The 70,805-nt window shown below is 53.6% G+C and overlaps 2 protein-coding genes and 1 long non-coding RNA gene across 3 annotated transcripts in view; all 3 read left to right on the forward strand.

The window, feature by feature from the left end:
* LOC142246584 (uncharacterized) overlaps positions 1 to 1,293 on the forward strand; it is a 2,610-nt gene extending 1,317 nt beyond the window's left edge. The window contains exons 2-3 of the long non-coding RNA XR_012724905.1: positions 384 to 400; positions 536 to 1,293. This is a non-coding gene — a long non-coding RNA (uncharacterized LOC142246584). The remainder of the gene's footprint in view (positions 1 to 383; positions 401 to 535) is intronic.
* A 7,550-nt stretch (positions 1,294 to 8,843) lies between these two features.
* On the forward strand, positions 8,844 to 42,485 carry LOC142245711 (uncharacterized). Its single transcript, XM_075318654.1, has 5 exons — positions 8,844 to 8,936; positions 32,679 to 32,972; positions 35,147 to 35,404; positions 35,671 to 35,690; positions 38,108 to 42,485. Exons 1-5 carry the CDS (start codon positions 8,846 to 8,848, stop codon positions 38,189 to 38,191), a joined length of 747 nt encoding a protein of 248 aa, XP_075174769.1. The 5' UTR covers positions 8,844 to 8,845; the 3' UTR covers positions 38,192 to 42,485.
* Positions 42,486 to 45,354: 2,869 nt separating this feature from the next.
* LOC142246585 (uncharacterized) lies at positions 45,355 to 59,757 on the forward strand. Its single transcript, XM_075319653.1, has 6 exons — positions 45,355 to 45,413; positions 51,682 to 51,950; positions 54,180 to 54,371; positions 55,907 to 55,935; positions 58,213 to 58,263; positions 59,354 to 59,757. Exons 2-6 carry the CDS (start codon positions 51,695 to 51,697, stop codon positions 59,531 to 59,533), a joined length of 708 nt encoding a protein of 235 aa, XP_075175768.1. The 5' UTR covers positions 45,355 to 45,413; positions 51,682 to 51,694; the 3' UTR covers positions 59,534 to 59,757.
* Positions 59,758 to 70,805: the final 11,048 nt, after the last annotated feature.

Here is a 70,805-nt window from a genome sequence, read left to right on the forward strand (position 1 = left end):
GGCACAAGCCCATCATCCAGTACACCGCACCGGGCACAAGCCCATCATCCAGTACACAGCACCGGGCACAAGCCAATCATCCAGTACACCGCACCGGGCACAAGCCCATCATCCAGTACACAGCACTGGGCACAAGCCCATCATCCGGTACATAGCACCGAGCACAAGCCCATCATTCGGTACACAGCACCGGGCACAAGCCCATCATCCGGTACACAGCACGGACACAAGCCCAGCATCCAGTACACAGAACCGCGCACAAGCCCATCATCCGGTACACAGCACCGGGCACAAGCCCAGCATAAGCACAGTGTTTTCTCCCTCATAAAACATAACAGTTTGATGCAGAGAACAATAAGTAACAATCTTTTCTTATGTTACAGGTTGTGAAAAAGGAAAGGTGAGTACAAAAAACCCACACCCTCTGCAGAGCATTACACCACTAACCGCTCCAGGCTCCTGCAGAGCATTTCTCCTTCTTCCTCCTTACAGTGACGTTTCCTGCAGATTATCATCCCGGTCTCTTTTGTTACAGGGCAAAATTGTGCTGATTTGTGGCTTTGTGATAATCCTCATAGTCGTACTGGTCTGTTTGTATTCTGATTAGTCTTCTGCACCAGGATCGCTTGGAATCTGCAGACTATCGCACCCTCACCGCTCTGTGTCCCCTGCTCACCAGACATGTGGTGCCACGTGTGCAGCCGCCTCAGCGGGGTCCGTGGTCGCTCCACTTTCTCACTGTGTAGATTTTCCTTCTCAGGATGTTGGGGGAGGAGCCCAAAGTGTCTCCGCCCAGGAGGGGCTTTCATATAAAGAAACCTACACAAAAGAGGGTATGGAGCCAACATGTACAAAATTAAATGTATTAAACACAACTTTATTAGAAGTAAAAAGCATAAAAGAAGAGAAATGACTCAAAAGCGATCCAGAAAAGTCCAAAATCAGCAGCAAGTCCGTGTGCAGAAAATGCAATAACCACCGGCGCAAAAAGGGACATAAATACAGAGCGGGCCCACAAAGAAACATGAGGAAACCAGCTGTGCAAGCCACTGTGACCTGCAATACCAAGAAGGCCCACAAGATGGCAGTAACATCCAACAAAAACCAGCGTGGAGACCGGATGAAAAAATGACAAAATATGCAAAAAGTGAATGTAAGTGGAGTGGAAAGCACGCGCAAGTCTCAACAAGATTCAGAGAGAGAATATAAATATACGGACTATAAATATATATATATACACGTGGTATCCTCAAACATTATACATGATGTAGAGAAAGTGAAAATACTGTATAAAGATGGGGTCAGATCCAGCCTGTTCTTCTCATTTCACCTCCATTATGGATGAGTGACCGTGCTCTCACCATCTTCACATACTCTTCGTGCTTCCATCTGATACTTCTATTGACCGTCTTAATATACATCATTGTAGCATTAACTTCTTTTGTCTGTTTTCCTCTGCTTTCAATGTCGCTCCGGTTTAGTCTGCCAGCATGCAATGGGGATTCTGAAGCAGATCGTCACCGGGGCGGCCATCACCGACCTCGCAGCTGCTGTTGTGTCTGAATTTAACAAGAAGTCATCAGTGACGTTCGTTTAAGGGCCTGGGCTAGTCATCGTCCTACTGAGCATGTGCGAGGTATCAGTGCCCGCACATGCTCAGTATTCTCTCCCTGCTCACCATCTTCTCAGCCCTTCAATGCTAATGGGTAGCGGGATCCCTCTAGAGAAATGGGACGAGCAGCAAAGGGGAGATATTGTCACCTGGCACATGCTCAGTAGAGGAGACTAACCAGCCACTTAAATGGACATTACTGATGACGTCCCATTTCAGGGCACTGAGAGCAGCTGTGGGGAGTGACTGCATGGTCAGCCCTCTGATGATGTCCCATTTTAGGGCAGTGAGAGCAGCTGTGGGGAGTGACTGCAGGGCCAGCCTCCTGATGATGTCCCATTTCAGGGCAGTGAGAGCAGCTGTGGTTAGTGACTGCAGCACCAGCCCTCTGATGACATCCCATTTCAGGGCAGTGAGAGAAGCTCTGGGGAGTGACAGCAGCTCCAACCCTGATACTGGGAGAATTAAACAGAACATTGCCAAAAGTAGAAAAGAAAATAAGGTGAAGTGCAGCGAGCGCTGAGGAATATTCACTGGAACATTACAGAAGCTGTTACTTTTTTAAATTAAACTGTTAGAGATGAAGATTTAGGGTCACGGTGAGGTTTCAGACAACCCATTTAATACATATCAGTTGGGGTCAGCGGGTGCTCTCCTGTGGAGACACGGGGGTCAGCGGGTGCTCTCCTGTGGAGACACGGGGGTCAGTGGGTGCTCTCCTGTGGAGACACGGGGGTCAGCGGGTGCTCTCCTGTGGAGACACGGGGGTCAGTGGGTGCTCTCCTGTGGAGACGCGGGGGTCAGTGGGTGCTCTCCTGTGGAGACACGGGGGACAGCGGGTGCTCTCCTGTGGAGACACGGGGGTCAGCGGGTGCTCTCCTGTGGAGACACGGGGGTCAGTGGGTGCTCTCCTGTGGAGACGCGGGGGTCAGCGGGTGCTCTCCTGTGGAGACACGGGGGTCAGCGGGTGCTCTCCTGTGGAGACACGGGGGTCAGTGGGTGCTCTCCTGTGGAGACGCGGGGGTCAGTGGGTGCTCTCCTGTGGAGACACGGGGGACAGCGGGTGCTCTCCTGTGGAGACACGGGGGTCAGCGGGTGCTCTCCTGTGGAGACACGGGGGTCAGTGGGTGCTCTCCTGTGGAGACGCGGGGGTCAGCGGGTGCTCTCCTGTGGAGACACGGGGGTCAGCGGGTGCTCTCCTGTGGAGACACGGGGGTCAGTGGGTGCTCTCCTGTGGAGACACGGGGGTCAGTGGGTGCTCTCCTGTGGAGACACGGGGGTCAGCGGGTGCTCTCCTGTGGAGACACGGGGGTCAGTGGGTGCTCTCCTGTGGAGACGCGGGGGTCAGTGGGTGCTCTCCTGTGGAGACACGGGGGACAGCGGGTGCTCTCCTGTGGAGACACGGGGGTCAGTGCGTGCTCTCCTGTGGAGACGCGGGGGTCAGCGGGTTCTCTCCTGTGGAGACGCGGGGGTCAGCGGGTGCTCTCCTGTGGAGACGCGGGGGTCAGCGGGTGCTCTCCTGTGGAGACGCGGGGGTCAGCGGGTGCTCTCCTGTGGAGACGCGGGGGTCAGTGGGTGCTCTCCTGTGGAGACACGGGGGTCAGTGGGTGCTCTCCTGTGGAGACGCGGGGGTCAGCGGGTTCTCTCCTGTGGAGACGCGGGGGTCAGCGGGTGCTCTCCTGTGGAGACGCGGGGGTCAGTGGGTGGTCTCCTGTGGAGACACGGGGGTCAGCGGGTGCTCTCCTGTGGAGACGCGGGGGTCAGTGGGTGGTCTCCTGTGGAGACACGGGGGTCAGCGGGTGCTCTCCTGTGGAGACGCGGGGGTCAGCGGGTGCTCTCCTGTGGAGACGCGGGGGTCAGTGGGTGGTCTCCTGTGGAGATACGGGGGTCAGTGGGTGCTCTCCTGTGGAGATGCTGGGGTCAGTGGGTGCTCTCCTGTGGAGACACGGGGCTCAGTGGGTGATCTCGTCCTCTGGCCCGGCCGCCTTTAGAAAGACAGTGTGGCCCAGGGCTCATCCCAACTGATCGCACGACCTCCTTAACCATGGGCAGAACACTACTCAGACAACACAGGGTGCGGGAATCACAATATTAAGACTTTATTGGATCCCAACAGTCAAAGGCAAATGTGCCGCCCCTGCAGCGGGCGAACCGCTCGGATCCGGAGGGTCTAATGTGGCTCGAGGGTCTCTGGACCCGGGGGCTTGCGGCCACTCAAATATAAAGGGGGGGTATTTACAGGGGATAATAGTTCGTGACGCCACCCGTGGTTCACGGTAAGGGGAGTTCCGCCTCTGCCAATTGGAGATGGATCGGGGGCAGCCAGATGACGTTCCCCCCACAGGTAGGGGAGACCCCGGGACTGTTGGTGGTGGTGTTGGGGAGTGGGGTGCTGGTTGGAAGCAGGGGAGGACCATGTACTCACTCAGGCAGTGTTGCTGATGATGCGGCCGCAAATCAGACTCTGACAACAAGGTGAACCAAGTCTCTGGGTGCCGCTGCCCTCTTGGGGGAGCCCGTCCGGGTATCCGTCCCCTATAGTACTGCCGGGTGGTCCGGAGCCTGCCTCTGTGCACAAATTTGAAGTGTTCTGGTGGCCCGTTAGCATAAAGCTGTCCAGGCCCCGCTCCCTACTGTTTGCAGTGGAGCTGTGCTCTCAAGGGCCCAGGCTTGGCATTTCTGTGGGCTGCTTAGGTTGGAAAGCCCTATCCCCCTCGTTGTGCCAGTGCCCCTGATCTCCGCGCTTCATGAGGACAGTCCATAAAGTCACTATCCTCCACAGGTTAATTGCCGGGTTGCCTAAAGTTACTCCCTGACCTAGGGTCCAGTACCCCGCCGTGCTTTCAGTCCTGAACCGGTTATTATTCTCAGATGCCTTCCGTCCTCCAAGACCGTGTCCAGGCACCCAGCCTCAATACCCTGCGACCGGGTCTCCGACGCCTCCAGTCCCAGACCACCGTCTGCGACCCAACCTCTCGCTCCCAGGGAGCCACACACTCGCCAGCTCCTCACTACTCGAGGGCTCACTCTATTCTGCTCCTGTTCTACTTCCCTCCCACCAGTCTGCCCAACCCGTAGGTGGGTGGCTCTATTCCAGCTCAGCAGCCCACTGGTGTGCCTGACAGGGTGCGGTGTGAGGTGTGGTTGGGATTTGGATGCTGATGGAGGCAGTACTATAGGTTGGAACCCAGAATCATGGGGATTTGAGTCCTGCACTAAGAGATAAAGAGCGTGCAGTACCCTATGACGACCTGACTAGTCCAGGGGCGTCACACAAATAACACAAAACCATGCAAACCACACAATGTAACCGTCTCCCCCTTCCGTTGGCTCACCAGGGTCTAGAATATTCGGGCCTTCAGAGCTTCCAGGGCTCCATACCCCAAACCACCAGCACCACCAAGAACAGGATAGGGACAAGTATAGGAAGCTTCATGAGCGAGTAACATGGCGCGTGGTGGTAGTCGTGGGCGAGGTAACTGTCTGCCGCACCCCGTCACACTACATGAAAATGGGGTTCCTGGCTGGATGTGCAGTGCACTACAGTAGCGATACGTTGCAGGCCGCATGTTGCCGATGGCTTTGGCCGGTCAGGACCAGATGGTGCCCAGCTCCAGAGAGGAAGCCACAACTTCTTTATAAGCACACAGTTACTGAGCAGACGGCTGATGATAGCACTATACACAGGATAGCGGCACATGGCTGCTCGGACCCTTCATATACTGTATAGAGGAACTCCAGACATGTTCCTGCAGCGTGGTCATTCTCATATGGCCTTACACTTCCACATAGGCCCGAGCAAATCACCACCACCCGGCTCCACCTGACACCACCGTCCTCTAGAGTCGCTCCGTCCTCTCTGAGGCTCCATGCCATATTCTTCCTCCTGCAGAGATTGTGCCAATATGGCCAGACCGGGCTAACCGCCTCCTGAGGCTACTGGATATGACGCTTCCACAGGTAACCCACGGACCCTGGAGTTCTGGTTCCGTACTCCACCCCCCTCACTCCTGACACTGCGGTCCGTTCTTCCTGCAGGTCATTAGACGTTTCCTTTCTTTACTTAACTCCTCTCTCCTTCTCCTTCATCTCGACCTTTTCCCACCAACTTCCCCACTGACCACTGCCCCTCCCCCTCGCCGGGTCTCTCCCTACAGATTGGGTGGTGATGACTATCCAATCAGTGCCCATCCCTTTTACCTGTTGCTGGGCAGTCTCCCAGCCTGGTGTTGGGGTGTGTGTGTGGCCTGAGGGTGCCGGTGTACTGACTGGCACAGATATTCCGGGGTTTGGGTTTCCACGTTCACATTTGTGGCACCTGATACCACAGGGGTGCTACATAAACAATACACAACCTCAGACAATGGACCGCTCTGATGAGTCCAGCGGAAAACAATGACTTAACCAGTTACCAACACAAAAGAAATCCTTGTATGGCCAAATTAAGAACATTAACCCCTGACAGACATTGAACAGGGCTGTGTCTTTACACCTTCTCCTCCTGTATTCAGTCTGTGACCCCTGTGAGGTAGCGACCACCAACGTGGTAAATGGTGGCTATATGTCGCAGTGGAGAAGGTCGCTGCGATAATAAACTGAAGAGGTTGCTATGGGACTTGTAGTTCCATAAAGGCTTGTTTCTGCATTTAAGGGTCAGGTTCCCTTTAATAATGCCTGTGTGCTGTGCAGGTCTGGGAATTACAGACCTCCACCTGTGGGTGTGTCCAGTCTGATTTAGGAGACTCCGTGTGTGTTCTGCAGAGAGTGTGAGAGCAGAGCAGGGAGCTCTGGATGTATCAGCCTGTGCGGAGGCTGAACACGGGGCTCTGGAATTCAGTCTGGGTTTAGACTGGAAGTAGTGTGCACCAGGCTGGTTAGTGCGGTGGCTCCTGGACCAAAGCTGTCCTGGAGTGGAGAGACAGACAGGAGTCTGCAGAGTGTCTCTGGGTGCTTGGAAGGAGCCACAGCAAGTGTTGTTCGCTGGCAGGAGCCAGTGTGTACAGGCGCCACACTTCCGATAGAGACTGTATTGGACTGGAAGCCCGCGGTATGTGGTTGTGCTATGTTTTTGCCTTAAGCCAGGAGAGGCCGGTTATGTTTAATGTTTGCCGTTTATGACAAGTTTTTAATAAATGGCTGGAAAATTTTATAAAGAGACTGTGTACATGTGTTGCTGAAGCTACCTCACCCCGCTGCAAGCGAGTGGAACCCCCCAGGTTGCGGGGTGCAACCTTACACCCCCTATAAGATCAGCGTCCTCCTCTCCTGACATCCTCTGTGCTGCTGTGGACTCTGCTTCCTCCTCTCCTGACATCCTCTGTGCTGCTGTGGTCTCTGCTCCCTCCTCTCCTGACATCCTCTGTGCTGCTGTGGTCTCTGCTCCCTCCTCTCCTGACATCCTCTGTGCTGCTGTGGTCTCTGCTCCCTCCTCTCCTGACATCCTCTGTGCTGCTGTGGTCTCTGCTCCCTCCTCTCCTGACATCCTCTGTGCTGCTGTGGTCTCTGCTCCCTCCTCTCCTGACATCCTCTGTGCTGCTGTGGTCTCTGCTCCCTCCTCTCCTGACATCCTCTGTGCTGCTGTGGTCTCTGCTCCCTCCTCTCCTGACATCCTCTGTGCTGCTGTGGTCTCTGCTCCCTCCTCTCCTGACAACCTCTGTGCTGCTGTGGCCTCTGCTCCCTCCTCTCCTGACATCCTTTGTGCTGCTGTGGTCTCTGCTCCCTCCTCTCCTGACATCCTCTGTGCTGCTGTGGTCTCTGCTCCTTCCTCTCCTGACATCCTCTGTGCTGCTGTGGTCTCTGCTCCCTCCTCTCCTGACATCCTCTGTGCTGCTGTGGTCTCTGCTCCCTCCTCTCCTGACATCCTCTGTGCTGCTGTGGTCTCTGCTCCCCCCTCTCCTGACATCCTCTGTGCTGCTGTGGTCTCTGCTCCCTCCTCTCCTGACATCCTCTGTGCTGCGGTGGTCTCTGCTCCTCCTCTCCTGACATCCTCTGTGCTGCTGTGGCCTCTGCTCCCTCCTCTCCTGACATCCTCTGTGCTGCTGTGGTCTCTGATCCTCCTCTCCTGACATCCTCTGTGCTGCTGTGGACTCTGCTCTTCCTCTCCTGACATCCTCTGTGCTGCTGTGGTCTCTGCTCCTCCTCTCCTGACATCCTCTGTGCTGCTGTGGTCTCTGCTCCCTCCTCTCCTGACATCCTCTGTGCTGCTGTGGTCTCTGCTCCCTCCTCTCCTGACATCCTCTGTGCTGCTGTGGTCTCTGCTCCTCCTCTCCTGACAACCTCTGTGCTGCTGTGGCCTCTGCTCCCTCCTCTCCTGACATCCTTTGTGCTGCTGTGGTCTCTGCTCCCTCCTCTCCTGACATCCTCTGTGCTGCTGTGGTCTCTGCTCCCTCCTCTCCTGACATCCTCTGTGCTGCTGTGGTCTCTGCTCCCTCCTCTCCTGACATCCTCTGTGCTGCTGTGGTCTCTGCTCCCTCCTCTCCTGACATCCTCTGTGCTGCTGTGGTCTCTGCTCCCTCCTCTCCTGACATCCTCTGTGCTGCTGTGGTCTCTGCTCCCCCCTCTCCTGACATCCTCTGTGCTGCTGTGGTCTCTGCTCCCTCCTCTCCTGACATCCTCTGTGCTGCGGTGGTCTCTGCTCCTCCTCTCCTGACATCCTCTGTGCTGCTGTGGCCTCTGCTCCCTCCTCTCCTGACATCCTCTGTGCTGCTGTGGTCTCTGCTCCTCCTCTCCTGACATCCTCTGTGCTGCTGTGGACTCTGCTCTTCCTCTCCTGACATCCTCTGTGCTGCTGTGGTCTCTGCTCCTCCTCTCCTGACATCCCCTGTGCTGCGGTGGTCTCTGCTCCCTCCTCTCCTGACATCCTCTGTGCTGCTGTGGACTGTGCTCCCTCTTCTCCTGACATCCTCTGTGCTGCTGTGGACTGTGCTCCCTCTTCTCCTGACATCCTCTGTGCTGCGGTGGACTCTGCTCCTCCTCTCCTGACATCCTCTGTGCTGCTGTGGACTCTGCTCCTCCTCTCCTGACATCCTCTGTGCTGCTGTGGACTCTGCTCCCTCCTCTCCTGACATCCTCTGTGCTGCTGTGGACTCTGCTCCCTCCTCTCCTGACATCCTCTGTGCTGCGGTGGTCTCTGCTCCTCCTCTCCTGACATCCTCTGTGCTGCTGTTACTCCGCTGCCCTCCTGTGTGACTTGTGGCCCTGTGATTGGCTGGTCATGTTCCGGGGGAGGGGTGTATGCAGCTGAGCAGTCAGGTGCAGAGGACTCTGAAGACTCTGGGATTCGATACTCTGAGAATCAGCTGCAGAGGACCCCGATACAGCAGAGGTGAGTGTGACTACTCCTCGCCCATAGGGCACAGAGCTGGGGTCACCCACAGGGAGAGGGCGAGAGAGGGGGAGGGGGACTGAAGAAAGTGAAAGTAGCTTGTCTTCACAGTCCGGTTAACCCTGTAATCTCCAGGCTCCTTGTAGTCGCTCTGCTTCTTAGAGGGGCACAGAGCTCTGCAGACCCCGGGCGGGGGACATCACTGGGCCATCTGTGCAGCCTCAGGGTCCCAGGGGGTCGGGGGCCGCTTCTTCCTCCACCTCAGGAGGCATTGTGCATTGCTGGCCCCTTCTGTCTGTGCCCCCAGTGTAGGGCCTATATACTGTTCCTGCTCAGGGGCCGTTTCTTCCTGTGCCCCCCAGTGTAGGGCCTATATACTGTTCCTGCTCAGGGGCCCCTTCTGTCTGTGCCCCCAGTGTAGGGCCTATATACTGTTCCTGCTCAGGGGCCCCTTCTGTCTGTGCCCCCCAGTGTAGGGCCTATATACTGTTCCTGCTCAGGGGCCCCTTCTGTCTGTGCCCCCAGTGTAGGGCCTATATACTGTTCCTGCTCAGGGGCCCCTTCTGTCTGTGCCCCCAGTGTAGGGCCTATATACTGTTCCTGCTCAGGGGCCTCTTCTGTCTGTGCCCCCAGTGTAGGGCCTATATACTGTTCCTGCTCAGGGGCCCCTTCTTCCTGTGCCCCCCAGTGTAGGGCCTATACACTGTTCCTGCTCAGGGGCCCCTTCTGTCTGTGCCCCCAGTGTAGGGCCTATATACTGTTCCTGCTCAGGGGCCCCTTCTGTCTGTGCCCCCAGTGTAGGGCCTATATACTGTTCCTGCTCAGGGGCCCCTTCTGTCTGTGCCCCCAGTGTAGGGCCTATATACTGTTCCTGCTCAGGGGCCCCTTCTTCCTGTGCCCCCAGTGTAGGGCCTATATACTGTTCCTGCTCAGGGGCCCCTTCTGCCTGTGCCCCCAGTGTAGGGCCTATATACTGTTCCTGCTCAGGGGCCCCTTCTTCCTGTGCCCCCAGTGTAGGGCCTATATACTGTTCCTGCTCAGGGGCCCCTTCTGTCTGTGCCCCCCAGTGTAGGGCCTATATACTGTTCCTGCTCAGGGGCCCCTTCTGTCTGTGCCCCCCAGTGTAGGGCCTATATACTGTTCCTGCTCAGGGACCCCTTCTTCCTGTGCCCCCAGTGTAGGGCCTATATACTGTTCCTGCTCAGGGGCCCCTTCTGTCTGTGCCCCCCAGTGTAGGGCCTATATACTGTTCCTGCTCAGGGGCCCCTTCTGTCTGTGCCCCCAGTGTAGGGCCTATATACTGTTCCTGCTCAGGGGCCCCTTCTGTCTGTGCCCCCAGTGTAGGGCCTATATACTGTTCCTGCTCAGGGGCCCCTTCTGTCTGTGCCCCCAGTGTAGGGCCTATATACTGTTCCTGCTCAGGGGCCCCTTCTTCCTGTGCCCCCCAGTGTAGGGCCTATATACTGTTCCTGCTCAGGGGCCCCTTCTGTCTGTGCCCCCCAGTGTAGGGCCTATATACTGTTCCTGCTCAGGGGCCCCTTCTGCCTGTGCCCCCCAGTGTAGGGCCTATATACTGTTCCTGCTCAGGGGCCCCTTCTTCCTGTGCCCCCAGTGTAGGGCCTATATACTGTTCCTGCTCAGGGGCCCCTTCTGCCTGTGCCCCCCAGTGTAGGGCCTATATACTGTTCCTGCTCAGGGGCCCCTTCTGTCTGTGCCCCCCAGTGTAGGGCCTATATACTGTTCCTGCTCAGGGGCCCCTTCTGTCTGTGCCCCCAGTGTAGGGCCTATATACTGTTCCTGCTCAGGGGCCCCTTCTTCCTGTGCCCCCAGTGTAGGGCCTATATACTGTTCCTGCTCAGGGGCCCCTTCTTCCTGTGCCCCCAGTGTAGGGCCTATATACTGTTCCTGCTCAGGGGCCCCTTCTTCCTGTGCCCCCCAGTGTAGGGCCTATATACTGTTCCTGCTCAGGGGCCCCTTCTTCCTGTGCCCCCCAGTGTAGGGCCTATATACTGTTCCTGCTCAGGGGCCCCTTCTTCCTGTGCCCCCAGTGTAGGGCCTATATACTGTTCCTGCTCAGGGGCCCCTTCTGCCTGTGCCCCCCAGTGTAGGGCCTATATACTGTTCCTGCTCAGGGGCCCCTTCTGCCTGTGCCCCCCAGTGTAGGGCCTATATACTGTTCCTGCTCAGGGGCCCCTTCTGCCTGTGCCCCCCAGTGTAGGGCCTATATACTGTTCCTGCTCAGGGGCCCCTTCTTCCTGTGCCCCCCAGTGTAGGGCCTATATACTGTTCCTGCTCAGGGGCCCCTTCTGTCTGTGCCCCCAGTGTAGGGCCTATATACTGTTCCTGCTCAGGGGTCTCTTCTGCCTGTGCCCCCCAGTGTAGGGCCTATACACTGTTCCTGCTCAGGGGCCCCTTCTGTCTGTGCCCCCCAGTGTAGGGCCTATATACTGTTCCTGCTCAGAGGCCCCTTCTGCCTGTGCCCCCAGTGTAGGGCCTATATACTGTTCCTGCTCAGGGGCCCCTTCTGTCTGTGCCCCCAGTGTAGGGCCTATATACTGTTCCTGCTCAGGGGCCCCTTCTTCCTGTGCCCCCAGTGTAGGGTCTATATACTGTTCCTGCTCAGGGGCCCCTTCTGTCTGTGCCCCCAGTGTAGGGCCTATATACTGTTCCTGCTCAGGGGCCCCTTCTGTCTGTGCCCCCAGTGTAGGGCCTATATACTGTTCCTGCTCAGGGGTCTCTTCTGCCTGTGCCCCCAGTGTAGGGCCTATATACTGTTCCTGCTCAGGGGCCCCTTCTGCCTGTGCCCCCAGTGTAGGGCCTATATACTGTTCCTGCTCAGGGGTCTCTTCTGTCTGTGCCCCCAGTGTAGGGCCTATATACTGTTCCTGCTCAGGGGCCCCTTCTGTCTGTGCCCCCAGTGTAGGGCCTATATACTGTTCCTGCTCAGGGGCCCCTTCTGTCTGTGCCCCCCAGTGTAGGGCCTATATACTGTTCCTGCTCAGGGGCCCCTTCTGTCTGTGCCCCCAGTGTAGGGCCTATATACTGTTCCTGCTCAGGGGTCTCTTCTGCCTGTGCCCCCAGTGTAGGGCCTATATACTGTTCCTGCTCAGGGGCCCCTTCTGCCTGTGCCCCCCAGTGTAGGGCCTATATACTGTTCCTGCTCAGGGGTCTCTTCTGTCTGTGCCCCCAGTGTAGGGCCTATATACTGTTCCTGCTCAGGGGCCCCTTCTGTCTGTGCCCCCAGTGTAGGGCCTATATACTGTTCCTGCTCAGGGGCCCCTTCTGTCTGTGCCCCCAGTGTAGGGCCTATATACTGTTCCTGCTCAGGGGCCCCTTCTGTCTGTGCCCCCCAGTGTAGGGCCTATATACTGTTCCTGCTCAGGGGCCCCTTCTGTCTGTGCCCCCAGTGTAGGGCCTATATACTGTTCCTGCTCAGGGGTCTCTTCTGCCTGTGCCCCCAGTGTAGGGCCTATATACTGTTCCTGCTCAGGGGCCCCTTCTGCCTGTGCCCCCCAGTGTAGGGCCTATATACTGTTCCTGCTCAGGGGCCCCTTCTGCCTGTGCCCCCAGTGTAGGGCCTATATACTGTTCCTGCTCAGGGGCCCCTTCTGTCTGTGCCCCCAGTGTAGGGCCTATATACTGTTCCTGCTCAGGGGTCTCTTCTGCCTGTGCCCCCCAGTGTAGGGCCTATACACTGTTCCTGCTCAGGGGCCCCTTCTGTCTGTGCCCCCCAGTGTAGGGCCTATATACTGTTCCTGCTCAGGGGCCCCTTCTGCCTGTGCCCCCAGTGTAGGGCCTATATACTGTTCCTGCTCAGGGGTCTCTTCTGCCTGTGCCCCCCAGTGTAGGGCCTATACACTGTTCCTGCTCAGGGGCCCCTTCTGCCTGTGCCCCCAGTGTAGGGCCTATATACTGTTCCTGCTCAGGGGCCCCTTCTGTCTGTGCCCCCAGTGTAGGGCCTATATACTGTTCCTGCTCAGGGGCCCCTTCTGTCTGTGCCCCCCAGTGTAGGGCCTATATACTGTTCCTGCTCAGGGGCCCCTTCTGTCTGTGCCCCCAGTGTAGGGCCTATATACTGTTCCTGCTCAGGGGTCTCTTCTGCCTGTGCCCCCCAGTGTAGGGCCTATACACTGTTCCTGCTCAGGGGCCCCTTCTGTCTGTGCCCCCCAGTGTAGGGCCTATATACTGTTCCTGCTCAGGGGCCCCTTCTGCCTGTGCCCCCAGTGTAGGGCCTATATACTGTTCCTGCTCAGGGGTCTCTTCTGCCTGTGCCCCCCAGTGTAGGGCCTATATACTGTTCCTGCTCAGGGGCCCCTTCTGTCTGTGCCCCCAGTGTAGGGCCTATATACTGTTCCTGCTCAGGGGCCCCTTCTGCCTGTGCCCCCAGTGTAGGGCCTATATACTGTTCCTGCTCAGGGGCCCCTTCTGCCTGTGCCCCCAGTGTAGGGCCTATATACTGTTCCTGCTCAGGGGCCCCTTCTGCCTGTGCCCCCAGTGTAGGGCCTATATACTGTTCCTGCTCAGGGGTCTCTTCTGCCTGTGCCCCCCAGTGTAGGGCCTATACACTGTTCCTGCTCAGGGGCCCCTTCTGTCTGTGCCCCCCAGTGTAGGGCCTATATACTGTTCCTGCTCAGGGGCCCCTTCTGTCTGTGCCCCCAGTGTAGGGCCTATATACTGTTCCTGCTCAGGGGTCTCTTCTGCCTGTGCCCCCCAGTGTAGGGCCTATACACTGTTCCTGCTCAGGGGCCCCTTCTGTCTGTGCCCCCCAGTGTAGGGCCTATATACTGTTCCTGCTCAGGGGCCCCTTCTGTCTGTGCCCCCAGTGTAGGGCCTATATACTGTTCCTGCTCAGGGGTCTCTTCTGTCTGTGCCCCCAGTGTAGGGCCTATATACTGTTCCTGCTCAGGGGCCGTTTCTTCCTGTGCCCCCCAGTGTAGGGCCTATATACTGTTCCTGCTCAGGGGCCCCTTCTGTCTGTGCCCCCAGTGTAGGGCCTATATACTGTTCCTGCTCAGGGGTCTCTTCTGTCTGTGCCCCCAGTGTAGGGCCTATATACTGTTCCTGCTCAGGGGTCTCTTCTGTCTGTGCCCCCCAGTGTAGGGCCTATACACTGTTCCTGCTCAGGGGCCCCTTCTGTCTGTGCCCCCCAGTGTAGGGCCTATATACTGTTCCTGCTCAGGGGCCCCTTCTGCCTGTGCCCCCAGTGTAGGGCCTATATACTGTTCCTGCTCAGGGGTCTCTTCTGCCTGTGCCCCCCAGTGTAGGGCCTATACACTGTTCCTGCTCAGGGGCCCCTTCTGTCTGTGCCCCCCAGTGTAGGGCCTATACACTGTTCCTGCTCAGGGGCCCCTTCTGTCTGTGCCCCCCAGTGTAGGGTCTATATACTGTTCCTGCTCAGGGGCTCCTTCTTCCTGTGCCCCCAGTGTAGGGCCTATATACTGTTCCTGCTCAGGGGCCCCTTCTGTCTGTGCCCCCAGTGTAGGGCCTATATACTGTTCCTGCTCAGGGGCCCCTTCTGCCTGTGCCCCCCAGTGTAGGGCCTATATACTGTTCCTGCTCAGGGGCCCCTTCTGCCTGTGCCCCCAGTGTAGGGCCTATATACTGTTCCTGCTCAGGGGCCCCTTCTGTCTGTGCCCCCAGTGTAGGGCCTATATACTGTTCCTGCTCAGGGGCCCCTTCTTCCTGTGCCCCCAGTGTAGGGCCTATATACTGTTCCTGCTCAGGGGCCCCTTCTGCCTGTGCCCCCAGTGTAGGGCCTATATACTGTTCCTGCTCAGGGGCCCCTTCTGCCTGTGCCCCCCAGTGTAGGGCCTATATACTGTTCCTGCTCAGGGGCCCCTTCTGTCTGTGCCCCCAGTGTAGGGCCTATATACTGTTCCTGCTCAGGGGTCTCTTCTGCCTGTGCCCCCAGTGTAGGGCCTATACACTGTTCCTGCTCAGGGGCCCCTTCTGTCTGTGCCCCCAGTGTAGGGCCTATATACTGTTCCTGCTCAGGGGCCCCTTCTGTCTGTGCCCCCAGTGTAGGGCCTATATACTGTTCCTGCTCAGGGGCCCCTTCTGTCTGTGCCCCCCAGTGTAGGGCCTATATACTGTTCCTGCTCAGGGGCCCCTTCTTCCTGTGCCCCCAGTGTAGGGCCTATATACTGTTCCTGCTCAGGGGCCCCTTCTGTCTGTGCCCCCAGTGTAGGGCCTATATACTGTTCCTGCTCAGGGGTCTCTTCTGCCTGTGCCCCCAGTGTAGGGCCTATACACTGTTCCTGCTCAGGGGCCCCTTCTGTCTGTGCCCCCAGTGTAGGGCCTATATACTGTTCCTGCTCAGGGGCCCCTTCTGTCTGTGCCCCCCAGTGTAGGGCCTATATACTGTTCCTGCTCAGGGGCCCCTTCTGTCTGTGCCCCCCAGTGTAGGGCCTATATACTGTTCCTGCTCAGGGGCCCCTTCTGTCTGTGCCCCCCAGTGTAGGGCCACACATTGTTCCTGCTCAGGGGCCTCCTCTGTTTTCCGGCTCTTTAACTGCTCTCATTAAATCCTCTGTGCTGCTGTGGACTCTGCTCCATTATAAATGTCACTTCTCTAGAGCCGTCATATTTGGCAGCACGTCACACATCAGAGGGGACGTGCACCCCCCAATATCAGACACTACAGAGAAAGCATAGACCCCCGTCACCACGAGGAGTGAGGGTCCCGCTCGCTACAGTGTGTCAGGAAACAGGGGGTCACAAGAGGAAACAGGAGAGGAAACCCGAGAGGAAACCCGGGCCAATCATCTCCGGCCATCAATATAATAAACAGGGGCGTTCACATAACACCGCATTATGTGCACGGGTACAAAGTGCTACCGAGTGCATGGCGGGAGGAGACCGAGGAAGAGGAGGAGGCAGAGTACGAGCAACATTAAGGAAGGGGAACGGTTAGATTAGGAAGATGAGGGGATGCGCTTATCTACAGAGGTGTGGTGTTAGACCACGTTTAAATATCTGGGTTATCTGGGGTAGAACTTTCCAGAAAACTGGTGCAGCACGAGGGAAATCTTGGAGACGGTAGTGAGATGTTTGGTTTATGGAGGATGGTCGTTTTAGAATAGTTGCCAAACAGAAAACATGGGTAAATGATGAACAGATATGAGGAGGAGATGTAGGGCAGTGCAGCACTGTGGAGAGGACGGGTAGGTGATAGACAGAGATGAAGAGATGTAGGGGGTGCTGCACTGTGGAGAGGACGGGTAGGTAATAGACAGAGATGAGGAGGAGATGTAGGGTGGTGCAGAGCTGTGGAGAGGACAGGTAGGTGATAGACAGATGGGGAGGAGAAGTAGGACGGTGCAGCATTATAGAGAGGATGGGTAGATGATATGCAGAGATCAGGAGATGTAGGGCAGTGCAGCACTGTGGAGAGGACAGGTAGGATGATAAACAGATGAGGAGGAGATGTAGGGCAGTACAGCACTGTGGAGAGGACGGGTAGATGATAGACAGACGTGAGGAGGAGATGTAGGGTGGTGCAGAACTGTGGAGAGGACGGGTAGGTGATAGACAGAGATGAGGAGGAGATGTAGGGTGGTGCAGAACTGTGGAGAGGACAGGTGGGGTGATAGACAAATGGGGAGGAGATGTAGGGCGGTGCAGCATTATAGAGAGGATGGGTAGATGATATGCAGAGATCAGGAGATGTAGGGCAGTGCGGCACTGTGGAGAGGACAGGTAGGATGATAAACAGATGAGGAGGAGATGTAGGGTGGTGAAGAACTGTGGAGAGGACAGGTAGGGTTATAGACAGATGAGTAGGAGATGTAGGGCAGTGCAGCACTGTGGAGAGGAGGGGTAGGTGATAGAGATGAGGAGATGTAGGGTGGTGCAGAACTGTGGAGAGGACGGTAGGTGATAGACAAATGAGGAGGAGATGTAGGGCAGTACAGCACTGTGGAGAGGACGGGTAGATGATAGACAGACGTGAGGAGGAGATGTAGGGTGGTGCAGAACTGTGGAGAGGACGGGTAGATGATAGTCAGAGATGAAGAGGAGATGTAGAGAGGTGCAGCACTGTGGAGAGGACGGGTAGGTGATAGTCAGAGATGAAGAGGAGATGTAGAGAGGTGCAGCACTGTGGAGAGGACGGGTAGGTGATAGACAGATGAGGGTGGAGATGTAGGGTGGTGCAGCACTGTGGAGAGGACGGGTAGGTGATACAGAGATGAGGGTGGAGATGTAGGACGGTGCAGCACTGTGGAGAGGACGAGTAGGTGATAGAGATGAGGGTGGAGATGTAGGGAGGTGCAGCACTGTGGAGAGGACAGGTAGGTGATAGAGATGAGGGTGGAGATGTAGGGAGGTGCAGCACTGTGGAGAGGACGGGTAGGTAATAGACAGAGATGAGGAGGAGATGTAGGGGGTGCAGAACTGTGGAGAGGACAGGTAGGTGATAGATAGAGATGAGGAGGTGATGTAAGGGGGTGCAGCACTGTGGAGAGGACAGGTAGGTGATAGACAGAGATGAGGAGGAGATGTAGGGGGTGGTGCACTGTGGAGAGATTTGTAGTGATAGACAGAGATGAGGGATGAGGTATATGGGGGTGCAGAGCTGTGGAGAGGACAGGTAGATGATAGACAGAGATGAGGGATGAGATATATGGGGGTGCAGAACTGTGGAGAGGAAGGGTAGGTGATAGACAGAGATGAGGAGGAGATGTAGGGTGGTGCAGCACTGTGGAGAGGACGGGTAGGTGATAGATAGAGATGAGGAGGAGATGTAGGGTGGTGCAGCACTGCGGAGAGGACAGGTAGGGTGGTAGATAGAGATCAGCAGTGTTTCTGTGTGCAGAGAGAGTGCATGTCCCCCCGAGTCCCCCCCACATATCGTGTGGTAGTGTCCCCCCCCCACATATCGTGTGGTAATGTCCCCCCCCCCCCACATATCTTGTAGTAATGTCGTCCCCCCCCACACATATCGTGTAGTAATGGCCCCCCCACATATCATGTAATGTCCCCCCAGTAACAGCCTCTTATACACTGTATGATGGGTGGTGGCTTCACACAACCTGATCATTCTCCTGTGGAGGATAGCCTCTTATACACTGTATGATGGGTGGTGGCTTCACACAACCTGATCATTCTCCTGTGGAGGATAGTCTCTTATACACTGTATGATGGGTGGTGGCTTCACACAACCTGATCATTCTCCTGTGGAGGATAGTCTCTTATACACTGTATAATTCCCCTGTGGAGGATAGTCTCTTATACACTGTATAATTCCCCTGTGGGGGATAGTCTCTTATACACTGTATAATTCCCCTGTGGAGGATAGCCTCTTATACACTGTATGATGGGTGGTGGCTTCACACAACCTGATCATTCTCCTGTGGAGGATAGTCTCTTATACACTGTATGATGGGTGGTAGCTTCACACAACCTGATCATTCTCCTGTGGAGGATAGTCTCTTTATGGACTTTCCCCAGGAGCTCAGATGGAGGTCACCAGCACAGCGAGGGGGACAGGGGCTTTCCAGCTTATGCGGCCCACTGAGATCCCAGCCAGCCATCGAGAGCACAGCTCCCCTATATAATTATAGGGAGCGGGACCCCGACAGCTTCAGTCCGAAGGGTCACTCAGGAACCTCTACACAATTGTGCGTGGAGGCAGGCTCCAGACCACTGAGCAGTACCAGTGAGGACGGATCCCGGACGAGCTCCCCCGAGAGGCAGCGGCACCCAGAGACTTGGTTTACTCCTGTGTCAGAATCTGCTTAATGGTCGCACCACCACAGCCTGAGTGAGTACACTGCGCTCCCCTGAATCTCCCCGCCTGGCCTGCACCACGCTCCCCTACACCTGCACCATCCAGAGTCCCGGGGCCTCCCCTACCCGTGGAGGGAACGTCATCTGACTGCCCCACTCCATCTCCCCCGGGTACTCCCATCGGCAGCGGCGGTACTCCCCTTACCGTGAACCACGGGTGGTGTCACGAACACTAACCCCCTGTAAATAGTTCCCCTTTTTATTTTTGAGTGGCCGTAAGCTGTGGCCGGGGACCCTCGAGCCACAGCAACCCCAGATCCGAGCAGTCCGACTGATGCAGGGGCGGCACACCTCAAAAACGTTGGCGTCACGAACAGGATCAGATTGGGCCCACTAACCTAGGTGACGTGCACCTTGAAAGGTCCAAGATGCGGTGTCAAAATTCAGTTCCCGCCATTTTTGGCGCCTAAATGCCATCTTCCCAACCAAAAGAGCACGAAGCTGAAGCTCCACCCCTCGTCCGGAGAGCGCAGCTGGGAGCTGGAGAGCTGGCTGCCGAAAACCAAGGGGGCGTGACGGGATGTAGTAGCGGAAGTGGAGCAGGGACGCCAGGAATCTGCCCATAAAGTTCCTGGACCTCGGAGAGACAACATGTCAGAGCAACGTGACTGGTCGACAGAAGGTGCAGTTCTCGGGACGGATGCCTGAATCAAGAGGAGGAGCGCGGCCGTGGCGGTGTGGGCTCGTGAGATGGAAGCCCTGCGTGGGGAGCGGGTAAGTAGAAGCCCAGTTCCGGTTGATCTGGCCTACCCGGCTGCGGAACCCGGTCTGCCCCCGGCCACCACCACCGTCATACCACCTCCTCCGTCCAAGACAGCAGCTGCAGCCGAGACCCTGCCCGCAACACCAGCAGTGGGACCCTCGGCCCCCGCGGAGGACGACCAGGCCATGGACGCCGATCAAGTTGTCCCGGTTCCTGTAGCTTCAGACCCAGAAGAGGCGGAGGAAGAGATGGATTCGGGCTCCAGCACCCCGGAAGCTGCCTGGGTTCTGCGTTTTGAAGGAAAAGGCTACCAAGTCTCCCTGTCAGCATGGTCAGTGCCGGAGATATTGGTGATGGAATTGGAGGAGGAATCCACCTCAGATGACGAGACCCCGGCTGATACTATTGATGTTGTGGTGCCCATATGTCGCCGTTGCGGCCTGCCAGGGCACTTTGCTAGAGTGTGCCCAGGGGATCCCCATCACTAAGGAACCAGTTCATAAGCGCAGCGATGGTAGATGAACCAGGATGGCTACCCAACCGTTTAACAGTTTGAAAAGTGACTGTGTGGACCTGTTACCCTTGTTGAACGTTCTCCAGTGTTATGTTTGAGTGGAGAAGGCCGTCGGAGACTGGCTACAGGGATCTTGGTGGAGGGTGACAGGAGAGCTAATCCTCCAGATAGACTGTGTCATCCTTGTTGAACCTTTTTCCATGCTCCGTTGAAGGTAAAAAGGCCATCAGGGACGGTGCGGCGCTGGTAGATGGCACCAGGGGCCCTTGATGGAGGATGACATAGAGGGTAACGGCTACCAGGTTACTCAGGACGGTTACCAGAGTCGTCTTTTACACCTCCAGGTCTTCATCCCTGTCACCAGGGACTGCCAAGGTGCCTGGAAAAGGGGTGTCCACCAGCACTAGAGGTGGCATCAAGGATCCAGGATGTTTGGGTGGTGGGTTGAAGGGAGAGGGACAATGGGAATGGACTGTCGCAGGAAGGGGCTGCAGCAGAGCAGGCTGAGCCACCGACTACCGCTACAACCGGTAGCATTCACTGTTGTTTTAAGTAGTTGAACTCTGAGAGTTAAGTAATCTTTAAGTATATTGTCTCCCCTATGTGGAATAAATGAGTATGCATAACTTGTTATTCTTTCTTTCAGTTTAAAAAAAAAAAAAAATCCTCTGGGTGTCCTGTAGCTCGGGGACGAGCTACGTTTAACCAAGGGGGAATGTGACGCCCCTGTCCTAATCAGGGTGTTACAGGGAACTGCACTCCTTTCTCTTATGGTGCAGGACTCAACGCCCCATGGTTCTGGGATCCTAACCTCTGGTATTGCTTCATCAGCATCCAAATCCTAGCCACACCTCACACCACACCCTGTCAGGCACACCAGTGGGTGGTCTAGCTGGAAAAGGGCCACCCGTCTAGGGGTCAGGCAGACTGGTGGGAGGGGCTGAGTCACTTGAGTGGTAGCTCTCAGAGAGTGAGGAGCTGGAGGGAGTTGTAGTTCCTTGGGAGACGTTGGTTGGGTCGCAGACTGTGGTCTGGGACCGGAGGAGTTGGAGACCAGGTGGTCGCAGGGTATTTGAGAAGGGTGTTCAAGTGTCAGCCATCGAGAGCACAGCTCCTCTATTTAATTATAGGGAGCGGGACCCCGACAGCTTCAGATTGAGGGGTCACTCAGAAACATCTAAACACAAGTGCGTGGAGGCAGGCTCCAGACCGCCAGCAATATCAACTGGGACGGACGCCCGGACGACCTCCCCAGAGTGACAGCAGCACCTAGAGACTTGGTTTACTCCTGTGTCAGAGTCTGCTTAATGGTCGCACCAACACCGACAAGGCCTGAGTGAGTACGCTGTACTCCCCTGAGTCTGCCCTCGTGGCCTGCACCACGCTCCCCTACACCTCCACCATCCAGAGTCCCGGGGCCTCCCCTACCCATGGAGGGAACGTCATCTGACTGCCCCACTCCATCTCACCCGGGTACTCCCATCGGCAGCGGCGGTACTCCCCTTACCGCGAACCACGGGTGGCGTTGTGGCGCCCCCTGGACAAGCCAGGACGTCACAGGTACTACAGCAACACACCCCACACCCCGGCTAGGCACACTGAAGTCAAACAAAAATCCTTGTTGCCTCCCTCCAGGGGCTGATGTCCACACCAGGGGGTGGAGCCAGGTGGTTGGCCCCACCCACTGAGGAGTTCACAGTCCTGGAGGCGGGAAAAAGAGAGCAGTTGAGAGTAGAGTTTTGAGTTTGAGGAGTGGAGGAGAATGAAGGCGTCCGGGTGTGTGGCCCGGACAGACACAGCAAGGTTGGCAGAAAGTGGTGACCGTCTGCAGGAGAGGCTGATTGGAGTAAACCGTAAGGACCGGGGATGGGCGGTGGCCCGCCGGTACCGGATCGGGGAGCGAAGAGAAGCCAGCACCATTCGGCAGGGCTTACGGACCCCGACCAGGCTAAGAGTCGCCGTAAAACCGGTCAAATCCGTTAGCGAAGGGAACCTCTGGGGTTTCCCAGCAGTCAAGACCCGATTGAAGGCAACAGCTCACACCGTAGAGGGAAACACAGTCACCGCCAAGGCTACAGTTCCCAGGGCCAGAGCCTGCGGGCAAAAGGGGCTCCTTCAGCACCCACCCAAGCTGGGGAGCGGGTTACCGGTGGGAAGCCACCAGAACCGAGAACATAACATAGGTGCAGGGAAAGGCAGTCACCACCAACCTACCGGGAGAAGAACCACCGCAGCCGTCTGTGGGACCCGTCCATCCAGCCGTTTGTTTTACCGGAGACTTTGCATTCATCATTGGCTGAGTGAGTACCACCGTGCCGTGCGGCACCGCGCTGCCCCCGCGACCCTGCACCTCGCCAGGCCCCGTAACCCGCCTGTCATCCATCCCTACCTCCCTCACCCGTCCCCGGGACAACCAACCCCCTACCCACGGAGGGGAGAATCAACATCCAAGCTGCTCCCTGTCACCGCTTCCGGGATCCCCGTCCAGAGCAGCGGTGGTGTCACAACCTCACAACAACCGTGGGTGGCGTCACGGACAATAAACCCCCAATACCATTTCTCTTTTTCACTCGCGGGCGAGGAACGCCGCTCGAGTCCCCGGGATCTGGCCCACCGCTCGAGCCACCACCGAGCAGCACCAGTGGCCGGACCCGAGCAGTGGGTGAGCGCAGCGTCCCCTCCTCCGCCCGCGACAGCGTCACAAACACCCCCTGTAAATAGTTCCCCTTTTTTTTCTAGTGGCCGTAAGCCCCCGGGTCCGGAGACCCTCGAGCCACAGCAACCCCAGATCCGAGCAGTGCGACTGCTGCAGGGGCAGCACATGCTTATAGGGAAGATGGAGTTCACTGCGAGGTCTGATGTAAACCCTTACACAATCAACTGACTAAAGAGACCTGTGACTACGAAGACAAAACACTCACTGTAACCTGCGGCCTCCGGACTACACCCAGACCACACCGGACCGGGGGAGGGGGCAAAGGGTCAGGGCAGGATGGAGCATAAAACTCCCAGAGTCCTGAGGACACAGCCATGTCTCAAGTATAGCAAGGGTTAACAGCAGTGTCACAAACCACCGGGGGGTCACTCAGAAATCCCCCGCGCTGGCTACCAGTACGTCACAATCGGGGGGTAACAAGTGGGGGTCACCCCTCCTTTATACCTCCCGACCGACAGACAGAGCACGTGACGCGCTCTCTAGCGCCCCTCTTATAGTCAGGCCAATTATGGAATTGCCCGACAATAAGCAAGGAGGCCGCTATACTACTTATGCCGATTATTGAAGGGTCCCCGGTGAGAGTAGGGTATATATTCCCCCGACCTCCGCGGGCGGAATATATAAAATCTCCCCGAATCTCACTGGCCTCCCCACAATAATCCTTGGCACAACTCGCTGCCACCAACCGCTTCACGGTAACTATTAGCCGAACACACAGACGTGGGATTCAAGATCGAGATAACAGAACAGCCCAAGATTAATTATATAATTTAATCAGCCTAAGCCACACTAGAAACTACAATATATACAATAGGGAATCTACAGAATATACATATGTCAGAGTACAGTTACAATCAAAGCATGGGTTACAAACAGGCATACACAGTTCCAGCAGTTACCTTGTTGCGTCTGGCCACAGGGGGGCGCTGTACCCAGGTTTCTAGGATCCTTCCCACAGATGTTTCCTACACGTGCCCCCAGCGAAAAGAACACTGGAAAATGGCCGAAGTAGGGTTATCAACCTGGGCAAATCCAGGTCCCCTCCTACCTTAGTGACCTCAGAGGGAGCACTGCTCCACCCCTGGCTTGAGTTATGGACAATCCACAACATGGAATATGGGCCATAACTTTGCCTGGGAGCGTCGTAGGCGGACGCCAATGCTCTCATTGTGACAGTTATGAATTTAGCTACAGAACGAGGGGACTCATGACCTGTCTGCCAGTTCCCCATTGGCTGATATCACGCCTGGGGCATTTCCCAATGTCCTGCTCCCATAAAAAGGGTGTGCCGGCATCGTCCGCATGCGGAGACACCATTTTTATGGTTGCCATATTTATCGGAAATATGGCTTGCGAGATATGAACCATTTTTTACTGGAGTCGTTCTGTCTGGCTATTTCCATAGCCTTGCTAACTAGCTAGCAGCCCCCACTACAGGGTCACGGCAGGGAGTCATCCTGTGTCCATTGTCCCCAAGCCACCTAATTTCCATATCACAGGACATGGCCATGGAGGTGTAAGTGGAACACTGAGAACAAGAAGGGAGGGGGCACTGCCAGGGAGTGATGAGGGATTATGACTGGAGTCATAATTCATCTTCATATCCCGGGATTTGCCTCACACCTCCCCCCTTTTGAGGGCGCTAGGGGGCAGCACACTCCGGTGTTCCCCCGTGCGCCCGTCCGCGACCTCTCCTTGTCGGGACAGCCCGTCTGCGTTACCGTGGTCACGGCCCCTTTTGTGGCGAATGGTGAAGTTGTATTGCTGGAGCGCAAGGCTCCATCGCAACAATCGCCCATTCGTCCCAGAGACGGTGTGCAACCAGCTGAGGGGATTGTGGTCCGTCTCCACGATGAAGTGGCGCCCGTATAGATAGGGTTGCAGACGCTGCAGGGCCCACACTATGGCCAGGCACTCCTTCTCCATCGTGGAATAGGCAACTTCCCTTGGTAACAGCTTCCTGCTCAGGTACAAGACTGGGTGCTCTTGGCTCGCAAAGTCCACCTGGCTGAGCACCGCACCGAGGCCGAAGTCACTGGCGTCGGTCTGTACTACAAACGGCCGCGTGAAGTCGGCTGCCTGTAGCACGGGCGGGCTGGACAGGGCGTCCTTTAGGGCCCGGAAGGCTGTCTCGCAGTCCATTGTCCAATCGACTGCAGAGGGCAGCTTCTTCTTGGTGAGGTCCGTCAAGGGCTTTGCCAGGCTACTATAGCATGGAACAAACCTCCTATAGTACCCAGCGGTCCCCAAGAAGGACATCACCTGCTTCTTGGTCCTGGGGGTGGGCCAGGATGCGATGGCTTCCACTTTCTCAGGCTCGGGCTTCAGTGTTCTCCCACCTACCCGGTGACCGAGGTACTGGACCTCGCTCATGGCCAGCTGACACTTTCCCGGCTTGATGGTCAAACCTGCCCGGTGGATCCGCCTGAGCACCTGTGCTAGATGCTCTAGGTGGTCCTCCCAGGTGGGACTGAAGACGGCAACGTCATCCAGGTACGCGGCCGCGTACCCTTCAAGTCCCTTGAGCAGGGTGTTGACCATCCGCTGGAAAGTGGCAGGGGCATTCCTCATCCCGAATGGCATCACCGTGGACTCGTACAGTCCAAATGGGGTAATAAAGGCAGAGCGTTCCCTGGCCTTGCGAGTCAGGGGGATCTGCCAATATCCCCGGCTCAGGTCCATGATGGTCAGGTACTGAGCCCCGGCCAACTGATCGAGCAGGTCATCGATGCGTGGCATTGGGTACGCATCGGCGACCGTGACAGCATTGAGCCCCCTGTAGTCCACGCAGAACCGAGTGGTTCGGTCCTTCTTAGGGACGAGGACTACAGGCGAGGCCCAAGCGCTGTTGGATGCCTGGATCACCCCCAGCTTCAGCATCTCGTCAATCTCCTGGCGCATGTGTTGCTGCACCTCCAGGGAGACCCGATATGCTGAACGCCGGATCGGGGGATGATCCCCAGTGTCCACGTGATGGACAGCCAAGTCAGTCCTTCCGGGCTGGTTGGTAAACAACCCCCGGAAGGGGTGTAGGGTGGCCCACAGCTGGGACCGTTGGTCCTCCAAGAGCTGGTGGCCAACCTCCACATCCTCAATGGATCCGCCTGCCCTAACCTGGGCTAGCATATCCAAGAGGGTTTCCGCTTCTCCCTCCTCGGGCAGGTTGCACACGGGGAGCGCACATGCCTCCCGCTCATGATGTGCCTTCATCATGTTCACATGGAAGGGCTTCCGCCTTCCACGGGCAGGGTCCAGGGTGACCAGGTACGTTACAGGGTTGAGCTGCTGGTACACGAGGTATGGGCCTTCCCAGGCTGCCTGAAGCTTGTCCTGTGGTACGGGGACCAGTACCCACACCTTTTGACCCACTTGGTAGGTCCTCTCACAAGCGTTCTGGTCGTACCAACGCTTCTGATCGGCCTGGGCTTGAGCCATATTGTCGTGTACCAGTTGCGTCAAGGCCTGCATTTTGTCCCGGAAGCGCATGACATACTCGATAACCGACACTCCAGGGGTGGCCAAATCCCCTTCCCAAGCCTCTTTCACCAGAGCCAGGGGGCCCCGCACACGTCGCCCGTACAGGAGCTCAAACGGTGAGAATCCTGTTGAGGCCTGTGGAACCTCCCGGTAAGCAAATAACAGGTGTGGGAGATACCGCTCCCAGTCACGCCCATGGGAGTCGACCAACATCTTAAGCATCTGCTTTAAGGTGCCATTGAACCGCTCGCACAGGCCATTAGTCTGTGGATGGTACGGGCTGGCCACCAGATGTCGCACCTGGACTTGCTTACAGAGGGCCTCCATCAGCTGGGACATGAATTGGGTCCCCCGGTCAGTGAGCATTTCCTGGGGAAAACCCACTCGGGAGAAAATCTCCAGCAATGCGGTGGCCACCTTGTCAGCCCGAATGGACGACAAGGCCACTGCTTCTGGGTACCGGGTGGCATAGTCCACTACCGTCAGTAGGAAGCGTTTCCCGGAGCTGCTGGGGATGGCCAGCGGGCCGACCAGATCCACAGCCACCCTCCTGAAAGGCTCATCGATGATTGGCAGAGATACTAGTGGGGCTTTGGGGCGTGGCCCCGCCTTCCCCACTCTCTGACAGGTTTCACACGAACGGCAGTAGGCAGCCACATCGGCCCCCATTTTTGGCCAGTAGAAATGCTGGTTTAACCTGGCCTTGGTCTTAGCGATCCCTAGGTGTCCGGCCATCGGAATCTCATGTGCGATCCGCAACAACTCCGTCCGGAACGGATAGGGTACCACCAACTGTCGGTCCCTGGGCCACGCCTCCGGTGAACCCTGCTGGACCGTGGCCCGGTACAGCCGTCCTTGGTCCCAGACCACTCGCTCCGGGTCCGAGTCCGAGGGAGGCTGTGCCGCCTGCTCCTTAAGAGCTTTCAGGCTGTCGTCAGCTTCTAACGCTGCCTGAAACCCCTGACTAGATGTGGCCAGAATCGACGAGACTGTCACATCTTCAGTCAGTACCCCGGGACCTGTGTCCTGGCCTCCACCTGACTCGGCTGCCACTTGGTCAGAAGGGGAAGAGCTATCGGACCTCCGGGAGGCCCCTTGGCTTCCAGCACTCCCACTGCGGGTGACAGCGGCCACAGCCGCTGCGACCGTGGGTCGTGCCTGCTCCTCCTCCGTTCCTGACCAAGTCGCCGGTTCAGGCAGACCTACCTGGCTTCCTGACACCCTGGTTGTGGGGGAACCATGCACCGAGATCTTACCTGGGAGCACTTCCGCTCCTGGACCGGCCCCAATCTCACCTGCCTGTTCCCCTCCTGCAGCAACAGAACCCCGCTGTGAAATCTCTGGGGACCCCACATTTGCTGTGGTAGCCCCCACCCCACACACTGGTCCTCCCCCTGCAGCACCCTGCTCTCTGCTTATCCCTGCAGAGGGCAACAGATCCCAGCTCACAGGCTGGTTACTTGTAGAGGCATTGTCACACCTTTCTCTGACCCCCTCCCCTCCTGTCACAGCTGCAGCTGAGTGTGTGTCTATGGTGTCTATGCAAGCAGAAATATCAGAGTTCACTCCCTCCTCCCTTACATCATTCATAGATAACACATTAACATTGTTAGGAGTCATGTCAGTACGGGCTGAAGGTTCAGCCCTTGGGGGGGGCCCAAACTGGGAGGTTATCTGCCCCAAATCTGTCCCAAGTAGCACGTTTGCAGGGATCCGATCAGTTACCCCCACCTCCCTCACCCCCCGCCCTGCGCCCCAGTCCACATAAATGTCAGCAACAGGCAGCGCCGGGTCAGTGCCTCCAATCCCGGAGACAGCGAGGGTTTTTCCAGGGATCAAGTCTTGGGGGGACACCATCTCAGGCCGCACCAGAGTCACCTCCGAGGCGCTGTCTCGCAGTCCTATGGTCACAGACCGGCCGACGGTGACAGGTTGGAAGCTGTCCAGGGACCTACCACCACCCCCACCCACACAATACACCTTGGGCGGCCCTTGGGACGGGGACGGAGCCGGGGCCTTGGGACGCTGAGGGCACATGGCCTTGAAGTGTCCAGGTAGGTTGCACTGGTGGCACCGTGTTGGTTCCGCCACGGGCCTGGAGAGGGGAGTTGAGGGGGACACCCCCTGCAGTCTAGGGGCAGGTGGGGCAGTCGCAGAATTCATCTTACCCCCTCTCCAGGTGCTGCTGGTGGCCGCTCTCCTGGCCTCAGGGGCCCGGTTGTTGGTGTAGTCATCGGCAAGGGCAGCTGTAGCCGTGGACCCCTTTGGCTTCTGGTCTTGGATGAACTGGCGGAGATCCTCAGGGCAGTTCCACAAGAGTTGCTCCGTGATGAACAAGTCCAGGATCTCCGGTCCGGTGGAAAGCTGCAGGCCTTGGGTCCAGTGGTCGGCAGCTCGGGCAAGTGCCCGCCGGTGGTCAGCCCAGGAGTCCTTTGGTCCCTTCTGTAGGCTCCGGAACTTCTTGCGGTAGGACTCTGGAGTGAGGTTGTACTGTTGGATCAGGGCCCGCTTGATGGTGTCGTAGCCCTGATCTGCCTCAGCAGGCAAGTCCCCAAGGATATCCAGGGCCTTACCCCTTAAACGGGGGGTCAGGTATTTGGCCCACTGGTCCTTGTCCAGATGGTGCTGCAAGCAAGTCCGTTCAAAAGCAGTCAAGAAAGAGTCCAAGTCTCCATCCTTCTCCAGCACTGGGAAGTCCTCAACACGGACCTTTGGAAGTTTGGTGTCTCGAAGGTCACATGTGGCTGATGAGGGCCGGAGCTGAGCTAGCTGCAGCTGGTAGTCACGGTCTGCCTGTCGCTCTCGCTCTTCACGCGCTGCCTGCCGCTCTCGCTCCGCAGCCTCACGCTCTGCGTGCCGCTCCGCAGCCTCAGCGTCACGCGCTGCCTGCCGCTCTGCCCTGCGCTCTGCCAGGAGTTCCTTGTAGCCCTTCTGGTCTCCAGCCTGGAGAAGGGCCATAGCCATTTGAAGAAGGCTATCCGAGCCTCCCAGGCTCGGTGGAATGGCACGTGGTGATCTGCGGCACGCTGCGGAGCCTGGCGATTCACTGTCCCTTTCAGAGCGGAGGGCTGGCATCTGGCTCGTTGAGGAACCTTGGGTGAGCTCCTCCTCATCTTGTCCAGCAGTGCCAGGTTGCGCAATGTCCTCGGCAGAACGGTTTTCTGGCGTCGAGCTCCTGGAGGACTCGTGGGCAACCTCCTCATTGCTGTCCACAGCCCCGTCCTCCCTCTCTTCGGCTCCTGCCTTAGCATTGGCCAGTTGCATAGCTCTGCTCCTGGTGCCATCAGCCATTCTTGCAGACTTTTGGTCACTGACACAGAACTGACACCTGATGCCTCCACACACCTTACAGTATCTGCACTCTGACACTCTAGTGTTGAGCTAGTCTGAAGACCCCAGCAGCCACAGCTGCTGCAGGCAGTCTTTAGTGTCTGGGAGTATGGGTCTCACACTCACACACACTATTATCTCGATCCCACCGCTATGCCACCAATATGTCACAAACCACCGGGGGGGTCACTCAGAAATCCCCCGCGCTGGCTACCAGTACGTCACAATCGGGGGGTAACAAGTGGGGGTCACCCCTCCTTTATACCTCCCGACCGAAAGACAGAGCACGTGACGCGCTCTCTAGCGCCCCTCTTATAGTCAGGCCAATTATGGAATTGCCCGACAATAAGCAAGGAGGCCGCTATACTACTTATGCCGATTATTGAAGGGTCCCCGGTGAGAGTAGGGTATATATTCCCCCGACCTCCGCGGGCGGAATATATAAAATCTCCCCGAATCTCACTGGCCTCCCCACAATAATCCTTGGCACAACTCGCTGCCACCAACCGCTTCACGGTAACTATTAGCCGAACACACAGACGTGGGATTCAAGATCGAGATAACAGAACAGCCCAAGATTAATTATATAATTTAATCAGCCTAAAGCCACACTAGAAACTACAATATATACAATAGGGAATCTACAGAATATACATATGTCAGAGTACAGTTACAGATAAAGCATGGTTTACAAACAGGTATGCAATTCAATCAGTTACCTTGTGCGTCTGGCCACAGGGGGGCGCTGTAGACCAGGTTTCTAGGAACTCCCACAGATGTTTCCTGCACGTGACCCCCAGCGAAAGAACCCTGGAAAATGGCCGAAGTAGGGTTATCAACCTGGCCAAATCCAGGTCCCCTCCTACCTTCGTGACCTCAGAGGGAGCACTGCTCCACCCCTGGCTTGAGTTATGGACAATCCACAACATGGAATATGGGCCATAACTTTGCCTGGGAGCGTCGTAGGCGGACGCCAATGCTCTCATTGTGACAGTTATGAATTTAGCTACAGAACGAGGGGACTCATGACCTGTCTGCCAGTTCCCCATTGGCTGATATCACGCCTGGGGCATTTCCCAATGTCCTGCTCCCATAAAAAGGGTGTGCCGGCATCGTCCGCATGCGGAGACACCATTTTTATGGTTGCCATATTTATCGGAAATATGGCTTGCGAGATATGAACCATTTTTTACTGGAGTCGTTCTGTCTGGCTATTTCCATAGCCTTGCTAACTAGCTAGCAGCCCCCACTACAGGGTCACGGCAGGGAGTCATCCTGTGTCCATTGTCCCCAAGCCACCTAATTTCCATATCACAGGACATGGCCATGGAGGTGTAAGTGGAACACTGAGAACAAGAAGGGAGGGGGCACTGCCAGGGAGTGATGAGGGATTATGACTGGAGTCATAATTCATCTTCATATCCCGGGATTTGCCTCACAAGCAGATAAAGAGATTTCACCAGGTGTAACACTGTTTGTCACCCCTATAAGATCAGTGTCCTCCTCTCCTGACATCCTCTGTGCTGCTGTAGACTCTGCTTCCTCCTCTCCTGACATCCTCTGTGCTGCTGTGGACCCTGCTCCCTCCTCTCCTGACATCCTCTGTGCTGCTGTGGACCCTGCTCCCTCCTCTCCTGACATCCTCTGTGCTGCTGTGGACCCTGCTCCCTCCTCTCCTGACATCCTCTGTGCTGCTGTGGACTCTGCTTCCTCCTCTCCTGACATCCTCTGTGCTGCTGTCGACCCTGCTCCCTCCTTTCCTGACATCCTCTGTGCTGCTGTGGACTCTGCTCCCTCCTCTCCTGACATCCTCTGTGCTGCTGTGGACTCTGCTCCCTCCTCTCCTGACATCCTCTGTGCTGCTGTGGACCCTGCTCCCTCCTTTCCTGACATCCTCTGTGCTGCTGTGGACTCTGCTCCCTCCTCTCCTGACATCCTCTGTGCTGCTGTGGACTCTGCTCCCTCCTCTCCTGACATCCTCTGTGCTGCTGTGGACTCTGCTCCTCCTGTCCTGACATCCTCTGTGCTGCTGTGGACGCTGCTCCCTCCTCTCCTGACATCCTCTGTGCTGCTGTGGACTCTGCTTCCTCCTCTCCTGACATCCTATGTGCTGCTGTGGACCCTGCTCCCTCCTTTCCTGACATCCTCTGTGCTGCTGTGGACTCTGCTCCCTCCTCTCCTGACATCCTCTGTGCTGCTGTGGACTCTGCTTCCTCCTCTCCTGACATCCTCTGTGCTGCTGTGGACTCTGCTCCCTCCTCTCCTGACATCCTCTGTGCTGCTGTGGACTCTGCTCCCTCCTCTCCTGACATCCTCTGTGCTGCTGTGGACTCTGCTCCCTCCTCTCCTGACATCCTCTGTGCTGCTGTGGACTCTGCTCCTCCTCTCCTGACATCCTCTGTGCTGCTCTGGACTCTGCTCCTCCTCTCCTGACATCCTCTGTGCTGCTGTGGACCCTGCTCCCTCCTCTCCTGACATCCTCTGTGCTGCTGTGGACTCTGCTCCTCCTCTCCTGACATCCTCTGTGCTGCTGTGGACCCTGCTCCCTCCTCTCCTGACATCCTCTGTGCTGCTGTGGACTCTGCTCCTCCTCTCCTGACATCCTCTGCGCTGCTGTGGACTCTGCTCCCTCCTCTCCTGACATCCTCTGCGCTGCTGTGGACTCTGCTCCCTCCTCTCCTGACATCCTCTGTGCTGCTGTGGACTCTGTTCATCCTCTCCTGACATCCTCTGTGCTGCTGTGGACTCTGCTCCTTCTCCTGACATCCTCTGTGCTGCTGTGCACTCTGCTCTCTCCTCTCCTGACATCCTCTGTGCTGCTGTGGACTCTGCTCCTTCCTCTCCTGACATCCTCTGTGCTGCTGTGGACTCTGCTCCCTCATCTCCTGACATCCTCTGTGCTGCTGTGGTCCCTGCTCCCTCCTCTCCTGACATCCTCTGTGCTGCTGTGGTCTCTGCTCCCTCCTCTCCTGACATCCTCTGTGCTGCTGTGGTCTCTGCTCCCTTCTCTCCTGACATCCTCTGTGCTGCTGTGGTCTCTGCTCCCTCCTCTCCTGACATCCTCTGTGCTGCTGTGGACTGTGCTCCCTCCTCTCCTGACATCCTCTGTGCTGCTGTGGACTCTGCTCCCTCCTCTCCTGACATCCTCTGTGCTGCTGTGGTCTCTGCTCCCTCCTCTCCTGACATCCTCTGTGCTGCTGTCTTGTCTTGCAGTGATGGTGCTCTCCAGTAACTTGGTGGTCGGGATCTTCTCGCGGGAGGACAGCAGCACATATGATTGGTTGATTCGCCTCCTGCTGTCGGCAGATTTCCGCTCGGTGGTGGGAGACGTCCGTCCAGTTGCCATAACCAACACGGTGTGCGGCGGCTCCTGGAGACTCGCGGACGAAATCGACAAGTGCACGTTCGCCATCTTATACCATTCAAAGAAAAGGGGACGACTGAATATCACCGACGTGACCGATGCGCTGTACAACGAGGAGCTCAGAGACCTGTCCGCGAGGCTGGGTAATGAGAAGGGGCACTGTGTACACAGAGAGGAGAGGAGAAGGGGCACTGTGTACACAGAGAGGGCAGGAGAAGGGGCACTGTGTACACAGAGAGGGCAGGAGAAGGGGCACTGTGTACGCAGAGAGGGCAGGAGAAGGGGCACTGTGTACGCGGAGAGGGCAGGAGAAGGGGCACTGTGTACACGGAGAGGGCAGGAGAAGGGGCACTGTGTACGCAGAGAGGGCAGGAGAAGGGGCACTGTGTACATAGAGAGGGCAGGAGAAGGGACACTGTGTACGCAGAGAGAGCAGGAGAAGGGGCACTGTGTACACAGAGAGGGCAGGAGAAGGGGCACTGTGTACACAGAGAGGGCAGGAGAAGGGGCACTGTGTACACAGAGAGGGCAGGAGAAGGGGCACTGTGTACACAGAGAGGACAGGAGAAGGGGCACTGTGTACCCAAGAGGGCAGGAGAAGGGGCACTGTGTACCCAAGAGGGCAGGAGAAGGGGCACTGTGTACACAGAGAGGACAGGAGAAGGGGCACTGTGTACCCAAGAGGGCAGGAGAAGGGGCACTGTGTACCCAAGAGGGCAGGAGAAGGGGCACTGTGTACCCAAGAGGGCAGGAGAAGGGGCACTGTGTACACAGAGGACAGGATAAGGGGCACTGTGTACACAGAGAGGGCAGGAGAAGGGGCACTGTGTACCCAAGAGGGCAGGAGAAGGGGCACTGTGTACCCAAGAGGGCAGGAGAAGGGGCACTGTGTACCCAAGAGGGCAGGAGAAGGGGCACTGTGTACCCAAGAGGGCAGGAGAAGGGGCACTGTGTACCCAAGAGGGCAGGAGAAGGGGCACTGTGTACCCAAGAGGGCAGGAGAAGGGGCACTGTGTACCCAAGAGGGCAGGAGAAGGGGCACTGTGTACACAGAGAGGACAGGATAAGGGGCACTGTGTACACAGAGAGGACAGGAGAAGGGGCACTGTGTACACAGAGAGGACAGGAGAAGGGGCACTATGTACCCAAGAGGGCAGGAGAAGGGGCACTGTGTACCCAAGAGGGCAGGAGAAGAGGCACTGTGTACCCAAGAGGGCAGGAGAAGGGGCACTGTGTACCCAGAGAGGGCAGGAGAAGAGGCACTGTGTACACAGAGAGGGCAGGAGAAGGGGCATTGTGTACACAGAGAGGGGAGAAGAAGGGGCACTGTGTACACAGAGAGGACAGGAGAAGGGGCACTATGTACCCAAGAGGGCAGGAGAAGGGGCACTGTGTACACAGAGAGGGCAGGAGAAGGGGCACTGTGTACACAGAGAGGGCAGGAGAAGGGGCACTGTGTACACAGAGAGGGCAGGAGAAGAGGCACTGTGTACCCAAGAGGGCAGGAGAAGGGGCACTGTGTACCCAGAGAGAGGAGGAGAAGGGGCACTGTGTACGCAGAGAGGGCAGGAGAAGGGGCACTGTGTACCCAGAGAGGGCAGGAGAAGGGGCACTGTGTACCCAGAGAGGGGAGGAGAAGGGGCACTGTGTACACAGAGAGGGGAGGAGAAGGGGCACTGTGTACACAGAGAGGGCAGGAGAAGGGGCACTGTGTACACAGAGAGGGCAGGAGAAGGGGCACTGTGTACCCAGAGAGGGGAGGAGAAGGGGCACTGTGTACCCAGAGAGGGGAGGAGAAGGGGCACTGTGTTCACAGAGAGGGGAGGAGAAGGGGCACTGTGTACACAGAGAGGGGAGGAGAAGGGGCACTGTGTACACAGAGAGGGCAGGAGAAGGGGCACTGTGTACCCAGAGAGGGCAGGAGAAGGGGCACTGTGTACCCAGAGAGGGCAGGAGAAGGGGCACTGTGTACCCAGAGAGGGCAGGAGAAGGGGCACTGTGTATACAGAGAGGGCAGGAGAAGGGGCACTGTGTACACAGAGAGGGCAGGAGAAGGGGCACTGTGTACACAGAGAGGAGAGGAGAAGGGGCACTGTGTACACAGAGAGGGCAGGAGAAGGGGCACTGTGTACACAGAGAGGGCAGGAGAAGGGGCACTGTGTACACAGAGAGGGCAGGAGAAGGGGCACTGTGTACATAGAGAGGGCAGGAGAAGGGGCACTGTGTACATAGAGAGGGCAGGAGAAGGGGCACTGTGTACACAGAGAGGGCAGGAGAAGGGGCACTGTGCAGACATATAACATCAGTGTCTCCTCAGGACGGGAGAAGGTGCTGGTGCTGGTTGATGACCTGGATGATGGTGATGATGGAGCTCACGGCAGGATTACTCAGGAGCAGCATTCGATCTCGCGGCTGGCCGGACTGATGGTGGTGTTCTATGTGAACAGTAAGCCGGTGCGGGGCGGCAGCTCCGGGCAATACCAGAGGGACGAAGACCCCCGAGTCTCGAGGAACATCGAAAGGATGAGAAGCCAGATGAGCTCCGGCTCCGGCTTCAGCTCCGCGCTCCGCACAGGTGGGTGAGATCCTCCAGAGCTGCACTCACACTTCAGCTGCCGCATTATATCAACGCATCTCTCTAATGCAGCAGAGCATGATGTGCACACCGGCAATATACCCCCCACCCTGGCTCCGAATAACCCCAGCCCTACCCCCGGGCCTTGATTCTACCTCCTTTCCCCGTTTCTTGGGACCCTCCAGACCCCCCAGGACCCCGGCGCCCCCTCCCATGATCGTGTAATACCAAGAACACAACGTAACAATTTCCTTTTTATCTTACAGGAGGGGAAAGAATAAACTGGGTGAGTAGAAGAAACCGCACAACTGCAGAGCATCGCTCCACTGCCCTCTACAGATCTGCAGAGCATCGCTCCACTCCCCTCTACAGATCTGCAGAGCATCGCTCCACTGCCCTCTACAGATCTGCAGAGCATCGCACCACTGCCCTCTACAGATCTGCCGAGCATCGCACCACTGCCCTCTACAGATCTGCCGAGCATCGCACCACTGCCCTCTACAGATCTGCCGAGCATCGCACCACTGCCCTCTACAGATCTGCAGAGCATCGCACCACTGCCCTCTACAGATCTGCAGAGCATCGCTCCACTGCCCTCTACAGATCTGCAGAGCATCGCTCCACTGCCCTCTACAGATTTGCAGAGCATCGCACCACTGCCCTCTACAGATTTGCAGAGCATCGCACCACTGGCCTCTACAGATTTGCAGAGCATCGCACCACTGCCCTCTACAGATCTGCAGAGCATCGCACCACTGCCCTCTACAGATCTGCAGAGCATCGCACCACTGCCATCTACAGATCTGCAGAGCATCGCACCACTGCCCTCTACAGATCTGCAGAGCATCGCTCCTCCACCTCCTGACAGATACATAGTGATACAGTGCCTTGTGAAAGTATTCAGCCCCTTGAATTTTTCAACCTTTCCCCACATTTCAGGCGTCAAACATAAAGATAAAATGTGAATGTTCTGGTGAAGAATCAACAACAAGTGACACAATTGTGAAGAGGAAGGAAATTTATTGCTTATTTTACACTTTTATAAGAAATAAATAACTGAAAATTGGTGCGTGCAATATTATTCATCCCCTTTACTTTCAGTGCAGCAAACTCACTCCAGAAGTTGATTGAGGATCTGTGAATGATGCAATGTTGTCCTAAATGACTGATGATGATAAATATAAGCCCCTGTGTGTGATCAAGTCTCCGTATAATGCCCCTGCTCTGTGATAGGCTCATGTTCTGTGTAAAGCGCAGAGAGCATCATGAAGACCAAGGAACACAACAGGCAGGTCCAGGATACTGTTGTGGAGACGTTTAAAGCTGGATTTGGTTAGAAAAAGATTTCCAAAGCTTTAAACATCCTAAGAAGCCCTGTGCAAGCGATCATTTTGCAATGGAAGGAGAATCATACCCCTGCAAATCTACCAAGACCCGGCCTCCATCCAGACTGTCATCTCACACAAGGAGAAGACTGATCAGATGCAGCCAAGAGGTCCATGATCACTCTGTATGATCTGCAGAGATCTACAGCTGAGGAGGGAGAGTCTGTCCATAGCACAACAATCAGTCTACACTGCACAAATCTGGCCTTTATGGAAGAGTGGCAAGAAGAAGACATTTCTCAAAGATATCCATAAAAAGTGTTGTTTAAAGTTTGCCACAAGCCCCTGGAAACACCAAACATGTGGAAGAAGGGGTGCTGGTCAGGTGAAGCCAAAATCACACTGTGGGCACAATGCCAAACGATATGTAACAGCAACACAGCTCATCACCCTGAACACACCATCCCCACTGTCAAACATGGTGGAGGCAGCATCATGGTTTGGGCCTGCTTTTCTTCAGCAGGGACAGGGAAGATGGTTAAAATTGATGGGAAGATGGAGCCAAATACAGGACCATTCTTGAAGAAAACCTGTTGGAGTCTGCAAAAGACCTGAGACTGGGACAGAGATTTGTCTTCCAACAAGACAATGACCCCAAACATAAAGCACAATCTACAATGGAAGGGTTCACAAATAACCGTATCCAGGTGTTAGAATGGCCAAGTCACCGTCCAGACCTGAACCCAATCGAGAATCTGTGGAAAGAGCAGAAAACTGCTGATCACAAACACCTCCATCCAACCTCACTCAGCTCCAGCTGTTTACAAAGAATGGGCGAGAATTTCACCTCTCCATGTGCAAAACTGATACACATCCCCCAAGAGACTGCAGCTGTAATTACAGCAAAAGGGGGCGCTACAAAGGATTCACTTACAGGGGATGAATAATATTGCACGCCCCAATTTTCAGTTATTTATTTTTTATAAAAGTATAAAATAAGCAATAAATTTCCTTCCTCTTCACAATTGTGTCACTTGTTGTAGATTCTTCACCAGAACATTAACATTTTATCTTTACGTTTGAAGCCTGAAATGTGGGAAAAGGGGGAAAAATTCAAGGGGGGGAATACTTTTGCAAGGCACTGTATATCCTGCAGAGTATTACAGATCTGCAGAGCATCGCTCCTCCTGACACACATAATGATATATCTTGCAGATTATTACACCACTGACCTCTACATATCTGCAGAGCATCGCTCCTCCTGACAGTTGCATAGTGATATATTTTGCAGATTATTACTGACCGCTACATATCTGCAGAGCATTGCACCTCCTGCTTGCGTTCCTGCAGATTATTGCACCGTCCTCCTCTCTTTCAGGCCTATTGTTTGCCGGTGGCCGGCGGTGCGGTGCTGCTGATCATTCTGGTCATCGTTCTCTGTGTGGAGTTGGTTCCTCGTTAGGTATCTGCACCAGGACCCCAGAATATGGAGACCCCCCCATCTCCTCCGCAGACTGTCGCACCCTGTCCGCTCTGTGCTGGAATCACTGCCCCATACGCCTCATATAACAATGTATATAATACTGCCCGCAGTCCCTCCATGTCTGTGCTCCGGTCACATCCAGAGCTGCATCCAACCTTCTGCGGGCGATGAATCCTTCTCCTCGCGTGGTCGATCTCTCGCTCACTCCTGCGCTGGAAGTCGGCAAAGTTCTAAGGAATCGGTTCCTAAATGTGGGAGGAAGATTATGCAAGCAGCGCTGCAGCAGCTGAGACCGGAAGCCACCAGGACCACGGGCTTCTCTCTCCGTATTAATGGCATCGGTGTCTCCCATCACCCCCCCCCCCCCACTTATTGCTCCGGTCACCGCTGTTTAATTCAATTGTAAACGTTCCGTCACTTGTTACATTTCATTGACAAATACGAGAAGTTTCTGCAAAGACAGAATATTCCCAGCGCTGACCCGGAACCTCCAGACTCTGCAACCCGGTGGCCGGGTACCGGCTTCTGACCCAGACTCTGCCCCCCGGTGGCCAGGTACCGGCTTCTGATCCAGACTCTGCCCCCCGGTGGCCGGGTACCGGCTTCTGATCCAGACTCTGCCCCCTGGTGGCCGGGTACCAGCTTTTGATCCAGACTCTGCCCCCCCAGTGGTCGGGTACCGGCTTCTCAATGATACTAAGATCTGAGGAGTTTTCAGCCATGGATCCAAATTGTCAATGCATTGTTCCACGAGACGCTTTGTTCTTACTTTTGCCTTGTGACCTGGTTTCCATCATGGGGGGAGAGCTTCATCATGGCCGTGGTATTGTGAGTGATCCCCTCCATGGATGAGAGGCCTCCACACATTGTGAGTGACCTCCTCCATGGATGAGAAGCCTCCACACATTGTGAGTGATCCCCTCCATGGATGAGAGGCCTCCACACATTGTGAGTGACCCCCCTCCATGGATGAGAAGCCCCCACATATTGTGAGTGACCCCTCCATGGATGAGAAGCCCCCACACATTGTGAGTGACCCCCTCCATGGATGAGAAGCCCCCACACATTGTGAGTGACCCCTCCATGGATGAGAAGCCCCCACACATTGTGAGTGACCCCTCCATGGATCAGAAGCCCCCACACATTGTGAGTGACCCCCTCCATGGATGAGAAGCCCCCACACATTGTGACTGATCCCCTCCATGGATGAGAAGCCCCCACATATTGTGAGTGACCCCCTCCATGGATGAGAAGCCTCCACACATTGTGACTGATCCCCTCCATGGATGAGAAGCCTCCACACATTGTGACTGATCCCCTCCACGGATGAGAAGCCTCCACACATTGTGAGCGATCCCCTCCATGGATGAGAAGCCTCCACACATTGTGAGTGACCCCCTCCATGGATGAGAAGCCTCCACACATTGTGACTGATCCCCTCCACGGATGAGAAGCCTCCACACATTGTGAGCGATCCCCTCCATGGATGAGAAGCCTCCACACATTGTGAGTGACCCCCTCCATGGATGAGAAGCCTCCACACATTGTGACTGATCCCCTCCATGGATGAGAAGCCTCCACACATTGTGAGTGACCCCCCCCCTCCATGGATGGAAAGCCCCCACACATTGTGAGTGACCCCCTCCATGGATGAGAAACCCACACATATTGTGAGTGACACCCTCCATGGATGAGAAGCCCCCACACATTGTGAGTGCCCCCCTCCATGGATGAGAATCCTCCACACATTGTGAGTGACCCCTCCATGGATGAGAAGCCTCCACATATTGTGAGTGACCCCTCCATTGATCAGAAGCCCCCACACATTGTGAGTGACCTCCTCCATGGATGAGAAGCCTCCACATATTGTGAGTGACCCCTCCATTGATCAGAAGCCCCCACACATTGTGAGTGACCTCCTCCATGGATGAGAAGCCCCCACACATTGTGAGTGACCCCTCCATGGATGAGAAGCCTCCACATATTGTGAGTGACCCCTCCATTGATCAGAAGCCCCCACACATTGTGAGTGACCTCCTCCATGGATGAGAAGCCTCCACATATTGTGAGTGACCCCTCCATTGATCAGAAGCCCCCACACATTGTGAGTGACCCCCTCCATGGATGAGAAGCCCCCACACATTGTGAGTGATCCCCTCCATGGATGAGAAGCCCCTACATATTGTGAGTGACCCCCTCCATGGATGAGAAGTCTCCACACATTGTGAGTGACCCCCTCTATGGATGAGAAGCCTCCATACATTGTGACTGATCCCCTCCATGGATGAGAACCCTCCACACATTGTGACTGATCCCCTCCATGGATGAGAAGCCTCCACACATTGTGACTGATCCCCCTCCATGGATGAGAAGCCCCCATACATTGTGAGTGACCTCCTCCATGGATGAGAAGCCTCCACACATTGTGACTGACCTCCTCCATGGATGAGAAGCCTCCACACATTGTGAGTGACCTTCATGGATGAGAAGCCTCCACACATTGTGAGTGACCTCCTCCATGGATGAGAAGCCCCCACACATTGTGAGCGACCCCCTCCATGGATGAGAAGCCTCCACACATTGTGAGTGACCCCCTCCATGGATGAGAAGCCCCCATACATTGTGAGTGACCCCCTCCATGGATGAGAAGCCTCCACATATTGTGAGTGACCCCCTCCATGGATGAGAAGCCTCCACACAATGTGAGTGACCCCCTCCATGGATGAGAAGCCCCCACACATTGTGACTGATCCCCTCCATGGATGAGAAGCCTCCACACATTGTGAGTGACGCCTCCATGGATGAGAAGCCCCCACACATTGTGAGTGACTCCCTCCATGGATGAGAAGCCCCCACATATTGTGAGTGACCCCTTCCTGAGTGAGAAGCCCCCACACATTGTGAGTGACCCCCTCCATGGATGAGAAGCCCCCGCACATTGTGACTGACCCCCTCCATGGATGAGAAGCCCCCACATATTGTGAGTGACCCCTCCATGGATGAGAAGCCCCCACACATTGTGAGTGACCTCCTCCATGGATGAGAAGCCCCCACATATTGTGAGTGACCCCTCCATGGATGAAAAGCCCCCACACATTGTGAGTGACCCCTCCATGGATGAGAAGCCCCCACACATTGTGAGTGACCTCCTCCATGGATGAGAAGCCTCCACACATTGTGAGTGATCCTCTCCATGGATGAGAAGCCTCCACATATTGTGAGTGACCCCTCCATGGATCAGAAGCCCCCACACATTGTGAGTGACCTCCTCCATGGATGAGAAGCCTCCACACATTGTGACTGACCTCCTCCATGGATGAGAAGCCTCCACACATTGTGACTGATCCCCTCCATGGATGAGAAGCCTCCACACATTGTGAGCGACCCCCTCCATGGATGAGAAGCCCCCACATATTGTGAGTGACCCCCTCCATGGATGAGAAGCCCCCACACATTGTGAGCGACCCCCTCCATGGATGAGAAGCCCCCACACATTGTAAGTGACCCCCTCCATGGATGAGAAGCCCCCACATATTGTGAGCGACCCCTCCATGGATGAGAAGCCCCCACATATTGTAAGTGACCCCCTCCATGGATGAGAAGCCCCCACACATTGTGACTGATCCCCTCATGGATGAGAAGCCCCCAAACATTGTGAGTGACTGTCTGCTGCCATTCCTGAGTAAGCTCAGCACTGATGTGAACCAATCCCATAGCTTAGTGACCTTTAGTTACTGGTCCTGGAACTTGCTGACCTTTCTTCGGTGCCCTGACGCTTTCTCCGCAGCAACTGCAATATTCTCTTTGAGTTTCTTGATGTTCCAATAAATGGATGATTTAGGGGCAATCTTACAAGTGGCAATGTCCTTGCCTATAAAGCCCTTTTTTGATGTAATGATGACTGCTCGATTACCTTAGCGGTAACTATGGTTATCGGAAGAAGACAATGATTTAATTCCCCAGCTTCCTGAGCGATTCAATCAGGGTGACCGGGTGATGTCAGCTGCCTGGTCCTTGTTAACCCTTTATCCTGAGCTAGTGAGAAGAAGATCACTGGAGTGGAGGAATCCGGTCATTGAAATTCACTATTGGTTGGGTTTTGTGGGTGTTACATTTCCTGGCAAGGAATGGAAACATTCTTCATAAATATTGAAATTTTGTGCAAATTGTCACTTTAAACACTGAAGAAAAATAACAATAAAAGAAAAAAATATCCTATTTTGCGTTCTGATTCCATGTAAGATATAATTGTATCATGTGATGAATTGTGTGTGTGTGTGTGTGTGTATATATATATATATATATATATATATATATATATATATATATATATATATATATATATATATATATATATATATATATATATATATATATATATATAATATATATATACGTGTGTGTGTGTGTGTGTGTGTGTGTGTATATATATATATATATATAATTGAGAAGACGCCTGGACTCATCTGTGACTCACGTGTGGTTTCTGGGAGCATTGTTGTCAGAGTGTTATGGGGAATAAAGCAGAATTCCAGTCACAGAGTCTCCCATGTGGCCGTCACGCTGCTTCCTCCTCCGATCATTAGATCTCATGCATATTCACTACTTGCCCCGCCCACCTTCCTTAATAGTGTCTGTGATTGGCTGCAGTCAGACTACTGGCGTCTGTGATTGGTGGGGTGTAAAAATAATTTGAAAAATGGCATAGAGTCCCCCATATATTTATACCCAGCGCAGGCTGCAGCCCCCAGCCGTGCACTTATCTTGGCTGTGTATCAAAATACGAGCGATCCGTGATTTGTTTTTTTTTCTTCAATTATTTTAATAAATAATTTTTAAAACCTGGCATGCAGTCCCCCTGACTTTTGATACCAAGCCAAGATAAAGCAGACAGCTGGGGGGATGGTATTCTCAGGCTGTTGAGAACCATGGTTATTAACCCCGACGTACATTTCGCATGTGTTGTATTATAGCTTCATCAGGGGGATGGAGTTTCTGTTGCACCCCATGGTATAGGGGGACTTTAAGTGCTTTCATGTGCTATGCACTTAGTTTCCTAAAGACCACCTGTGGCGGCGTATGTGTGCATGACCGCAATATCCCCCCAGTGGAGGTTCAGGCCGTCTGGTTATACGGAGCATGTGTGTATTTTCTGTATTATAGTCACTTGTATGCCGCCAAATTGTTCAATAAATTATTTAATTTTTAAACAAAGACTCCACATCACTCCTGTGTCCATAGTAATGGGGAAGGGGGGTCTATGAGACCCCCACAACTGACCCTGTAAGTAAAAATAAACACAAACACACAAAAATTCTATATGTAAGATTTTAAAACAAAACCACCTTCTTTCACCAATTTATTAACCCCCTAAACCTCCCACCCCCGCAGGTCCCATGTAAACTACACGAGGTCCCACGATGATCCCGGCTCTGCTACATCTGAGGTCGCAGCGCACGGTCACGTTAGAAAATGTGGCACGTAGCCCTGTAATGATAATCTCCTGCTGGTTAATCTGTGATTTTATCACAACTACAGTGAGCAGCTCAGTCAGTGACACATCACTGGAATCAGGGTCTCTGTTCTGAGATTAGGGGGCAGAATCCTGGTGACAGAGTCCCATTGATTTCCCAGAGGAGCATTGCATGGTCTATAAGCTTCCTCACACTGGCACGTCACGCTCCACAAGGAGAAACCCCGAGGTTTCGAAAATAACAACCCACCAGTGATATCTACAACCACTAGAGGGCGCTGTTACAGATGATACACCTCCCATCATTCTGGACTGCAGGCTTTTCAGGCAGGCGCTGCTGACCCCCCCCGGACCGTCCTCCCTGCAGCCGCTGCTGACCCCCCCCAGGACTGTCCTCCCTGCAGCCGCTGCTGACCCCCCCACAGGACTGTCCTCCCTGCAGCCGCTGATGATTCCCCCGGACCGTCCTCCCTGCAGCCGCTGATGATTCCCCCGGACCGTCCTCCCTGCAGCCGCTGATGATTCCCCCGGACCGTCCTCCCTGCAGCCGCTGATGATTCTCCCGGACCGTCCTCCCTGCAACCGCTGATGATTCTCCCGGATCGTCCTCCCTGCAGCCGCTGATGACCCGACCCCCCCCCAGACCGTCCTCCCTGCAGCCGCTGATGACCTCCCTGGACCGTCCTCCCTGCAGCCGCTGCAGACCTCCCTGGACCATCCTCCCTGCAGCTGCTGCAGACCCTCCGGACCATCCGCCCTCCAGCCGCTGCTGACCCCCCCTGGACCGTCCTCCCTGCAGCTGCTGCTGACCCTCCGGACCATCCTCCCTGCAGCTGCTGCAGACCCTCCGGACCATCCTCCCTGCAGCCGCTGCAGACCTCCCTGGACCATCCTCCCTGCAGCTGCTGCAGACCCTCCGGACCATCCGCCCTCCAGCCGCTGCTGACCCCCCCGGACCGTCCTCCCTGCAGCCGCTGCTGACCCCCGGACCATCCGCCCTCCAGCCGCTGCTGACCCCCCCGGACCGTCCTCCCTGCAGCCGCTGATCCCGGCCGGCACAGAGTGTGGGCTAAATGTGTAAAACAATGCAGTAACCAGAGAAGATTGGTGCAGAACCCCCCATTGTATTTCCACTAGGTGTGAACACGGCCTTACAGCCAGAATAAGCCGGTGTCAGGACACATAAAAAGGAGAAAGTTCTGTCTGCGGCGACTGAAGGAAACGGCTCCGTCATCACCTCACAGGACCAGCCATTGTCTCTCATACAGCGCCCCCCCCCGTACACAGGCTGTGTCTGGTACTACAGCGCATCTCTATAGACGTGGATACTGGGGAGCTGCAATACCAGATCCCACCTGTAGTCAGGGGGCGCCGTATACACGAGAAAGCCCTGTGTGTATCTGACCCTATGCTGTGATACCGCTGCTCAGCTCCTGTATCTCAGCAATGTGTGATACACATCCCCCATCTCCTCACAGTCCTCCAGCAGATTATTAAGAAAGGAAAGTGAAAGTTAATACCGGTGAATATAATCTGCGGGGTGGATGATTCCCCCCCCCCCCCCCCCCCCCCCGTCACCCTCCACCCCCATCACTATATTCACCCCTCCCCCCATATTCACCCCCCTCCTCCTCCGTTCCTTTATTTCACTTTCTATATGAGTGCACTGGGTGTGATCAGCGAGCGAAGTGCAGACGATCCGCCGCAGAGCGAAAACAGCGAGGAGAGGTATATACACTGTATACACTGCGTCTGTATACGGCATATGTGCACCAAGCTATACGGAGTGTGTGCAGCGTGCGAATGTATAATGTGTGTGACGCCTCAGTGTGTATATAGCGTGCGATGCCTCTGTGTGTATATAGCGTGCGATGCCTCTGTGTGTATATAGCATGCGATGCCTCTGTGTGTATATAGCATGTGACGCCTCAGTGTGTATATAGCGTGCGATGCCTCAGTGTATATATAGCGTGCGATGCCTCTGTGTGTATATAGCGTGCGATGCCTCTGTGTGTATAAAGCGTGCGATGCCTCTGTGTGTATGTAGCGTGCGATGTCTCTGTGTGTATATAGCATGTGATGCCTCTGTGTGTATATAGCATGTGATGCCTCTGTGTGTATATAGCATGTGATGCCTCTGTGTGTATAAAGCGTGCGATGCCTCAGTGTGTATATAGCGTGCGATGCCTCTGTGTGTATAAAGCGTGCGATGCCTCTGTGTGTATAAAGCGTGCGATGCCTCTGTGTGTATATAGCGTGCGATGCCTCTGTGTGTATAAAGCATGCGATGCCTCTGTGTGTATATAGCATGCGATGCCTCTGTGTGTATATAGCATGTGATGGCTCTGTGTGTATATAGCATGTGATGCCTCTGTGTGTATATAGCGTGCGATGCCTCTGTGTGTATATAGCGTGCGATGCCTCAGTGTGTATATAGCGTGCGATGCCTCTGTGTGTATATAGCATGTGATGCCTCTGTGTGTATATAGCATGTGATGCCTCTGTGTGTATATAGCGTGCGATGCCTCAGTGTGTATATAGCGTGCGATGCCTCTGTGTGTATATAGCATGCGATGCCTCTGTGTGTATATAGCATGTGATGCCTCTGTGTGTATATAGCGTGCGATGCCTCAGTGTGTATATAGCGTGCGATGCCTCTGTGTGTATATAGCATGTGATGCCTCTGTGTGTATATAGCATGTGATGCCTCTGTGTGTATATAGCATGCGATGCCTCTGTGTGTATATAGCATGTGATGCCTCTGTGTGTATATAGCATGCGATGCCTCTGTGTGTATATAGCATGTGATGCCTCTGTGTGTATATAGCATGCGATGCCTCTGTGTGTATATAGCATGCGATGCCTCTGTGTGTATATAGCGTGCGATGCCTCTGTGTGTATATAGCGTGTGATGCCTCTGTGTGTATATAGCATGTGATGCCTCTGTGTATATAGCGTGCGATGCCTCAGTGTGTATATAGCGTGCGATGCCTCAGTGTGTATATAGCATGTGATGCCTCTGTGTGTGTATATAGCATGTGATGCCTCTGTGTGTATAAAGCGTGCGATGCCTCAGTGTGTATATAGCGTGCGATGCCTCTGTGTGTAAAAAGCGTGCGATGCCTCTGTGTGTATATAGCATGTGATGGCTCTGTGTGTATATAGCATGTGATGCCTCTGTGTGTATATAGCGTGCGATGCCTCTGTGTGTATATAGCGTGCGATGCCTCAGTGTGTATATAGCGTGCGATGCCTCTGTGTGTATATAGCATGTGATGCCTCTGTGTGTATATAGCATGTGATGCCTCTGTGTGTATATAGCGTGCGATGCCTCAGTGTGTATATAGCGTGCGATGCCTCTGTGTGTATATAGCATGCGATGCCTCTGTGTGTATATAGCATGTGATGCCTCTGTGTGTATATAGCGTGCGATGCCTCAGTGTGTATATAGCATGCGATGCCTCTGTGTGTATATAGCATGCGATGCCTCTGTGTGTATATAGCATGTGATGCCTCTGTGTGTATATAGCATGCGATGCCTCTGTGTGTATATAGCATGTGATGCCTCTGTGTGTATATAGCATGCGATGCCTCTGTGTGTATATAGCATGTGATGCCTCTGTGTGTATATAGCATGCGATGCCTCTGTGTATATAGCATGTGATGCCTCTGTGTGTATATAGCATGCGATGCCTCTGTGTGTATATAGCATGTGATGCCTCTGTGTATATAGCGTGCGATGCCTCTGTGTGTATATAGCGTGCGATGCCTCTGTGTGTATATAGCGTGTGATGCCTCTGTGTGTATATAGCATGTGATGCCTCTGTGTATATAGCGTGCGATGCCTCAGTGTGTATATAGCGTGCGATGCCTCAGTGTGTATATAGCGTGCGATGCCTTTGTGTGTATATAGCGTGCGATGCCTCTGTGTGTGTATATAGCATGTGATGCCTCTGTGTGTATATAGCATGTGATGCCTCTGTGTGTATATAGCGTGCGATGCCTCTGTGTGTATATAGCATGTGATGCCTCTGTGTGTATATAGCGTGCGATGCCTCAGTGTGTATATAGCGTGCGATGCCTCTGTGTGTATATAGCATGTGATGCCTCTGTGTGTATATAGCGTGCGATGCCTGTGTGTGTATATAGCATGTGATGCCTCTGTGTATATAGCGTGCGATGCCTCAGTGTGTATATAGCATGCGATGCCTCTGTGTGTATATAGCATGCGATGCCTAAGTGTGTATATAGCGTGCGATGCCTCTGTGTGTATATAGCATGTGATGCCTCTGTGTGTATATAGCGTGCGATGCCTCAGTGTGTATATAGCATGTGATGCCTCTGTGTGTATATAGCGTGCGATGCCTCTGTGTGTGTATATAGCATGTGATACCTCTGTGTATATAACGTGCGATGCCTCAGTGTGTATATAGCGTGCAATGCCTCTGTGTGTATATATAGTGTGTGATGCCTCTGTGTGTATATAGCATGTGATGCCTCTGTGTGTATATAGCGTGCGATGCCTCTGTGTGTATATAGCATGCGATGCCTCAGTGTGTATATAGCATGTGATGCCTCTGTGTGTATAAAGCGTGCGATGCCTCTGTGTGTATATAGCATGCGATGCCTCTGTGTGTATATAGCATGCGATGCCTCAGTGTGTATATAGCGTGCGATGCCTCTGTGTGTGTATATAGCATGTGATGCCTCTATGTGTATATAGCGTGCGATGCCTCTGTGTGTGTATATAGCATGTGATGCCTCTGTGTATATAACGTGCGATGCCTCAGTGTGTATATAGCGTGCAATGCCTCTGTGTGTATATATAGTGTGTGATGCCTCTGTGTGTATATAGCGTGTGATGCCTCTGTGTGTATATAGCGTGCGATGCCTCTGTGTGTATAAAGCGTGCGATGCCTCAGTGTGTATATAGCGTGCGATGCCTCTGTGTGTATATAGCATGCGATGCCTCAGTGTGTATATAGCATGCGATGCCTCAGTGTGTATATAGCGTGCGATGCCTCTGTGTGTATATAGCATGCGATGCCTCAGTGTGTATATAGCATGTGATGCCTCTGTGTATATAGCGTGCGTGTCTCCTCCATGTTGCTCGGTGTCCACCTTCCCTGTGTCTCCTCCATGTTGCTCGGTGTCCACCTTCCCCGTGTCTCCTCCATGTTGCTCGGTGTCCACCTTCCCTGTGTCTCCTCCATGTTGCTCGGTCTCCACCTTGCCCATGTCTCCTCCATGTTGCTCGGTCTCCACCTTTCCCGTATCTCCTCCATGTTGCTCGGTGTCCACCTTCCCCGTGTCTCTTCCATGTTGCTCGGTGTTCACCTTCCCCGTGTCTCCTCCATGTTGCTCGATGTTCACCTTCCCTGTGTCTCTTCCATGTTGCTCGGTGTTCACCTTCCCCGTGTCTCCTCCATGTTGCTCGGTGTTCACCTTCCCCGTGTCTCCTCCATGTTGCTCGGTGTCCTTCTTCCCCGTGTCTCCTCCATGTTGCTCAGTGTTCACCTTCCCCGTGTCTCCTCCATGTTGCTCAGTGTTCACCTTCCCCGTGTCTCCTCCATGTTGCTCGGTGTTCACCTTCCCTGTGTCTCTTCCATGTTGCTCAGTGTTCACCTTCCCCGTGTCTCCTCCATGTTGCTCAGTGTTCACCTTCCCCGTGTCTCCTCCATGTTGCTCGGTGTTCACCTTCCCTGTGTCTCTTCCATGTTGCTCAGTGTTCACCTTCCCCGTGTCTCCTCCATATTGCTCAGTGTTCACCTTCCCCGTGTCTCCTCCATGTTGCTCGGTGTCCACCTTCCCGTGTCTCCTCCATGTTGCTCGGTGTCCACCTTCCCTGTGTCTCCTCCATGTTGCTCGGCATCCACCTTCCCTGTGTCTCCTCCATGTTGCTCAGTGTTCACCTTCCCCGTGTCTCCTCCATGTTGCTCGGTGTCCTTCTTCCCTGTGTCTCCTCCATGTTGGTCAGTGTTCACCTTACCCGTGTCTCCTCCATGTTGCTCGGTGTCCACCTTCCCCGTGTCTCCTCCATGTTGCTCGGTGTTCACCTTCCCCGTGTCTCCTCCATGTTGCTCGGCGTCCACCTTCCCTGTGTCTCCTCCATGTTGCTCAGTGTTCACCTTCCCCGTGTCTCCTCCATGTTGCTCGGTGTCCTTCTTCCCTGTGTCTCCTCCATGTTGGTCAGTGTTCACCTTCCCCGTGTCTCCTCCATGTTGCTCGGTGTCCTTCTTCCCTGTGTCTCCTCCATGTTGGTCAGTGTTCACCTTCCCCGTGTCTCCTCCATGTTGCTCGGTGTCCTCCTTCCCTGTGTCTCCTTCATGTTGCTCGGTGTTCACCTTCCCTGTGTCTCCTCCATGTTGCTCAGTGTTCACCTTCCCCGTGTCTCCTTGCTCGGTGTTCACCTTACCCGTGTCTCCTCCATGTTGCTCGGTGTCCACCTTCCCTGTGTCTCCTCCATGTTGCTCGGTGTTCACCTTCCCCGTGTCGCCTCCATATTGCTCGGTGTTCACCTTCCCCGTGTCTCCTCCATGTTGCTCGGTGTCCTCCTTCCCTGTGTCTCCTCCATGTTGGTCAGTGTTCACCTTCCCCGTGTCTCCTCCATGTTGCTCGGTGTCCACCTTCCCCGTGTCTCCTCCATGTTGCTCGGTGTCCACCTTCCCCGTGTCTCCTCCATGTTGCTCGGTGTCCACCTTCCCCGTGTCTCCTCCATGTTGCTCGGTGTCCACCTTCCCCGTGTCTCCTCCATGTTGCTCGGTGTTCACCTTCCCCGTGTCTCCTCCATGTTGCTCGGTGTTCACCTTCCCCGTGTCTCCTCCATGTTGCTCGGTGTTCACCTTCCCCGTGTCTCCTCCATGTTGCTCGGTGTCCTTCTTCCCTGTGTCTCCTCCATGTTCGTCAGTGTTCACCTTCCCCGTGTCTCCTCCATGTTGCTCGGTGTCCTCCTTCCCTGTGTCTCCTCCATGTTGCTCAGTGTTCACCTTCCTCGTGTCTCCTCCATGTTGCTCGGTGTCCTTCTTCCCTGTGTCTCCTCCATGTTGGTCAGTGTTCACCTTCCCCGTGTCTCCTCCATGTTGCTCGGTGTCCACCTTCCCCGTGTCTCCTCCATGTTGCTCGGTGTCCTTCTTCCCTGTGTCTCCTCCATATTGCTCGGTGTTCACCTTCCCCGTGTCTCCTCCATGTTGCTCGGTGTCCTTCTTCCCTGTGTCTCCTCCATGTTGCTCGGTGTTCACCTTCCCCGTGTCTCCTCCATGTTGCTCGGTGTCCTCCTTCCCTGTGACTCCTCCATGTTGGTCAGTGTTCACCTTCCCCGCGTCTCCTCCATATTGCTCGGTGTCCTCCTTCCCTGTGTCTCCTCCATGTTGGTCAGTGTTCACCTTCCCCGTGTCTCCTCCATGTTGGTCAGTGTTCACCTTCCCCGTGTCTCCTCCATGTTGCTCGGTGTCCACCTTCCCCGTGTCTCCTCCATGTTGCTCGGTGTCCACCTTCCCCGTGTCTCCTCCATGTTGCTCGGTGTTCACCTTCCCCGTGTCTCCTCCATGTTGCTCGGTGATCACCTTCCCCGTGTCTCCTCCATGTTGCTCGGTGTCCAACTTCTCCGCATTGCCTTTGTGTTGCTCGGTGTCTGCCTTTCCCATGTCTCCTCCATGTTGCTCGGTGTCCATTTCCTCCATGTTGCTCGGTGTCCACCTTCCCCGCATTGCCTTTGTGTTGCTCGGTCTCCAACATCCTCGTGTCTCCTCCATGTTGCTCGGTGTCCATCTCCTCCATGTTGCTCGGACTCCACCTTCCCCGTGTCTCCTCCATGTTGCTCAGTGTCCACCTTCCCCGCAGTGTTTTTGTGTTGCTCGGTCTCCACCTTCCCTGTGTCTCCTCCATATTGCTCGGTGTTCACTTTCTCCGCATTGCCTTTGTGTTGCTCAGTCTCCACCTTCCCCGTGTTTGGAGTGATTCACCTACTTTGGGGATTCTGTCCCGTGGTTGTCCGTAGGTCACAGGTAACGATGGTGCTGGTCGGAGTCTTCTCTCGGGAGGATGAATCTTCTTATCGCTGGTTGGTGGACGTCCTTGTGAGCAGCCGCTGTATGGACGACGTCCGATGTGTGACCATCACAAACACCTTCCAGAAATTCATGGAAGAGACTGATAAATGCGACTTTGCCATTCTCTATCATTCGAAGAAACGAGGAAGGGTCAATGTCACTAACGTGGTTGACTCCCTGTATGATGACGAGCTGCAGTACCTCCACAATGTGTACGGTGAGGATCATCCACATCTCATCAGTAACAGCCATGAGCTGTCCATCAGGGTCATACATGGGGAAATCCACCGAGGCCATACATGACACTGTTCACCAGGGTCGTACATGAGGCCGTCCACCAAGGACATACGTGGGGCCGTACATGGGGCGGCCTGCCGGGGTCCAGTGCACTACAATGTAATATGGTGCTTGTAATTGGAGTGGTATAGCAGCGCCCCTCAATCTGTGACTGAGGTTCTGTCAGGAGGGTGCAGCGGCCCCAGACTCCTGTGTCGCTAATTTAGGAGGTTTGGCCCGTCTCTTGAGCCTACGCTCCTCATATTGGCCAGTTGGTGGCTCTCCATGATAACAAACCTGCACTGGTCCTTTTGGTTGAAGGTGTGGTCCGACGTGCTTACCACAAAAACAGCGCCACATCTGTTCCCAGGTTATGAACGGTATTGCACCCCAATATCATTCACTAGTAATGCGCTGAATTGCAATACCAGGCAGAGCCATGTACAGGGGGGGCGCTGGTTCTCAAAGGAAGCAACCATCTTTTTTGTGATTCTGTTCGACCTTTGTAATTTGACTCCTAATGAGGCAGCAAAATGTTCACCGCCCGACTGGCATCTGTACGAGGTGACGACCATCACCTATAGGACAGCTCGGGCAGCGCAGAGCGGCGGCGTCTCCACACACCGAAAATATGTACAGTCAATTACTACAAAAGCGACAAAATGGGGAAAAAATCTGGAAGCAGCCGCCAAATAATGCACCTTGTCCCGCCCTCGTCCTGCCCTCATTTATGGGCTCGGATGCCCGCTCCTGCCCTCGTTCTGCCCTCATTAATGGGCTCGGATGCCCGCTCCTGCCCTCGTTCTGCCCTCATTAATGGGCTCGGATGCCCGCTCCTGCCCTCGTTCTGCCCTCATTAATGGGCTCGGATGCCCGCTCCTGCCCTCGTTCTGCCCTCATTTATGGGCTCGGATGCCCGCACCTGCCCTCGTTCTGCCCTCATTTATGGGCTCGGATGCCCGCACCTGCCCTCGTTCTGCCCTCATTAATGGGCTCGGATGCCCGCTCCTGCCCTCGTTCTGCCCTCATTAATGGGCTCGGATGCCCGCTCCTGCCCTCGTTCTGCCCTCATTTATGGGCTCGGATGCCCGCTCCTGCCCTCGTTCTGCCCTCATTAATGGGCTCGGATGCCCGATCCTGCCCTCGTTCTGCCCACATTTATGGGCGCGGATGCCCGTTCCCGCCCTTGTTCTGCCCTCATTTATGGGCTCGGATGCCCGCTCCTGCCCTCGTTCTGCCCTCATTAATGGGCTCGGATGCCCGCTCCCGCCCTCATCCTGCCTTCATTTATGGGCTCGGATGCCCGCTCCTGCCCTCGTTCTGCCCTCATTAATGGGCTCGGATGCCCGCTCCCGCCCTCATCCTGCCCTCATTTATGGGCTCGGCTGCCCGCTCCTGCCCTTGTTCTGCCCACATTTATGGGCTCGGATGCCCGCTCCTGTCCTTGTTCTGCCCACATTTATGGGCTCGGATGCCCACTCCTGCCCTTGTTCTGCCCACATTTATGGGCTCGGATGCCTGTTCCCGCCTTTGTTCTGCCCACATTTATGGGCTCAGTTGCCCGCTCCCGCCCTCGTTCTGCCCTCATTTATGGGCTCAGATGCCCGCTCCTGCCCTTGTTCTGCCCACATTTATGGGCTCGGATGCCCGCTCCTGCCCTCGTTCTGCCCTCATTTATGGGCTCAGATGCCCGCTCCTGCCCTTGTTCTGCCCACATTTATGGGCTCGGCTGCCCGCTCCTGCCCTTGTTCTGCCCACATTTATGGGCTCGGATGCCCGCTCCTGCCCTCGTTCTGCCCTCATTAATGGGCTCGGTTGCCCGCTCCCGCCCTCGTTCTGCCCTCATTTATGGGCTCAGATGCCCGCTCCTGCCCTCGTCCTGCCCTCATTTATGGGCTCAGATGCCCGCTCCTGCCCTCGTCCTGCCCACATTTATGGGCTTGGATGCCCGCTCCTGCCCTCGTCCTGCCCACATTTATGGGCTCGGCCGCCCACTCCCGCCCTCGTTCTGCCCACATTTATGGGCTCGGCCGCCCACTCCCACCCTCGTTCTGCCCACATTTATGGGCTCGTCCGCCCACTCCCGCCCTCGTTCTGCCCACAGTGTCAGTGTCTACACACGGCTTTCTGTCTACTCCTCCGTGATCGTCTCCTCTGGTGACTTTTGCAGGAAGAAATAACGTCCTGGTTGTGATTGATGATCTGGACATCAGCAGCGAAGAGGAGAAATCCAGAATCCTCAATCATCAGCCGAGTATCGGAGAATTCGCCCTGGATCTGTTCATCTTCAGTTCCAATGATAAAGCCAATCTGTATAGGAGGGCAAACCAATCCCTCGAAGAGATGAAGAGGATAATAAGAGGTAATGGGAGCTAGAAACTAAGGACGGGGGCTAGAAACTAAGGACGGGGGCTAGAAACTAAGGACGGGAGCTAGAAACTAAGGACGGGGGCTAGAAACTAAGGACGGGGGCTAGAAACTAAGGACGGGGGCTAGAAACTAAGGACGGGGGCTAGCAACTAAGGACGGGGGCTAGAAACTAAGGACGGGGGCTAGAAACTAAGGACGGGGGCTAGAAACTAAGGAAGGGGGCTAGAAACTAAGGACGGGGGCTAGAAACTAAGGACGGGGGCTAGAAACTAAGGACGGGGGCTAGAAACTAAGGAAGGGGGCTAGAAACTAAGGACGGGGGCTAGAAACTAAGGACGGGGGCTAGAAACTAAGGACGGGGCTAGAAACTAAGGACGGGGGCTATAAACTAAGAAATGGGGCTATAAACTAAGAAATGGGGCTATAAACTAAGGAAGGGGTCTAGAAACTAAGAAATGGGGCTATAAACTAAGAAAGGGGGCTATAAACTAAGAAATGGGGCTATAAACTAAGAAAGGTGGCTATAAACTAAGAAATGGGCTATAAACTAAGAAAGGGGGCTATAAACTAAGAAATGGGGCTAGAAACTAAGGAAGAGGGCTAGAAACTAAGGAAGGGGGCTAGAAACTAAGGAAGGGGGCTAGAAACTAAGGATGGGGGCTAGAAACTAAGGAAGGGGGCTAGAAACTAAGGACGGGGGCTAGAAACTAAGGACGGGGCTAGAAACTAAATACGGGGGCTAGAAACTAGGTACGAGAGCTAGAAAATAGTCACGGGAGCTAGAAATTAGGCAAGGGAGCTAGAAACTAGAGACTAGAGCTAGAAACTAGACACGGAAGCTAGAAGCTAGACATGGGAGCTAGAAACTAGGCATATGATCTAGAAACTAGACACGGGAGCTAGAAACTAGGCATAGGAGCTAGAAATTAGGCACGGGGCTAGAAACTAGGCATGGGAGCTGGAAACTAGGCACGGGAGCTAGAAACTACACACTGGAGCTAGAAAATAGGCACGGGAGCTAGAAACTAGACACTGGAGCTAGAAACTGGGCATGGGAGCTAGACACTAGGAACGGGAGCTAGAAAGGCAAGGGAGCTAGAAACTAGGCACGAAGCTAGAAACTAGGCATGGGAGCTAGAAAATAGGCATTGGAGCTAGAAACTAGGCATGGGAGCTAGAAAATAGGCACGGGAGCTACAAAATAGGCAGGGGAGCTAGAAACTAGGCACGGAAGCTAGAAACTAGGCACGGGAGCTAGAAACTGGGCACAAAGCTAGAAACAGGGCACGGGGTCTAGAATGTAATGCAGGGGAGCTAGAAACTAGACACTGGAGCTAGAAACTAGGCATGAGAGCTAGAAAATAGGCACGGGAGCTAGAAACTAGGCACGAAGCTAGAAACTAGGCACGGGGTCTAGAAAGTAATGCAGGGGAGCTTGGGTGACGCAAAGATGGAGGACAGCAAGAAAAAGCTAAGAATCTACCAGCACAAGGCAAGGTGTCATGGTTTTGTTTTCTTTTTTTGCAGGAGCCAGGAGAAGGGGCGGCAATGTACATGTAAGTGCGGATCCACAGGCTGCACACATTACACTATACCGCCAATGCCTTGTAATTAAATGTGCGCATCCACACCCCCACAGATAATTGTACACATCCGGGCTATTATGATCTTAGGTCTGGTGGTCGCTAGTGCTGCACTCACATTGTATGTGCGACTGTGTGCAGCAGCCTGTATCTGCTCAGGAGATGCACAGCAGAACATACAGAGGCATCCAAAAGTGTGTGCACCCCTGGTCAAAATTACTGGTATTGTAAACAGTTAAGCAAGGTGAAGATGAAATGATCTCCAAAAGGCAGAAAGTTACAGATGACGCATTGCCATTGTATTTTAGGCAAAAAATAATAATAGTTTAAGAATGTAAAAGGTAAAAATTAACAAAAAAGGAAACTGGGCCAATGCAAAAGTTTGGGCACCCTTCATGGTTAGTACCTAGTAGCACCCCTTTGGCAAGTATTACAACAACAGCTTGTAAATTCTTTTTGTAGCAGCCAAGAGTCTTTTAATTCTTGTTTGAGGGATTTTCCTCCATTCTTCCATGTAGATGTCTTCCAGGTCTGTGAGATTCCTGGCTCGTATTCCAATTCTCTTCCAGGGATCTCACAGAACTGGAAGACGTCTCCAAGAAGAGCAGTGCATGCAAGACGAGCCAGGAATCTCACAGAACTGGAAGACGTCTCCAAGGAAGAGCAGTGCATGCAAGACCAGCCAGGAATCTCACAGAGCTGGAAGATGTCTCCAAGGAAGGGCAGAGCATGCAAAATGAGCCAGGAATCTAACAGAACTGGAAGACTTCTTCAAGGAAGAGCAGAGCATGCAAGATGAGCCAGGAATCTCACAGAACTGGAAGACGTTCTCAAGGAAGAGCAGAGCATGCAAGACAAGCCAGGAATCTCACAGAACTGGAAGACGTCTCCAAGGAAGAGCAGAGCATGCAAGACGAGCCAGGAATCTCACAGAACTGGAAGACGTCTCCAAGAAAGAGCAGAACATGCAAGACAAGCCAGGAATCTCACAGAACTGGAAGACGTCTCCAAGGAAGAGCAGAGCATGCAAGACGAGCCAGGAATCTCACAGAACTGGAAGACTTCTCCAAGGAAGAGCTGTGCATGCAAGACGAGCCAGGAATCTCACAGAACTGGAAGACATCTCCAAGGAAGAGCAGAGCATGCAAGACGAGCCAGGAATCTCACAGAACTGGAAGACGTCTCCAAGGAAGAGCAGAGCATGCAACACGAGCCAGGAATCTCACAGAACTGGAACACTTCTCCAAGGAAGAGCTGTGCATGCAAGACGAGCCAGGAATCTCACAGAACTGGAAGACATCTCCAAGGAAGAGCAGAGCATGCAAGACGAGCCAGGAATCTCACAGAACTGGAAGACATCTCCAAGGAAGAGCAGAGCATGCAAGACGAGCCAGGAATCTCACAGAACTGGAAGACATCTCCAAGGAAGAGCAGAGCATGTGAGACGAGCCAGGAATCTCACAGAACTGGAAGACATCTCCAAGGAAGAGCAGAGCATGCGAGACGAGCCAGAAATCTCACAGAACTGGAAGACGTCTCCAAGGAAGAGCAGAGCATGCGAGACGAGCCAGGAATCTCACAGAACTGGAAGACATCTCCAAGGAAGAACAGTGCATGCAAGACGAGCCAGGAATCTCACAGAACTGGAAGACTTCTCCAAGGAAGAGCAGAGCATGCGAGACGAGCCAGGAATCTCACAGAACTGGAAGACGTCTCCAAGGAAGAATGGAGGAAAATCCATCAAACAAGAAATGATAGACCCTTGGCTGCTATAGTGTTTCCAAGCCAAAGGGGGTGCTATGAGGGACTAACCATGCAAGGTGCACAAACTTTTGCATTGGCCTATTTGGATTTTTTGTTAATTTATGTTCGTCTATTGCATTTTTACTTATTTTATTTTTGCCTAAAATACGAGGGGAATGTGTCACCTGTGACTTTTTCCCATTGAGCGATCCTTTCATCTGCTGTTCACAATAACAGTGATTTTGAGCAGGGGTGCCCAGACTTTAGCATGGCACTGTATACATGCACATATATACTGACAGAGGACAGTATTGAGATGTTGCTTCTATGATTGAGCCGCGCCGTCCTCGCAGTGCCACCTCCGGCCCCGTGATATCACTGAGAGGTGGAGGAGCCGCGGGAGCTCAGCCATGGGTGGGCCCGTATACTCTTCTCCGTACAGTATATACCTGCTGATACGTCGCCCCCCTGTATATGGATATGTATATCTTTATTATTTCCTTACAGGGCACGGAGCACCGCACAGAGGCCTCCGCAGACGCCCGGGGGACGCGAGCGGTGAGTTCTCCCATATTTCTCATGGCGCAGTTTTGTCTCCTCACATGCTGCAGATTCTGTCCCTCATATCAGGGTCTTTCTGGATTGCCCCCCATAGTCGGGGCTGGACGGAGACAGATTTCCAGCTCTGGTATTTGAACGCCCCCAGAGCCATGCAGCCCCCGTCCTTCTCCAGATGGGGTCTCTATTACTAATGTCACTCCACCTGGAGGAAATCAAGACCTACAAGACCCATATTTCCAATAATACCGCTGCACCACGACCACCAGATAATGCCATGGCAGTGCCCACCAGCGCCAGCAATCAGCACCTGGCTGCCAGTGTGGGTGAAATAATGATTCCTGGACCTGGAGAGCCGAGCTGAATCCTAATGGTGTGCACATTACTCATTATATAGCACACTGTTAGGATCCCCAGGCTGCACTGCTGCTGAACATGTGCTCCAGGGTGGACAATTCCTCTAAAAAAACAATATCAGCATCAATACTGCAACATAATAGATAAATAATACCGCAAGACCATAGCCACGTATTACCGACACACACAGTAGTGATAAGACCGCCATGCTCATCATCAGTCAGTATACTTAGATATCACCGCCATACAGTCACCATATAATGGTGCTATGAGGTTCTCACCAGTCTCTGCAGACCATACTTGTGTAATGGCCCCCCCAGTATGATGGCCCCCAAAAGAGTAAGATGACCCCAACAATCCTCTACACACAGAACGTTGGCCCCTATCGCCCCCACACACCACTATGATGGTCCCCTACAACCCCCCACACAGTATGGTGGCCCCTATCGCCCCCCACACACCAGTATGATGGTCCCCTACAGCCCCCCACACAGTATGGTGGCCCCTATCGCCCCCCACACACCAGTATGATGGTCCCCTACAGCCCCCCACACAGTATGGTGGCCCCTTTATGCTGGATGTTGAGGCTCTCTGCTCCGTTAGTGGGGGGTGCAGAGACTTTTGCTATATTGCGGATACTGTGAAGCGTGGTGATTAATGCTATGCGGCTCCAGCCCTGAACATGGCGTCATAATTAGTGATATTCGGCATTTTCCGGTTCTTTCTCTTTCAGAATCGCTGCTGTATGATCTCCATCATCGTTGCTATAGCGATTGCCGGGATCATTCTCATCATAGTGTTGAGCACGTCTCATCATCAGAGCTCGGGTCACCACAGCACGGGGGCCACGACACATCGTGCAATCATCAAGAACATCAGTAACTTGACCACCGCACCCTATGTCCACCGCTAGCTGTGCTACCTCTATGTAATACTATATATAGTATGAGCCACGCCCACTCAGTGATGTCATGAGCTCCTGACAGCTTGTCCGGCCCCCGAGGAGCCTCTCACTTCTTGTTTTGTCCTGATCTCTTATCCATTCTCATCATGTTAATATTCTGTCGAGTAGAGAATCTTGTGATGATTTTTATGTTCTGTTCTAACAATCCCATAAAAATGTTTACAAAGAATAAACCCACAATCTGCTATCAGCGTCCGATTATGTGCGGAGACCAGGGCGGCTCCACAGATCACATCAACATTGCTCTATACTCCTCCTGGGGAGTTGTGCTACACACAATGGCTGTTCTATACTCCTCCACCAGGGGGAGCTGTGCTACACACAATGGCTGCTCTATACTCCTCCACCAGGGGGAGCTGTGCTACACACAATGGCTGCTCTATACTCCTCCACCAGGGGGAGCTGTGCTACACACAATGGCTGTTCTATATCCCTCCACCAGGGGGAGCTGTGCTACACACAATGGCTGTTCTATATCCCTCCACCAGGGGGAGCTGTGCTACACACAATGGCTGTTCTATATTCCTCCACGAGGGGGAGCTGTGCTGCACACAATGGCTGTTCTATATTCCTCCACCAGGGGGAGCTGTGCTACACACAATGGCTGTTCTATATTCTTCCACCAGGGGGAGCTGTGCTACACACAATGGCTGTTCTATATTCTTCCACCAGGGGGAGCTGTGCTGCACACAATGGCTGTTCTATATTCCTCCACCAGGGGGAGCTGTGCTGCACACAATGGCTGTTCTATATTCCTCCACCAGGGGGAGCTGTGCTGCACACAATGGCTGTTCTATACTCCTCCACCAGGGGGAGCTGTGCTGCACACAATGGCTGTTCTATATTCCTCCACCAGGGGGAGCTGTGCTACACACAATGGCTGTTCTATACTCCTCCACCAGGGGGACCTGTGCTACACACAATGGCTGTTCTATATTCCTCCACCAGGGGGAGCTGTGCTACACACAATGGCTGTTCTATATTCCTCCACCAGGGGGAGCTGTGCTACACACAATGGCTGTTCTATATTCCTCCACCAGGGAGAGCTGTGCTACACACAATGGCTGTTCTATACTCCTCCACCAGGGGGAGCTGTGCTACACACAATGGCTGTTCTATATTCCTCCACCAGGGGGAGCTGTGCCACACACAATGGCTGTTCTCTACTCCTCCACCAGGGGGACCTGTGCTACACACAATGGCTGTTCTATATTCCTCCACCAGGGGGAGCTGTGCTACACACAATGGCTGTTCTATACTCCTCCACCAGGGGGAGCTGTGCTACACACAATGGCTGTTCTATATTCCTCCACCAGGGGGAGCAGTGCTGCACACAATGGCTGTTCTATATTCCTCCACCAGGGGGACCTGTGCTACACACAATGGCTGTTCTATATTCCTCCACCAGGGGGAGCTGTGCTACACACAATGGCTGTTCTATATTCTTCCACCAGGGGGAGCTGTGCTACACACAATGGCTGTTCTATATTCCTCCACCAGGGGGAGCTGTGCTACACACAATGGCTGTTCTATATTCCTCCACCAGGGGGAGCTGTGCTGCACACAATGGCTGTTCTATACTCCTCCACCAGGGGGAGCTGTGCTACACACAATGGCTGTTCTATATTCCTCCACCAGGGGGAGCTGTGCTACACACAATGGCTGTTCTATATTCCTCCACCAGGGGGAGCAGTGCTGCACACAATGGCTGTTCTATATTCCTCCACCAGGGGGACCTGTGCTACACACAATGGCTGTTCTATATTCCTCCACCAGGGGGAGCTGTGCTGCACACAATGGCTGTTCTATATTCCTCCACCAGGGGGAGCTGTGCTACACACAATGGCTGTTCTATACTCCTCCACCAGGGGGAGCTGTGCTACACACAATGGCTGTTATATACTCCTCCACCAGGGGGAGCTGTGCTGCACACAATGGCTGTTCTATATTCCTCCACCAGGGGGAGCAGTGCTGCACACAATGGCTGTTCTATATTCCTCCACCAGGGGGACCTGTGCTACACACAATGGCTGTTCTATATTCCTCCACCAGGGGGAGCTGTGCTGCACACAATGGCTGTTCTATATTCCTCCACCAGGGGGAGCTGTGCTACACACAATGGCTGTTCTATACTCCTTCACCAGGGAGAGCTGTGCTACACACAATGGCTGTTCTATACTCCTCCACCAGGGGGAGCTGTGCTACACACAATGGCTGTTCTATATTCCTCCACCAGGGGGAGCTGTGCTACACACAATGGCTGTTCTATATTCCTCCACCAGGGGGAGCTGTGCTACACACAATGGCTGTTCTATATTCCTCCACCAGGGGGAGCTGTGCTGCACACAATGGCTGCTCTATGCTCCTCCGCCAGGGGGAGCTGTGCTACACACAATGGCTGTTCTATATTCCTCCACCAGGGGGAGCTGTGCTACACACAATGGCTGTTCTATATTCTTCCACCAGGGGGAGCTGTGCTACACACAATGGCTGTTCTATATTCCTCCACCAGGGGGAGCTGTGCTGCACACAATGGCTGTTCTATATTCCTCCACCAGGGGGAGCTGTGCTACACACAATGGCTGTTCTATATTCCTCCAGCAGGGGGATGCTGTGCTACACACAATGGCTGTTCTATATTCCTCCACCAGGGGGAGCTGTGCTACACACAATGGCTGTTCTATATTCCTCCACCAGGGGGAGCTGTGCTACACACAATGGCTGTTCTATATTCCTTCACCAGGGGGAGCTGTGCTACACACAATGGCTGTTCTATATTCCTCCAGCAGGGGGAGCTGTGCTACACACAATGGCTGTTCTATATTCCTCCAGCAGGGGGAGCTGTGCTACACACAATGGCTGTTCTATACTCCTCCACCAGGGGGAGCTGTGCTACACACAATGGCTGTTCTATATTCCTTCACCAGGGGGAGCTGTGCTACACACAATGGCTGTTCTATATTCCTCCAGCAGGGGGAGCTGTGCTACACACAATGGCTGTTCTATATTCCTCCACCAGGGGGAGCTGTGCTACACACAATGGCTGTTCTATATTCCTCCACCAGGGGGAGCTGTGCTACACACAATGGCTGTTCTATATTCCTCCACCAGGGGGAGCTGTGCTACACACAGTGGCTGTTCTATACTCCTCCACCAGGGGGAGCTGTGCTACACACAATGGCTGTTCTATACTCCTCCACCAGGGGCAGCTGTGCTACACACAATGGCTGTTCTATATTCCTCCACCAGGGGGAGCTGTGCTACACACAATGGCTGTTCTATATTCCTCCACCAGGGGGAGCTGTGCTACACACAATGGCTGTTCTATATTCCTCCAAAAGGGGGAGCTGTGCTGCACACAATGGCTGTTCTATACTCCTCCACCAGGGGGAGCTGTGCTACACACAATGGCTGTTCTATATTCCTCCAAAAGGGGGAGCTGTGCTACACACAATGGCTGTTCTATACTCCTCCACCAGGGGGAGCTGTGCTACACACAATGGCTGTTCTATATCCCTCCACCAGGGGGAGCTGTGCTACACACAATGGCTGTTCTATACTCTTCCACCAGGGGGAGCTGTGCTACACACAATGGCTGTTCTATATTCCTCCACCAGGGGGAGCTGTGCTACACACACTGGCTGTTCTATATTCCTCCACCAGGGGGAGCTGTGCTACACACAATGGCTGTTCTATACTCCTCCACCAGGGGGAGCTGTGCTACACACAATGGCTGTTCTATATTCTTCCACCAGGGGGAGCTGTGCTACACACAATGGCTGTTCTATATCCCTCCACCAGGGGGAGCTGTGCTACACACAATGGCTGTTCTATACTCCTCCACCAGGGGGAGCTGTGCTACACACAATGGCTGTTCTCTATTCCTCCACCAGGGGGAGCTGTGCTACACACAATGGCTGTTCTATACTCCTCCACCAGGGGGAGCTGTGCTACACACAATGGCTGTTCTATATTCCTCCACCAGGGGGATGCTGTGCTACACACAATGGCTGTTCTATACTCCTCCACCAGGGGGAGCTGTGCTACACACAATGGCTGTTCTATATTCCTCCACCAGGGGGAGCTGTGCTGCACACAATGGCTGTTCTATACTCCTCCACGAGGGGGAGCTGTGCTGCACACAATGGCTGTTCTATATCCCTCCACCAGGGGGAGCTGTGCTACACACAATGGCTGTTCTATATTCCTCCACCAGGGGGATGCTGTGCTGCACACAATGGCTGTTCTATATTCCTCCACCAGGGGGAGCTGTGCTGCACACAATGGCTGTTCTATATTCCTCCACCAGGGGGAGCTGTGCTGCACACAATGGCTGTTCTATATTCCTCCACCAGGGGGAGCTGTGCTACACACAATGGCTGTTCTATATTCCTCCACCAGGGGGAGCTGTGCTGCAGACAATGGCTGTTCTATATTCCTCCACCAGGGGGAACTGTGCTGCACACAATGGCTGTTCTATATCCCTCCACCAGGGGGAGCTGTGCTACACACAATGGCTGTTCTATATTCCTCCACCAGGGGGAGCAGTGCTACACACAATGGCTGTTCTATACTCCTCCACCAGGGGGAGCTGTGCTGCACACAATGGCTGTTCTATATTCCTCCACCAGGGGGAGCTGTGCTACACACAATGGCTGTTCTATATTCCTCCACCAGGGGGAGCTGTGCTACACACAATGGCTGCTCTATACTCCTCCACCAGCGGGAGCTGTGCTACACACAATGGCTGTTCTATATTCCTCCCCAAGGGGGAGCTGTGCTACACACAATGGCTGTTCTATATTCCTCCACCAGGGGGAGCTGTGCTGCACACAATGGCTGTTCTATATTCCTCCACCAGGGGGAGCTGTGCTGCACACAATGGCTGTTCTATACTCCTCCACCAGGGGGACCTGTGCTACACACAATGGCTGTTCTATACTCCTCCACCAGGGGGAGCTGTGCTACACACAATGGCTGTTCTATATTGCTCCACCAGGGGGAGCTGTGCTACACACAATGGCTGTTCTATATTCCTCCACCAGGGGGAGCTGTGCTACACACAATGGCTGTTCTATATTCCTCCACCAGGGGGAGCTGTGCTGCACACAATGGCTGGTCTATATTCTTCCACCAGGGGGAGCTGTGCTGCACACAATGGCTGTTCTACATTCCTCCACCAGGGGGAGCTGTGCTACACACAATGGCTGTTCTATATTCCTCCACCAGGGGGAGCTGTGCTACACACAATGGCTGCTCTATACTCCTCCACCAGGGGGAGCTGTGCTACACACAATGGCTGTTCTATATTCCTCCCCAAGGGGGAGCTGTGCTACACACAATGGCTGTTCTATATTCCTCCACCAGGGGGAGCTGTGCTGCACACAATGGCTGTTCTATATTCCTCCACCAGTGGGAGCTGTGCTACACACAATGGCTGTTCTATATTCCTCCACCAGGGGGAGCTGTGCTACACACAATGGCTGTTCTATATTCCTCCACCAGGGGGAGCTGTGCTACACACAATGGCTGTTCTATATTCCTCCACCAGGGGGAGCTGTGCTACACACAATGGCTGTTCTCTATTCCTCCACCAGGGGGAGCTGTGCTGCACACAATGGCTGTTCTATATTCCTCCACCAGGGGGAGCTGTGCTACACACAATGGCTGTTCTATATTCCTCCACCAGGGGGAGCTGTGCTGCACACAATGGCTGTTCTATATTCCTCCACCAGGGGGAGCTGTGCTGCACACAATGGCTGTTCTATATTCCTCCACCAGGGGGAGCTGTGCTGCACACAATGGCTGTTCTATATTCCTCCAGCAGGGGGAGCTGTGCTGCACACAATGGCTGTTCTATATTCCTCCACCAGAAGCCAAAATTACCTACATTGTATTTAATACCAAAATTGCACAAAAATCTGTTGGACCCCCCAGGGAGACCCATTGTGTCTGGCAATGGGGGCCTATGTGAAGGTGTATGTCAACTAATTGACTTCTATCTCAAACCAATTGTATCTACTCTCCCGTCGCACATCAAAGTTACGACCGCTGCTTTGGCCAATTTTGACAATATATATCTGCAAGACGATATGATAATGGTCACTGCAGATATAGAAAGTCTATACACATCTATACGACATGCGGATGGCCTGAAAGCGGTGTATTAGTTCTTGTCTTGAAAAACAACAACTTGGATCAATCTTTGACCGAGTTGCTGTTAATGTTGTTAGAATTTGTTCTGACTAATTGTTTTACATTCAGGAATCAGACTTATCTTCAGCTCTAAGGAACCGCAATGGGGACGGCCTGTGCCCCCTCATATGCTAACCTGTTGCTTGGAGCTTGGGAGAGGGACATTTTTGTTTGTAATTCCTCAGCGCAGATGGAATGTGTCCACAATTGCATACGTTACATCGATGACGTTTGGTTCCTCTGGGAAGGTACTACCACAGAGCTGCAATCATTTATGGATAAATTAAATCACAATGATTTAAATATTAAATTAACTTACCATTTTGGATCCAAACTTAGTTTTCTAGACATTGATATTCAGAGGACAGAAAGAGGCCATTCGGAGACATCAGTCTTCTATAAACCTACGTCAACTCCTTCTGTGCTGCAGGCTGATTCCGCACATCCGGTTAGCACCATTCGGGGGATGCCACACAGTCAATCTTAAGAATTAAAAGAATTTGCTCTTCAGATGAAATATTTCATGAACAATCTAGGGAACTCTATAGTCGAATTAGAGCCAGGGGCTACAGCCATTGGATGATACGTCACGGATTTAATAAGGCTAAAAATTCATCTAGAAATGATTTATTATATCAAGCGAAACAATCTGATAAAACATCGAAAGACCCAGTGAGGCTCAGAACGACATTTAACAGCCAATGGGATGAATTTCGAGCAATCATCGCCAAACATTGGAATATCTTGTTTGACAACCCTGTTCTTAAAAAAAAATCTCCCATCCAGACCATTAATTACCCCCAGGACAGCTAAAAATTTGGGTGATATGTTGGTTCGAAGCCATTACCAAGCTACCTCTACCAAACCAGTGGCAGCACTAAATCAGGGTTTCTTTCCCTGCAAAACTTGTAAGGCTTGCCAAAATCGGATTAAAAGTAAAGATTTTACCAATTCCGATTCTACTCGTACCTATCGAATCTTGCAGCATCTGACCTGTGCATCAAAAAGAGTGGTCTATTACGCAGTTTGCCCCTGCGAGAAAATGTATGTGGGCATGACTACCCGAGAGCGCAAACGTACGAGATATCGACAAAGCTAAAACAGCAGATACCCTCCAACAACTGAAAGCATTAGCAAAACATTTCAAGGTGTATCATGACTCCGAATCTGGAAAATTAAAAATAAGAGCTATTGATCACGCTTCCTTGGGGATTAGAGGGGAGATCCATTGAAAGTCTCGGTAGAAAGCCGCTGGTATATAGATTAGGTACTGTTAACCCTAAAGGACTAAATGAAAATTTTGGCTTTGCTTCTTTCCTCTAGTCCACTCATGTGTACGTGTATATAGGTTTTTTGGCTTCCATTTGGTCATTCGGTTTTAATATTTGGGATTTTAACTTTATTTTTAACCTTATTTGGGGCATTCATTGTTTTTTTCTTTTTAAATTCATATTGTGTTTCTCTGTTGATCTGAATATCTGGGTTCCCGAATGCGACGGCTAGATCCATCTATCAACATTTATTTAGTTAAAAAAATATATCATATTGTGTTGTTTTGACATGATATCCTGTTTGGGTTTTTCCCCTTTTTTATTTGGTCCCTGTCTTTTTTTGCCCCCCCCACCCCTTTTTATCTAATTATATTTTATTATTATTCACATTTATTATATATTAATTTTACATATATTCTCTTTATGCACTTATATATATAATTTTATATATGTTTGTATTTATTTATAAATATATTTATCTGTATATACTATATAATTTATTTATATAATTAATTATCATAAATCTTTATATCATTTAATCACTTTGCACTTTCACTTATATTTATGCTTCATTTATATTAATTTTTCACACATTCACTTCAGAATTTATACTAATTGGGTGGATATCTGTCTAAATATATCCCATTCGGATTGATCTGGTGCGCATCCCCCTGGCCTGTTATCCTCGAAGTGTCAGCGCTCCGGCAAGACTGATCGCCTATCGACGAGGGACGCTGTTACTTCTACGTCCGGTTCGCTGCACTTCCCGTTACTATGAAACACAATCCAGCGCGCCTGCGCCAGCACATGATTTTACCCGACTGTGGGATTTCCTGACCGGAGGTGACGTATGCGGCTCACTGTGCTGTAACTTTGGAACGCACAACTCTGTTACTGCTATTACTGGGCAGTGTGCCACGCGCGTCACCTCCAGTCTAAATCGTGCGCTTCATATGAGTCTTACCTTCTTACGTTTGGAACGCACACTAATAAAATGTATAATGATTGGATCATTTATCTTAATGCATGACATGTGAGCAAACCCAGACATATGATTGGCCCTTCACATATATTTAAGAGTATCCCGCACTTTTGTAAGCCACACCTCCTGAAACATACGTTGGGGTGGCCAGGTCTGGTGGTCAGCTAATTCCTATAAAGTAAGTGTTACTCCTTTTTGTCTCAGATATGCACTATGCACTTTTTTGGTCTCAATTACTATTAATATAGCACTGACTGTTTTTTCTATTTGTGCTACACACAAAATTTGTAACAATGTAACTTAGTTTTAAAACCTTTTTGTTGGATTTCAGCAAAAAGTAGAAAATACCTGGAAGTTGAAATATTAACTAGAATAACAGGAATGTTATTTAAATATATAATACTAACACGTGTGGAAGACAAGGGGTTAATACCGACCCAGAGGAGGGGATGAGGGGGCGCTAATGGTGCCAGTGCGAGGGAGGGCACAAAATACCTTATGCAGGGAGCGGTTATGATTTTTGTGCTGATCTTTCAGGCGTCTTCTGAGTACTTTAGATTGTTTCTTCGGTGCGAGGCTCGGACTTTGGAGGGGGTAATGTCAGATGTAAAATATGGCGAAACTCCCAGAATCTGAAGGATCTGGGCCAGAGTCGTGACTTCTGTAACTGTAAACACAGGAATTTAGACTTCTAGGTGCGTAAAGGATGATTGTCCGGTCAGAAGATCTCTAAAAGCCTGAAAATGCAAAGACACCTAAGAAGTTCTGTGCTGTGAAATGGCGGCAGTAAGCGCTGGGGGCTTCAGTGGAAGATATATGGCAGTAAGAGCAGGATGGTTAATCATATCGTGTTTCCCGGAGGATCACACTGCATGACAGACTCTCTTCTGGGAACGCTAATTAAGGTTAATTAATATTCACTGCTTCCCCCGCCCACTGTGCCAGTGTCTGTGATTGGATGCAGACTGCTATACATGCCCCCCCCCACCCTGTGTCCGCGTCTGTGATTGGTTGCAGTCAGTTTTCTGTATGGTAGTGTAATAAAAATAAATAATTTAAAAAAATGACGTGGGCTCCCGCCATATTTTGATAGCCAGTGCGGGTAGTACAACAGCTACAGGCTGCTGCCGCCATCTGTCTGCTGTACCATGGCTGAATATCAAAATACAGGTGATCCCACAGCATTTTTTTAATTATTTAAATTAATAGTTTAAAAAAAGGCTTAGGGTGCTCCCCATTTTTTTTATCATCAGCCACAGTAAAGCAAACAGGTGAGGGGGCTGGTAGTATCAGGATGTATCAGGATGGGAGGAGCCATGGATATCGTCCCCCCCAGTCTAAATTTACCAGCCCGCAGCACATCACATTGGCACATCCTGACTCTTTACCCAGCTTATACCAATTGCAAAGGTGTGGTGGTAATTGGGGCAATATAAGGGGTTAATGACAGCTGTAAGTTGTCAAAAAATGACAGCTGCCATCAAGCCCTGGATTAGTAATGGGAGGCGTCTGTGAGAAACCCCCATTAATTATACTGTCAGTGAAAACACATAACACAAACATTGAAAAAAATATTTTAATGGACATAGAAGACACACACCTTCTGACCCCTTTATTAACCCCCAAAACACCTGACATAATCCTTACAAAGTCCCACAATGATCCTCCGCTCTAATACATCCAGAGGCTGCAGAGAGCAAAAGCATGTACACTATCTGAGGTTCTGGGCATCTCTGACAGCCGAGGAGGACCCGACTGTGAGACGGTGACATCACTCAGTTCACCCGAGGTCACATCTGGGTTCCCTGACTGTCGGACGTCAGGGCACAGCCGTGAGCTGCAGTCAGGTCACATTAAGCCACATTGGGGCCTTGCCCGCTGCCATCAGTGAAAGTTGAAGCTTATTGTCGGATTGAGGATCACAGCAGTGACCCGCAGTTTGACAGTCTGGCAATCTGGTCACCTGAGGTCACAATGGGGGATCTCCCGCTGCCCTCAGTGACAGTTGAAGCCGCTGCCGGACTGCTGCATTGTGGGTCACGGCTGTGTCTTGTAGTTTGACAATCCTGCAGCACTTTCACTGAGGGCAGTGGGGGAGCCCCCAGTGTGACCTCAGGTGACCTGATTGTCAGACTGCGGGTGATGGCAGTGTCCCGCAGTCCAACAGTCCAGCAGTCAGGTCACACCATGGGAACCCCCGCTGCCCTCAGTGGCAGTGCTGCCAGCATTGTGGGACACGACCGTGACCTGCAATCTGACAGTCCAGCAGCTTTTTCACTGAGATCAGCGGGGGAACCTGGATGTGACCTCAGGTGAACTGAGTGACGTCACCTGCTCACAGCTGGGTCCCTGTCACCACCTGTCAGTGGTTCTCAGAGTCTGCAAAGAGCAGACATGTTTTCCCTCTCTGCAACCTCTGCATGTAGCAGTGCTGAGATCGTCATGGGACTTTATATGGATTACGTCAGATCTGCAAGGGTGTTTTTGGGGTTAATAAATGGGTGAAAGTGGGTGTGTGTATTTTTTTTCAAAGAAAAGATTTTTTTCAGTGTTTGCGTTATTTCTTTTCAATACAGGCTCAGTAATGGGGGGGGGGCTTAGACTCTCCCCATTACTAATCCAGAGCTTGTTGACAGCTGTCATTAACCTCTTAAATTACTACAATTGCCACCACACCAAGGCAATCAGCATGAGCCGGGTAAAATACCAGCATTGGGGCATCTAGTGTGGTGTGCCAATTCTAGGCAGCTGTGGGCTGGTATTTTTAGTCTGG

Source organism: Anomaloglossus baeobatrachus, chromosome 7, assembly GCF_048569485.1.
Source record: "Anomaloglossus baeobatrachus isolate aAnoBae1 chromosome 7, aAnoBae1.hap1, whole genome shotgun sequence".
Classification (NCBI taxonomy): domain Eukaryota; kingdom Metazoa; phylum Chordata; class Amphibia; order Anura; family Aromobatidae; genus Anomaloglossus; species Anomaloglossus baeobatrachus.

Bases quoted from the DNA above. Each gene is read 5' to 3' on its own strand.
- LOC142245711 (XM_075318654.1), top strand. From the start codon at position 8,846: ATGCAGCTGAGCAGTCAGGTGCAGAGGACTCTGAAGACTCTGGGATTC. The intron at 8,937-32,678 runs GTGAGTGTGACT...CTTGTCTTGCAG, and splicing joins AGGACCCCGATACAGCAGAG to TGATGGTGCTCTCCAGTAAC. The intron at 35,691-38,107 runs GTGAGTAGAAGA...CCTCTCTTTCAG, and splicing joins GAGGGGAAAGAATAAACTGG to GCCTATTGTTTGCCGGTGGC.
- LOC142246585 (XM_075319653.1), top strand. From the start codon at position 51,695: ATGGTGCTGGTCGGAGTCTTCTCTCGGGAGGATGAATCTTCTTATCGC. The intron at 51,951-54,179 runs GTGAGGATCATC...TGACTTTTGCAG, and splicing joins GTACCTCCACAATGTGTACG to GAAGAAATAACGTCCTGGTT. The intron at 55,936-58,212 runs GTAAGTGCGGAT...ATTTCCTTACAG, and splicing joins GAAGGGGCGGCAATGTACAT to GGCACGGAGCACCGCACAGA.